General features: G+C 36.2%; 1 protein-coding gene across 4 annotated transcripts; it reads right to left on the bottom strand.

The window, feature by feature from the left end:
* Positions 1-20,860: 20,860 nt before the first annotated feature.
* Positions 20,861-59,691, bottom strand: LOC121423825 (ELAV-like protein 3). 4 transcript variants are annotated; one of them, XM_041619325.1, is made up of 7 exons: positions 59,216-59,691; positions 47,821-48,018; positions 38,697-38,800; positions 30,903-31,065; positions 28,324-28,603; positions 25,853-25,915; positions 20,861-24,358 (listed from the first exon to the last, which is right to left on the bottom strand). In XM_041619325.1, the coding sequence occupies exons 1-7, from the start codon at positions 59,229-59,231 to the stop codon at positions 24,031-24,033; spliced, it is 1,152 nt and encodes a 383-aa protein (XP_041475259.1). In that variant the 5' UTR covers positions 59,232-59,691; the 3' UTR covers positions 20,861-24,030. The 4 variants fall into 4 exon arrangements, with proteins under 4 accessions (XP_041475259.1, XP_041475260.1, XP_041475262.1 ...); XM_041619326.1 differs by having other exon boundaries at positions 30,912-31,065; XM_041619328.1 differs by lacking the exon at positions 25,853-25,915 and having other exon boundaries at positions 30,912-31,065; positions 59,216-59,688.
* Between the last annotated feature and the right edge of the window lie 12,398 nt (positions 59,692-72,089).

Raw genomic sequence — 72,089 nt, 5'->3', positions numbered from 1 at the left:
TTGACCCTTGTTACTGATCATACCATGGATTATGACACCCCGGATAATCGCCTCTTGTTAATCTGACGGGCGATTATTATGTAATGAAGCCATGCATATAGATTGTTGTTAAGTCAATTATAAATGAAGAGTGATGAAAGCCAGAAACCTCACAGAGAAAGTATTTCCAATAAAATCATGCAAGGGTATTATCATGATTATAGGGTTAGTTTTCGTTACACTCTAAATTCCAGGGATTTAAAATAATTCCAGATTGGCTGAAAATAGTGACCAGTTGAATTTTGAATTTTATTTTAAATCTTAAGGATTAACTTTTAAATCTCAAAAGATTTAAATTCAAATCTTTTAGATTCATATTTAGATCAACAAGGTTTAAAACTAAATCTGATATTCGGCTGGTCACTATTCACAGCTGGTTTGGATTTATTTTAAATCCTTGGAATTTGGAGTGTATGTTCATGATATTTTAGGTTAGTGGCCAGTCAGTATGATAATTTTTTTGTTCATCAAATTTTTCCTTTTCATTATTCATTAGATTTTTGTATGTTTGTGTATCTGAAGCTTCAAAAAGTTTACCATACAGAAACATTTTTAATAAATAATAATGGATTTGACCCCCTGAGATTTTATTCCAGCTTTTTTGCATCAGGTTGCTCCATTTCATATTTCTTTTTCTTTTATTTGTATGTTCTTATTTACATCACTGTTCAATGAACTAAACACAAGCATGTTCACAATAAAGTTTCATTGTCATGTCATGTTTATATAGTATACTATTTATTTTGATCTTGCATGCAATAGAAGGGTTAAAATTTAATCATTATTTCTCATACATCAAGATGAATCTGAAGAAGACAACACTAGAGGCCTATTCTTTGTGCACAGAGTGATGTGATGGTTCAATAATGCCGGCCGGCCGAGTATTATTATTACACATTAGGAGAAAGGATAACAGTATATGAAAGGACAAAAGAGGAGGGTGTTTTTATTATTAGAAAGCTGTCCATTGGTAAAGGTTAATGTCTGGATGGTGCAGAAGGCCATTAAGTACTCCTTCCCGCCATTCTCCCTGTCTGTGTCCTAGATGCCACTGCCAACCTTAAAATAGCAAACCCCGGTGTCTGTCCGTCCTTCATCATCTCACCGCCGCACGCTGACAGCAACCCCTGCCGCGCTCTCTCGCTACATTTAAATTCCAAAATCTAGTTCTTACCTGCGGGTGATCGCCGCATTTCATGGAGTGCATATATAGCCAGTGATTTTTTTTTGTTCACAGACAGCTGTGATAAGCTACTGAAATCCATGCATCCAATTGGCTGGGAGGGAATTTGTGAGTGAAAGTCACTTATAAGATACTACATTTAACACACTCTGTTGCAGGGGTGGATCCAGGATTTTCCAAAATGGGGGGGGGGGGGTGAGGCACATTTTTCCAATTAAAATTTGACCAGCCAAAAAAGGTCCTCACTTTCAAAAGAGGGGGGGGGCACACTTGTGTAAAAATGGTATATGTACATTACAAATTTTGATTATAGCTCTCATAGGGGAGGGGGCATGGGCCGGCTGTCCCCCACCCCCTCCCTCTGGATCCGCCACTGCTCTGTGGGATGCAGAGCAGCCTTGTCCATCTCTTCATATTAGGTAACACAGTCATTATCCAAGAGGTTCATTACCTCTGTCAACCTGTTCCCTAGCTACACTCATATCAATTGTATTCCATGAAATTAAGTGTAATTATGATAAATCTAATGATCAATACCAAAATGTAACCTAAGAAGCGCCAATTATCAGGTTTACAACAAAACCAGACAAATTTCTTTATTTTTGTATTTATGTATTCCTAGTAGGGTAGAGGCATCTGACCCTGTCATTGAGCTTGAGTTTTGAGTATTGCATTCCTCTCGGGCACTAAACACTAAATTTGCCAGAATTAATGGAAGAAATGTCACACAATTTCACATACATATCGTTTTTGAGAGTATCAAATGTAGGGGAAATTACATACCTGGTATGGATTCAGGGCTAATGTGCCCCCAAATGCTGCTCAGAACCCTGAAAAACTGAAAAATAACCTCCAACTTCCCTTAGGGTCCCACGCAAACTGTAATACAATGTAGCAAATTTGGCTGGTGAGCACAAAATGTTTCCCCAGAATTTTTTTATTAATTTTTCACCTAGAGTAATATGATACTGCGTTCAGCAGGATTTATTCAATATTTCCACTACTTTTCTTTCCCTTTAACCCATGTACACAGCCAGGGGTCTGTAGCACAAAGCTTGGCAATCAATTGTAGAACATCTTCTAAGACTGTTTGTATTGACTACAATGCATAGTCAATCTTGAAAATCACACATACGATTAATTGCTAGCCTTTGTGTTACGGAATCCTCATGATATCGGTGATTAATACCACAAACTCACATAGAAATCAAAACTTCTTTTCCTATTAATTGCCCTTCTTTTGTTGAGAACAATTTCACTTTCAGAAGCTCTATATCTTAACCCTTATATCCACGTGGTAATGAATTATCACTGAAATTCATAACACACACCAACTCGTGAGATGTAATGGGTTAATATCTCTCACTTAGAAATGATATAGTGGGAAAGGTAATTCCTTATATTTCAAGTGAGTACTTGATATGACAGACTATTATTATTCTACTTCCTTGTATTTGTATTATATCCATATATTGTACAAAGGTTGGTGTAAAAAGATATGGGTCTGATATATTTACCACAGCAAAATATAAACTGTGGGAATAATACCAAAAATGCAAGTCAGACATTATACAGTGCGTCCCAGAAAAAACGAAACCGAGATTTAGTGATGATTTATCATGACTTAATCATAAATAAAATAGACAAATGACCTATCAATGTAAAGCTTAGAATCTCTTCTTTCATCTGGTATTACTTAGATTATTTCTCATTCACGCATGAGTGAGCAAAAACAATTTGAAAAGGGGATACCAAAAAGTCACTTGGCGGGCCGTATCTGTGTTTTAAAAAGAAAACCACATTTTTAAAAAGTTCAATATCTGCTCTTTAATTTGATACCTCAATTACAGAAAATGGTCAAGAAATAACAAAGTTCTGGTTATTTGAAATAAGGCTTGAATTTCAATAATTTCAGAAATGAAGAGGTTTTACAGGCTAGCGTTCAAACTCACTCGACACTCCGTTTTGTTAACGATCAGCCATGCATGAAGTCTTTTGTTACCGTGCGATAGCTTCTGTGGGAAACCGGTGAAAACAAGTTTATTTAATGAAATTAGGGAAATACAAGCATTATTTTGTGGGATCATAACTTTTTTAATTCTCGACCATTTTCTGTGATTGAGGTATCAAAGAAAAGAGCAGATATTGAACTTTTTAGTCATGTGATTTTCTTTTTGAAATTCAGATACCCCCCGCCAAGTGAGTTTTTGGCATCCTCTCTTCGAATTGTTTTTACTCACTCATGCGTGAATGAGGAATAATCTAAGTAATACCAGATTAAAGAGGAGATTCTAAGCTTTACATTGATAGGTCATTTGTCTATTTTATTTATGATTAAGTTATGATAAATCATCGCTAAATCTCGGTTTCGTTTTTTCTGGGACGCACTGTAGATTGATGGTCATTATGAATTTTTGTTCCCTTTAGATCTCATTTTGATATTCGATATATTTATTTGCTATCATCCCTTTTTGATATTACTGTTTTATTTTTATTCTTTCCCCTTTTTTGTAGCATTATTGGGATTTTCAAACGACTGGTTAGTTGTTTAACTGTAATAATATAATGCATCTCGGTTGTGCTTATGATTCAAGCACATTATAGGTAACACTGTTTTATGGGGTATTGCAAGAAACTTGCGATCAATTGCAAGTCAATTTGCATTCCCTAAATCAATCATATGTCTTGCAGTTAATTGCAAATTAGTGATTGACTGCTAATTTGCTCCTTGAAACAAGAAGTTTGATCTGATTTGCTACAGCTAGTGTTGATCTATCATTTGTGAAATTGCAACATAATATTTGCAACTGATCGCAAATATTTTCTTGCAATACCCCCTATGACAATGATATATTACAGATATTATTTTCCCTGATGGAGAATAAGCAGTATTTCACAGTGTGGAATTGGAATGCTGCAGAGGTGTCCACAGTGTGATATATCTCCATACTGTCCAATTTTGGCAATTAGGCAGTGTGAAACATATCTTTATGAAATCTGCTATGTGAACATACTGTAAATACTGTCAGTGTAGTGGTGTCCACAGTGTAAGCTTTGGTCATTTTAACAGCGTGAATAACATCTTCACATAGTCAATGCTTTGCAAAAACACTGTGAACACTCAAACTGAAGAGATGTCCACAATGGTAAATTATTCAACTCTAATAGTATTTTAACACTGTGAAGTACACATTTACAAAGTCCACATGTGAACACACTGTGAACTCTGATGGTGTAGAGGTGACCGCAGTGTGAAATATCTCTACATGGTTAAATTTGAGCATTTTTGCAGTGTGAATAACATCTTCACATAATCCACTATGTGTACAGACTGTAAATGTGTCCACAGTTTGCATCATCTCTACACTGTAACTAACATTTTAACAGTGTTAATCACATATTACCCTATGTGAACACACTGTGAATACTAGATGTGTCCACAGTGTGAAATATTTTCACTCTTGTTAAATTTGGGCATTTTAACACTGTGAATCACATCTCATTATAGTATACTATGAACACACTATGAACTGTGACATTGTAGAGGTATCCACAGTGCAATATAATCTCCACATTGTTACATTTGAGCATTTTCACAGCATGAGTAACATCTTCACATACCCCACTATGTGCACAGATTGTAAATGCACAGTAGATGTGTCCACAGTTTGCTTCATCTGTACACTGTGAACATCGAGCATTTCAAAAGTGTGGATCACATTTTAACATTGTTCACTATGTGAACTAACTGTGAACACTCAGTTTAGAGGTGTCCACAGTGTGAAATTATCTCCATACCATTAAATTTGAGAATTTCAACAGTGTGAAGCACATATTCATATAGTACACTATGTACACGCACTGTGTGACATTATGTTCTTTTCAGCAGGGATGTAGAACACTGTATTTAAGTTGCAAGATGAACAAGAACCGTAGGACATTAGCACCTACACTGTTAAAAAAACAACTGATTTTACAAAAAAAAAAGATTTTGAAGAACGCAATAACAGAATCATTCTTTAAATTCATAAAACAGGAATTTTTCTACAATTTAACAGAACAGGTCTGTTTAAAAAGGGGAAAATTATTATTTATTTGAGGAAATTTGTAAGGTTCCATACACCAAATACCAATTTCCTGTAATTTTACATGATATAAGGTAAGATTACAATTACAGGTGTTCTCGAGACTCTGCTGCAGGAACTTCTTTTATTTTAAGGATAAATTTTCTAACAGTGTATTATTAGCTTTCTTATTTACTCAAATCATTCTTTCTCAATATTATGCGTGAATTTACACAGGTGAAAAATATGGATCATAAAAGACATATGATATGATAGGATTGTGTGTTAACTTGTTGAGAATTTTGATGACTCACAATATTATTTCCTTGTAGAATAAGGCTTGACCTGCGATGACGAACCTTATTTCCTATCTGAAATAACTTGTCATTTCAGCAACTTGGATATTTCACCTTCTTTGTTCCAATCTGAGGGTAAAATGTAGAAGTGATCTAGAATTTTCAAGAAGCTTTAAAAATTTGTTGTTGCCCCCACTTTGAATGATTAGTGTAATTGGAGAGTAAATGATATTCAAATGATTATTTTATTGTAAAATGCTGGAGGCATGACATAAAGGAAACATGCTATTTAATTTCCAAAACTGTATTGAAATTTTGAACCCTTAATTTTTTCAGAGTCATGGCATTCATGTTCTATTCATCCTCCAAATCTCAACACAACTTACAGATTAATTTTCATATTTTTCACACCGTACAATGTATCAAATACTAATAATTTTATGATTAATATATCGTCAATTATTTGGCAAAATTGAAAAATAGTCTAGAATGGGGAATTCCTGGGTCCCTTTTTATTTAGGGCTGTTTTGAGCATTTGGGGGACAAAGTCGCCTCAAGCCCACTTGATTTTTCCTCTACATCTTAACTCTATATTAAAGCTTGTCTAAAGTTTAGGTAAAGATTCAATAAGTAGGTCTTGATGGTTCAGAATGGGATACCAGAAATATTCCATGAGTTTGGGAATATGAAACGATTGACAGATTTGTGCAAGATTTGCCTTAACAAGTGGAATATTTTGTGGGAAGTTATATACCTTCAATGTCTTAAGGAAGTATGGCTCTATTGGTAAGATGGCACCAGGGCTCTTGCTTCAAAATTTTCATTGGTTGCCAGCCAGGAAACCTATAATATACTAGTAGTATACTATTGGTTGCCAAGTTGGCAACCGAAGATAGGCATTTTTGCTTTGGTTGCCAGCTGGGCAACCTATCATATACTAGTAGTATACTATTGGTTGCCCAGCTTGCAACCAAAGAAAAAAGTTAAGTGAGAGCAGCCTTTCAAAAATATTGGTCTTTGATATAAAGAGATAAAGTTGGTTGTGAGTTTTTTATCCATTAATTTTGTTTTCTTCAGAAAGTAGGTGAGGGCAGGGAGGGTTGGGGGCAGACCCCCCCCCCAACTGTAATGCATCAGAGATTACCATCCTCTTCATAATAATAATAAGGTCTTTATATAGCACCATCTATCTAGAAATATTCTATTCTAGAAATATTCTATTCTGATGCATGTTGTTATTATCCCGGCTTTAGCTCTAGCTGCCTTTCAGTGCTCATGCATTCAGGGAATTAAACCTGCTGGGTACCCATTCACCTCACCTGGGTTGAGTGCAGCACAATGTGGATAAGTTTCTTGCTGAAGGAAATTACGCCATGGCTGGGATTCGAACCTACGACCCTGTTTCAAAGTCAGGAGACTTATCCACTGGGCCACAACGCTCCACATAAGGAGTCATAGGAGTTACAGCTGACTTATAAAATGTCATGTTGGCCAGTGAACTTTTTCTTACCTTATCTCCTTCCTCCTTCACGTAAAGAAAAAGAAGAGAGAAAAAGAACTCCAGAATGACACTATGCACGCGCCGATCAAATATCCATTCATGTTGTAAACATGCATTGATTCTAACATGAGCACATGTTCAAGTGTTTTATGCCTTACAATGAGAGAAATCAGAAATCAGTAATTATCGAGGAGGATGGAGAGAGAGAGAGAAAGAAAAGGAGAGAGGAAGGAAGAGAGAGTTTAAGTGAGAAGGGAGAGAAAGAAGAGTAAATTTATTGGGTCCCAGGGAAATTACAAGTCCCTCTAAACTGGCTCAATTACAGATTGCCTCCAAGGGGCTACATGCAGTATATATCAACCACTATCGCCTGCCTTCCAGGGCTATATCCGACCACTATTGCCTGCCTTCTAGGGCTATATCAAACCACTATCCACTGCTTGATTACAGCTACCTATAATCATTCTCCTAAATTGTTAATGTTTCATCTCAAATAAAAAATGATATTCTGTGGTCGGGAACATGAGCCGGCTTTGTGGTGAAGAGTTTCATGTTCTTCAAGGCAATAATTCACACATGAAGATATTAGTGTTCATTTCCTTAACAGACAAGATACACAAGGTATATTATAAACCATATATTTTGCCTCTACCTAACCCTCCCCTCCCCCCAAAGAAAAAAAAATGGGGGAAGATTAATCACTTCAATCACTCCTTTTACATTTCTTTAAAAGAATCTCACAACAAATTTGGTGTGTGATAGTTCACCAAGTTTTGAAAATGCAAATGATTTTTAAACTTTCATTCCAGCAAACAAATCGTCGCACGCACCACGAACCGTCCTCTGCGCAGATACAGTGCGCTATCGCGCCTCGTGATTTCACCATGAACCGTCCTCTCTGTTACGATGCCCACTGTGGCGTAAATAATTCACTTCAAGAAAATGTAAAGATACGGGATGAAACTTTGGAACCTGAACTATCAAAAAAAAGACACCGGTAAATAATTTGCTCTCCTTGTAGGTGCATTTATTGCTGGTTTTAAAAAACCTTTTTTTAATGCGTTCTCTGCAAAACTAACTGTCGCATCGAAGTGCGCAGAGAGGACGGTTCGTGGTGCATGCGACGAAATGGTGATTATTTAAGCAGAGGCTTATGACTCAGTATGTGAAATTTTGTATTCATTATATTGTTTAGTAATGACAGAAGATGAGTGTGTGTAATATATTTCCAATAGTTATATTTAGGATTGTAAGGAAAATTGAAAATTGGGGTGTATTTTTTTAAATGTAGAGTAATTATTGAATGAAGGAGGACTTAATTGAAGTTTGGGGACTTATTTTTTTATACATATATATTTATTCATTTTATTTATCTTTAAAATAATTAATTAATATATTTTGATTTTCTATTTTTTAGGGGATAGTCTTTTTAATCAGAGCTCACAAATCAAGACAGGTTCAGAGTTACAGCCTAAACTATCAACTCATCCATAAAAAAACCTGGAGAGAAAGCGGGAACGGAAGATTCAGAAGAAAACAATTTTTTGAAACTTTGACACGTTTGGAAGATGGAAGGAGTAAAAGGTAGAATATATTGAAAGAGAAGGAAAAAATATGACTGAAGACCATCAATCATTCTCTATTTGACATCAACAGGGAAATGATAGGTCCCTCTCAATCCATCCAGGTTTTGAATATTTGATGAGTGTTTTTGTTCTTGTATTACAGGTTTTTTAGTACTCCAAGGACCAGATATTATTTTCATATTAAGGTCTTTGCCCATGATACGGTTACAAACTAATTTCCCTGCAAACCTCCCATAGTTGGTGCCTTGTGTAGTGGTTGGTTTGATGCTTGTTGAGGGCTGTATACATGTATTTTTTTTTACATGTATCAAGGTATGGTTGGGAGTTTATACCATCAGAGATCCAGGGGCATATGGGGGCTAACCCGTCGCTATGAAGTTCCCTAGATGTTTTTTATTATGATCCCTCCCCATCCAGAAGTACACAGGTGTTTCATAAAGCTGTTTGTAAGTTAAGAATGACTTTAAGAATGACGGGTGAACCTTTCTCACACGTTAAACAATCACCAATGAAGATTTAATGGTTAATGTCATTTACCACAAGAAAGGATCACCAGTCGTTCTCAAAGTCAGTCTTAACTTATGAACAGCTTTATGAAACATCCTCTCGTGGGTGTTTCATAAAGTATCGCACAACTTTACATGCAGTTGGAACATGTTCTTAGGCAATAAGTAAGCTACGTAGGGAGATATCATTCAGCATAAGAAAGGGTCACTAGGGCCCTGTTGCATAAAAGTTACTATTATTTTAACTTTGCCATCCAGTGGTAACTACCATGGTAATGCTGATCAACAGCCAATCAAAATCAAGGATTCCATGCAAGATACCATTGGATGGCAAAGTTACCATTTATGCAATCGGGCCCAGTCATGCATCCAGTTGTGCTTAAAGTCGTTCGTAACTTACGAACGGCTTTATGAAACACCCGCCAGAACAGCTAGACTGTAATGTGAGTGAGAGTAGAAGAAATGGGGATGGAGGTTAAAAGAGTGAGCATCTGTAATAGAAAGAGAACCAATACTTAGATGCAAGGGCAGATCCAGTTTGTCCAAAAAGAGGGGGGGGGGGCATTCTTGTACAAAAAAATTAACAAGCCGCCACCCCCCCCCAAAAAAAAATAAGGTCTTCACTCCCAGTTAATGGTGATTTATGGAAGAAAAATTTGACACACACAAAAAAGGTCCTCACCTGCGAATGCACGACATATTCCCCAACAAATATTTGGTATGACTCTTAAGGGGGGGGGGAACGGACAGTGCCCCCTACCTAGATCCACCACTGCTTAGACAGTTCATATTTTGATATTTTCATCCTTTGCCGATATCACCAGGTCCGCCGCCCCGCCATACTACCAGTAGATGTTGATAGTGACCATATTCTTCAGGTCACATGTCTTCGGTTTCAGGACATTGTCATTAAATATAAAATTAAACACAAGGAAACTCTTCTCAAAATGTTTACACAGTAAAGAGATATTGTTTATGTACTCTAATAAGCCTATGGTATATATCTTTACTCAGACTTTCTCAACTTAAAAGATTCAGTAACTGATTCCATAGTTTGTATAGTTGAATTTGTAAAATAAAAGTTTGTCATTTGCCATCTCTGTTGTGACAATTTTCTTTTTCAAAGTGTGAATTTAAAACACCAAAGTTCATTCTATAAACAATGATCAGTTCGGATCATATGATATTCGTCAACTTGCATTTTGCTGCTTGAATTTCTTGATTTGTTTCTTTAAAATTTGTTTTATTATTTCCGTGTTAAGTTAACGTATTTCATGTTTCACAGTCTGGGGCTATTTCAGAAAGAGTCAAGTCTCGATGAAATTATAACTTTTATTCTGTTTTTATATTCGAATTTACTCTTTTTGCCAAAGCATGTATGATCAAGACAAAAAAAAAGTCTTTAAAATATTTTGTAACTTATCATTTAAAGGAGATATGAACCAATAGCGCCATCTCAAGTCCTCAACTACTTATACCTGGTCAGTTTCCCGACCCATAATGCTAGTGTAGTCTAGTAATAGAGACCCACCTGAATGATAATATGCTAATTAACTACTCAATACATTTATACTGCAATAATTATGTTACCAAGTAGCAAAACAATTACTTTTCCTCTCAAAAACATTTTAGTTTCTCTATACAAATACAATTATAGGTCAATTTATTCTCTGTAGTATTAGTAGATATACCTGAAAACATATATATTGAGACTATGCATTTATAACACACAGTCAATGAGAGACCACACACGGTTCACTCTCCCTTTAGCAATAATGGGAGGATGTTTATAATCAGGATTCTACCACTGAGAATATATGTTAAAAGTTATAATCAACTTACTTGTCTTATCTATTTTTGAAACATGCATAATTGTCAGTTTTATGTCAAGTAATCATTCTGATCTTCCATTGTTTTTATTCTTTGTATCTAGGTACTGAGTATCCAGGGAGTTCCTTTAGATTCACGGAAGAGGAATCATGTAACCTTTGACCTTTAAACTCAGGTGGGATTATTGAGTGATGTGATTGTGCATTATCATAAGCATACAAAATAGGAGCAATTTCCCCAGCCCTTTAGCATTTTCAGAACTCTCTTGTCTTCTTAATTCTTTCATTGAACAGAGCTATTCCAAATCCTCTTATTTTTGCCCCATTATAAGTGAGTATTTTCTATTGCACACCACATGTATACTTAATTAGTCTTTTGACCAATGGACTCTTCAGAAGCACAGATGTGATGGTGTCATTTTCATTGTAAGAAGAGCTGGGCCCCGTCTTACAAAGAGTCACGATTGATTCAATCAATCGTAACTATCGAAATCAATCATTGTCATAATTTTTTCTCAGGATATTTGCCAAATGTGATTTGTAAACAAAGGAGAACACACAAAATTGTCAAGAAATCAATGAATTTATGGATATACATTCATATCTATAAAAAAAGTTAGCAAACAGGCATTATATCTGTTGACTTTGCTGGCCTTCCATAGTTGTGATTGGTCGGATCAAAAACAACTCTTTGTAAGACGAGGCCCTGGGGTTGTTTCGCAAAGATATAAGTATGACTTAGAATCGTAATTAAATACGGACACATACATGGTATGCAACACACAATCTTATTGACCAGTAAGCAGTAGTGCGCGTCCTCTTGGCATGATCTGACCAATGTGATCTTGCCATTTATAACGAAAGCAACCAGGCACTTGAGTGCGATTCTAAGTCATACGAAGAAGTAGTGGTAGTAGTTATAGCAGCAGCAGCAGTAGTAGTAGTGGCAGTAGTAGTATAGCAGCAGCAGCAGTTATAGCGGCAGCAGCAGCAGCAGCAGCAGCAGTAGTAGTAGTAGTAGTAGTAGTAGTAGTAGTAGTAGTAGTAGTAGTAGTAGTAATAGTAGTTGTAGTAGTAGTATAGTAGTAGTAGTAGTAGTAGTAGTAGTAGTAGTAGTTAGTAGTAGTAGTAGTAGAAGTAGTAGTAGTAGTAGTAGTAGTAGTAGTAGTAGTAGTAGTAGTAGTAGTAGTAGTAGTAGTAGTAGTAGTAGTAGTAGTAGTATAGTAGTAGTAGTAGTAGTAGTAGTAGTAGTAGTAGTAGTAGTAGTAGTAGTAGTAGTAGTAGAATTACTAGTAGTAGTAGTAGTAGTAGTAGTAGTAGTAGTAGAATTACTAGAAGCAGTATTAGAAGTAGAACGTGAATGATTTGAATAAGCAAGCATAGTTTCACACTGAACTGTAGTTGAAAGAAAACAGAGTAATCCTTCGAAAAACACTACCAACCTTGTACACAATGCAATAGGCAGAACTGCTACGTTCTAGCATGCACGGTACCAAAGCTATAAACATCTCTATTTTCTCTGAAAACCATTAAAAACCAAGTAACAAATATCAACACAGTGCAAGCAATTGTACTTTCATCAGTGTCTTAAATGCTGATGCGTTGTAATTAGTACTACCAGTATAAACCTTGCCTACGTGCAGATATATAGATTTACATCATGTATACCTTTAAATATATCAGTAATAAAAGAGGTACAGACATTTATTTCCGCTTTTATCTCTAAGATCACTCCCTACAGGAACAAGAAAGGACCAAAGGCCATTCATGTAACTAGTTCGGAAAACTCTCTTCCCCCCGAACAGAATACTATTTCACCTGTTACAAGCGACATAGGGTGTAACTCTAACGATATATATTTAACTGGGAAGTACAACTCCGAAATATTTTTAATAGGAACATAATGCACAAAAAGAGAAGGGGACGGACAGTCCAAACTGAGCAGATTTTTATTTATAGCGATAAGAAATTTTTGTTGTTGTTTATTTGTTTAACCCTGCTTGTGATCAATAGAAAGTCAAATTGGCAACTTTGTTATTTCATGTTTCAAGCTTGTTCTTAAAGTTAATTTCTGTCAAGGGAATTACCCATCACAATGAACGCTTTAATGACAAGTAACACTATTTTTATGCAACTTATCAAAGAAAGTTTGTTGTAATAAAAAAAAGGATGCCAATTTTCAAATATTAACAAAAATAATGTTTCTAAACAGACTTAAGATGACAGATAGGAGTGAAGTTTCCAGAAATTTTTCATAAGAAATGGTAACAAACTTCATGAAATGTTTTGGAACGTTGCAAATTTGTGTTTGAAGAATTTATAAAAAAATTGAAAGTTCTCTCATTTTGTATACGATGAAGTGGCAGTAATTATCAATGACCTTCATATTTATGTCTTTGCAATTTCATATTTCCAATTAAAACCAAACATTGATTGTAAACTTGAAATTGTACAGAAATATAATGTTATATTTTCATTCGACAATACTTCTTACTTCAAAGACAATCAAATTGTCAAATTGGTGATTAAAGTTTCCCAATGCAAATTTGGACAGGGAGGGATTCTTGTAATTTCATCTTGATGTGCGTCAATATATTCGTCATTGTATCTTATTATATTTTTAACCTGTTGAGGGCCGAGCCTGGGGGATAGAGTTTATGGAAAATGTGTGTTATAACAGAATCAACCTTTCCACATTGGGTTTTTTTTTGTTCAACTTCATGATGAACTAAACAAAATGATGTATTTGTTGGATCTCAAAATGAAACAAAACAATATAAAAATGACATCGAAGAAGAAATTGAGAACATCCCTTTTTACCTGATCACATAGATCATCTGTGACAAATGATATGCCTCCCTCTGCATATGATGATCAAATATTTATGCATGCATGTCCTTCTTACCATTTTCATTGCCTGAGCACATTTTTTTACGGCGTGGAAGCAATACATTTACCGGTGCAATAAAATCTTGAAAATCACTCAAGACGTTGCGCTCAAACAATAGCTTTGTTTACCGTCTTAGAAGATATTGTGATCATGCAAAATGGCTACCGTTGCTCTCGGGTGACAAGGAATGGATTGTGCCGGTTGCTAAGGCTAAAAAGCCTTGATTATGCTGTTGTCATGTAATTTAGCCAATATCACATCACTCAGCTCTTTGATAGCATATATGATGACTTGTATGTTATTTAGAGGGCAAGATCACTGTGTGGTGATGAATAGAGAAGACTTTTTTTATATAAATGAAATAAAATGACTAATGTACAATCAACAAAGTGTCATCGTTTATGGAGGTTTTTATATCATGTCTGTAGTTCCAAATTATTACCCAGATAAGAAGAAAGACTCTTTAGATCACACAAACAGAATAAGTTAGTTTTGAAAGCTATAAAGCTGTTTCAATTAATCTACAGTGCTGAATTTGATGACATTGCTGTAAGTGAAACATGATAACAAGGACTAAAACCATTTCCCTTTCTCTCTTTTTTTTAATAAGGGCTCAGAACAATAAAAAAATAAATGAGGAATATAATGATTGAGTAGCTTTTTTGTTTCTTCTTTTAAATCATTTCTTATTAGCATTCTACTCTCATAGATGATAACACAGACATATACAGAGGTGCTAAAAAAGTTAGTGAATCCCTCTGGAAAATGAACATATCTCAAGTGTTCAGGGTTCTGCCATGTTTTAGATAATTAACTGTGAAGTCAGGTGATAACATATTACATTCAATAAATTTTGTCTCTCTGGGCTCGCCAAACATTGTAGTGTTTTTGTTTCCATTCATCACTCGACATGAAGGAGTGCATTTTCTGTTGAGTTTCACAAACTTTTGAGTACAAATGTAGATGATAAAACAGGACATGATAGCTCAGTGGTGAGGGATGAAAGAATAGATCTGTAATTTTTTGGTCATTGCCTCACATAGCACCATGCTGGAAATAACTCAGTGTCACACAGTGTGTTCACACTGTGGATCGTGTGAAATAAGTGATCCACACTGTGAACACAGTGTGGAACATTGTGTGCTATCCAGCAGGGCAATGGTGATCAAGTCAGAACTAAGAATAAATTATTTTATAACATATAGACCTGTATACCTGTATGTATAGTTTATCAAAAGTTGTCAAATTCAACTCAGGAGTTATTTTAACTTGTATCTTTTTAGTATACAATTTGAAATTAATCTCAAATGATTGAGATTCAGTAACAGCTCTTTGTAAAGTGAACTGAGGCGTTGTGCAGAGCTGCCAACCTGGACAAGAACATTTCAGTATTTTGGCGAGGAAATCAGTATTTTCAAAGAAATACCATACGACAACACATAAATCTGAAACTTGAGAAATCAGTATTTTGTATGAAACCATCAGTATTCTTCTCATTTTTCAGTACTATATACTAAAAATCTGTACTACTTGGCAGCTCTGCATTGTGTGTGTTTTATATTTGATTTATGATTTATGGTGAATCTACTTTTAAAATCATATTCCATCATTGTAAACATCAATGGTTCACTGGATATAATACAGACGATACATCCTCTGCTGATAGTCATGTACATATAAACCCAAGCCCTTCGTAGATCTTTTGAGATGACTTGATCCCCGATATAAGTTCATCCTTTCTTAGTTAACAATGGCAATTGACCATTGTAAGAGGTCAGTCTGGCTGGTCAGTCTTGTGATGATGAGCGGGATGAAGTGACCAGACCCTTGGCATGTTCGGTAATAAGTGACCGTCAATCGGTGTATGGTGTGAAAAGGGAGAGTCAAAGATTCAATTATGTAACCTAATTAAACAATTATAGCACAAGGTGCTAATGAGTCACCAATACTTCAGACCTCTGTAAGGTTTGTTTCAGAAAATAATAATATGTCTATTTATATAGCGCAGTTACTATGTGCATATACTCAACTGCGCGTTGATACTTGGTATCATATTACATGTATTACCCCGGCTGTAGATGAGCCGCCATATTAATAGGCGCTTAAGCGTTCAAGGAAAAATCCTACCAGGTACCCATTCACCTCACCTGGGTCGAGTGCAGCACAATGTGGATAAATTTCTTGCCGAAGGAAATCACGCCATGGCTGGGATTCGAACCCATGACCGTCTGTTTCAAAGTCCGGAGACTTATCCACCGGGCCGCAACGCTCCACTCTCCATAATGGGGAGTTTTCACACGGCGATGCGTAACGCTTTCAAGAACATAGAAAATGTATTGCCAAAATGCCCTTCAGGACAAAGAGGAACCAAGAAGTCTTTGTCGAAAAAACTGGTGAATCAAAACAGCTGTTTTGTCCTGGACTCTGGACAGACGATGTATTTTACAATTTTTCATCAGCTACGAAACCGAAACAGGAAAGGGCCAATACCCGGGGGGCCGTTTCATAAAGCTGTTCGTAAGTTAAGAGCGACTTTAAGAACGACTGGTGATCCTTTCTTACGCGCTAAACCATCGCCTATGGTGTATCCCATTTACCAAAAGAAAGGGTCGCCAGTCATTCTTAAAGTCGTTCTTATCTTACGAACAGCTTTATGAAACACCCACCTGTTACCCTGGAAGTATACCTCCATGATGGTGATGCTAAATCAGTCTACTAGTATATTGCAAAACTAAACCGAATCGGGAGCAAGATAGGCAGCTGATTTTTCAAACAGGAAAGAGCCAATACCCGGGTCCCTGTGCAGTTCTCCGTTCTCTCCTTCCCATTCCCTCCTCCTATTCCTCTTTCTTTTCCTTTCTACCTCTGTCTTACCCTTTTTTCTTCTTTCTCTTCTATTTCTCTCTCCTCTTCTACCCACTTCTCTGTTTCTGGTTCTTTTCTTCTTCTGTTCTTCATTTTCTACTACTCTTTCATTTTGCTTTCTTGTATTATTTCTTTTTTTCTTCTTCCATATGAATATGCCTTCATTCAATAAAAAATTATTCTTCAAATGTGTATTTTCTTCTTCCAAATGGGAATTTGGGAATAGCTTTTCTTTGTTTTTAAGTTCTAAAATGTGTAAATGTTGTGTGTAATCCATCAGTGGACTGAAAGCCTGTAGTCCTATCCAAGGGACTTTACCAAAGGGCACTCAGGCATTAATTTGGTTTCAGACCTGGGTCGCTACATTACTAGATTACTACGCTACTTAAATTTCATGCCTGGTTTAAACGTAACGTAAAATAAAATCAAAATATGCATTTCTCTAGCTGAGATACAAGTCGAGATAGATAAATGGATTAGCAACATTAAAAATAGGTGAAAACAGTGAGAAAAACAAAATAAAACAAAAAAGGAAATACAAAGAGAAAAATGTAATTGACAAAATAAGAAGATAGAGTAATAGCTTGTGTCCAATGGTAATAACAACTTTACATCAGTTTCTGTCAGTATGACATGACTTACAGAATATCAGGTTAAATTTAAGATTTTTATTCTGAAAGAGGCCTAATTTTTTCTGTTGGTAATTTACAATCATCATGCTTTTTATTAAAATAGGGAGGAGAAAGATTGCTCGCTCCTCGAGAAATGGGGTTTTGTATCAAGAAAACAGGCGAACCTCCTAATCAGATGTAGTGCATTGCTCTTTCGTAGCCGTTGGTGTTGGAGATTTGGCAGGAAAGAAAAATAACTGGAGGGATTTTATATGAGGCTTAGCGAAGGGGAAGAAAGCGAAAATAGGAAAAGGTAGAAAAGGTTACTGCTAGACAGTATTCTGAGCTCTAGTATTTCACACAGTCTTGGCTTTGTCTCTTTGTCCCATTTCTTTAACTTTCTCAAGTGATATTACTTTTTCTACGAGACTATGTCTGTTGTTTGTGTTTCTTGAAGCTATTCTTTGCTTTAATGCCCCCTTTTGTTATGAATTTTGAATTGTATTCTTGTTTAATTGTACTATTTGCCTTACATTTGTTTGTACTATAATAGATGCTTTTCTAATATTATCTCCTGTCTCCTCTTTTCTCACGTGATTGAATGAATTCAGGAATTATTATTCAGCACACTCCACACACTGCTTTTTCCGGCTTTATTCAGTTTTAGGTTCAATTTTTCTTGTCTCTTTTTCTCTTCTTTTCTTTCCTTCCTTCTAGTTTCCACTTCATTTCTTTTTTTTCTTTTCTTCTTTTTAATGTTGTTTCTTTTCAATTTTGTTTCACTTGAACATCTACATTTGAAGTCTCTGCCTTCTTTACACCCCCCCCCCTCTCTCTCTTTCTTTCTGATCTTATTATACTAATACTAATGAATCTTTCTCAATTTTTACTGTCTTTCTTGTAGTTCTCTCTGTCTCTCTTCATCTTCCCCTCCCCCCCCCCCCTCTGTCCCTGTCTGCCCATATCCCAAATCTCTGTATCTCTCTACTTTCCAAAGTATATTTCTCTTTTTGTCTGTCTATCTCTCTGTATGTCTCTCTCAGTCTTATTGTTGATCTCCTTCTCCTTTTGTCTGTCTTTCTCAATTTTGATGTTTGTTTCCCATCTCTTTTTTTGTCTGTCTCTCTCTCTCGTCTTTCTCAATCTTGATGTCTTTCTTTTTTTCCCTCTCTGTGTCTCTCACTCTCTATCTCTTTGTATATCTCTTCATCACCACCTCCCTTCTCCTCCCCCTCCTCCATCTCTATCTCCCCCCATCTTTATTACTCCATCCCTATATACTCAAGTTCATGTTCGTCCTTTCTGCATCTCCCAGCCCTCTTTGTCTTGAAGGCATATGTTGTAAGGTGGCAGGGTATTGCATTACGCAGAAGGCTCTCTGCCCGGTTATCCACGGCAACAGGAAGTTTGGTCATAACATCACATGACGAGAACAGGACGCAGCTTATTATCGTGTCCGGCGTGGAGCACGGGCGCTCTCTCCCTCGATCTCTCTGCACCATCATGCAGGGGAGGTGTATATCTTCACTTTCGTCTGCCCATGTTGGCCTATGTAATGTAGCGTGATATATAATGTTGTCTGGTATGGTATGCTATGTCTGGCTTTTGTTTGCGGTATGTGCCGTGCATGTTACAAGCCACCGTGCTTTTGATATTGCGCATAGCAAAGACTACCTATTTCCTGTAAAGCCCATAGGTGACGGATGATAGTACCTGTGGTGTGTTGAATAATGAATGTAGGAAATCTTAATCTTTCCCCGGCCCCTCTTCGCTAATTGAAATCTGAGTGATCCGTCATTTGTGTTAATATTAAAAGAAATATCAATGATGGGGAGACGGTTACATGATACATCAGAAATGCAGCAATCATCTAAGTGTTTGGTAATCACAAACGTTCATTCTTTTCTGCAAACCATAACATGCACCAACAGCATACGCACCTGTTGCCATGTCAGGCAAAGGCACATACCCGGACACGAATAGAGTTCAGGATATCTCACCAAACACACAACTGAAATCACACATACTGACCAGGGTCCTATGACAAGGCCAGGGATGTGATCAATGAGGCCGATATTTATGTTTGATCATACACAATACTCAATACAATCATTTGTAGGAATTGGCCCTACAATCAATCGCTAAGCTATATGATACAAAGTCCTGTATGGTTTTGGTGCTGTGTTTCTTGAATGTCGATGATTTACCAGGGGGTTTGGGGCTTGAATCATTCAAATTGTAATGCCAAAGCAGGAAAGAGTCATTTAAACTCATTTGAAATAACCAACTCCTTGCAAATATCTGCTTGTGTGTTTTGGCAGCCCCCTTCCCCTCCCCTATTGCTGGCATAAATCGTGTTATACTGAAACCACACATGACTATAGAGGTACTCGGTTTTTTGACGCAGCTTGGGTTAACCATAATTGTGAATGGGTGGGGAGGAGGGGTTTAGATGAACAGAAAAGGAATGGTGTGCATGGAGCGTGGTTGTTTATTTATATCACTGCAATAATTGGACTTCTATTACGTTAACTTAAAGCTATCTTGCGTCTTATTAGCATAGTGAACAGCACCTACAACATACTGGCACACATGCATTCATGAAACTTCACGAATACCGCATTCATACCAGCGATTCAGACTCCAGACCGACCTTATCTATTATGTTAATATCTCCATTGACATCGGTTAGTCTGGAGTCTGCTTCGTTGGTGTGACTGCAATATATAAAGCTAGCCTTCAAACAAAAACGTACCACAGTACAGTATTAACCCAATGTGGGTCCAGTGTCTGTTTCATGAAGCCGTTACTAATACCTTGGTCACATCTGTTCTACGGCGGCCGTATGGCAAGTCGAAAACAGCCGTTTTAACATTTTTTGTAACAGCTACATATAGGTGGCCACCGCAGACCAAATGTGACCGAGGTATAAGTTATGAGGTTATGCACGACTGGTGACCATGTCTTTTGGTAAATGATGTACCTGACATTTTCATTGGTGGCGATTTAGTTCACAAGAAAGGATCACCGGACTCGGACTGTTCGAACTCCCAAACGGCTTTATGAAACACCCACCTGAGCATCGTCAAACAAACACAAAGTTTCGCAATTAACTGAATTCAAACAAAAACTATGGTTACTAGTCGCCTCTGGAATAACATTGCAACCAAGAATGCCGACTGGCCGTTGTTATGCAATTTATTATAAATCTTTGCATCGAGGGGTACTGGTGCTTATTTCATAAAGATCTATGATTAAAAACTAGTATATTGACTGATGAGCCCCGTTGCCATGGTAGTTTACCATAATAGCAAAGTCACCATAATTATAATTTGATGATACTGGCACCAGGTTTAAACCAAATTTATAAAGGGTAAGAAAAAATTGACAAGGTTATGCAATATTTATTCTGGAGACGGCTAGAAACCTACTTCGAAAAATGCAAACACACACTTCTGAGAACCCTTCAATGAAAACAGGAATGCTGGCATTTATTTTTTAATGTTTATTTTAATATTCAACATGTAAAATTTTAGCTACACAAACAAGCGATGAATGTAGCGTTATATAAGTTACTTTTCCTTTTCTCTTTTTATCAAAACCTTTTGATGTCTTTCAGACAAACATGTACTCATTGTTGCAAACTCTCAACATACCATACTCAACCAAAAATTCTTTCTAGAAAGAAAACCAAAAAATGAAAAAATTCGCTCTTCTGATCTTGTTCCTTTTTTTCTTTTTTGATTTTTTTTTTGCAGATATCCCATCCTTCGATTGTCCTCAAGCTTTGTGGACTTCTTTTTTGCAAAATTCTGCCTGACTGCTCCAGCTAAAACACACCTTTTTGTGATACAGCAGGCTTTTTCAGAGCCATTAATTAAACTCAATTAAAAAAGGTTGCAGTGCCTATGTGGTATTAAAATCTTTCCACTTTTAAGTTACAAAGTTTTAATGAAAGAATAAAAAAAAAGACAAGGAAAATTTGTGTCAGATGGCATCTATTTCTGTGCCATTCTATTTGACCTAGTGCAACCTTCTTTGAAATAACTTTTAAAATGTTAAACTTAAAATATTCAGGGGAGTTTTAAGAGATCTCTATAAAGAAGGTTTAACCTTCGGTGTAATGGAAGCTATACAAACATGCTTTCCCCTGAACGACTACATTGGATCAAACTGGAATTATTTCCATCGTTAAATCTACTCTAACTTTGAAATTTAGCGGTAAAAGTAGTAGAAACCAATGTTTATCTTCTTCTTTAATATCTTATGTACAAATCTTTTGTACAAAATACTTCACATACAAATATTTAGTAGATCAAAAGCTCTCCAAAAAGCTGCATTTCAGGGAATAGGTTTTCTTAGTTTAAGTACCTTCTCGGTCTCTTTCTTATTAATTTTCTTAGAAAAATTGTTCAATAGATGGTTTTCTAAGTTATTTATACAAGATTTCATACATCTTTGTCTATTCTTTTTTCTGTACAATGAAATGTCAAGGCATTGGTCTCTTATGGTCAATAGAAAGTGACCTCTAAGAAGAAGAAAAATTTGGGGAGACTTCATTGAATAGAAGCAGCAGGTATGTGCCATGTATGTTGCATAGTGGGATAATGTAGAAATGAACTGAACAACAAAAGTCTTGCATCTTTTAAAAACCCGGCAAGACGGACACTAGTCAAACAGTTTTCCTAATTGTATTGTACACGTTTACAAACCACAGCGGCGGTCAAAAGAACTCGCCAGTCATCTGTTTTTTTATAGTAAGCCTTATAAAAAATGCACCTTTGGAAAGTGGATATTAGACAAAACACTCTTATACAATTCTGCAGGCATTTCGGAATATGAATTGATCACATATACTTTTACACAACTTTACTTCTTCAACTGCTGCTTGTTATGAAATCAAACATAACGGTTTTCTTTATTTAAAAAAACTGGTGTGTATTTAACTGGAATTCAAAAAACAAATGTAGACACGAAATTTGAAATAATGTGCACTTTCTTTGCATAAATCAATCTCCCCTTTTCAGCATTCTGCTTAACAAAGAATAACCTCTCTAGGTGCTACAAATACTAGCTTATCTAAAAGTAACTTTTTTGTATTCTAACTTGCTTACAACAATGTACATATTTCTTTTGCCGTTTTTTGAAGAAAGCAACATTGAAAGATACTGCACCACAGATTTTGCATTTTTTTCTTTAAATAAAAACAAAAAAGATGTACTACCAGTAACTTGTTGTAGCACCTGTTTACTACATATTGCAACAGTAAACTTCTAAACACTGCTTGTGGAACCACAAACATCACAAAACATATCAAACACAAATGTCAAAATTAATGAAATACATCCAAAATCAGCCTTTTTGGTTTTGTTCAACATTTTTTTCCTGCTAACCAAATTCATTTAGATTGTGAAAAGAAAATATTCCAAATTAAGAAAACTAAAAATTAAAAAATGTCACCCCCACTCATAGCAAAAAGTTTTTGTCGTTAAAACGTATGCCAATGAACATTTACTATTAAAGTCCACAATAGTCACACACAACTGTCAAGTTGGATTATATTCTATTTACATTCACAATTTCGATTTTGCTGGGACCATAAATATACAAATTAGTGAAGTGTTCATACCAGATCAACAATTGAAAGCTCAATTGAATATTGTCAATTTTGAAAAATTCTTTGAATCTAGTTGTGAAGGAAGAAAAGGAAGAGATGTTTATCTGTCAGCACGATAAGAATCTATGAAATTTCCTCAGCTCATTTGGCTATTATATAGCAAAATGTTATATCTCTATACAATCCGACTTTCTCGATCACTCTTCATTATTCTACAATCAATAAGTTTTTTTCTAGCAATGTCTATCATTGCACAAAATTTAATGTCAATATATTAATAGACATAATATTTTCTATTCAATAATTGAAGCATATTGTGGCATACCCTGCCTCTGCTAATTTCATATAATGGAATGATTTTCTGAGAGAGAAAGAAAAAAGAAAACAATACATATGCAACAAAATTCACAAAATTCACAAAGAAATTCAAATCAATGTTAAAATTCTCAAGGTTGAAAATATTTCACCTTGCACTTAAAACCAACTTACACTACAAATGAATAATAATTCATTCTTTATATCTTAAATCAAAAGTGTAATAATATCAAATTTTGAATATGTCTTTAAATAGACTTGCTAACAAGCTATAAATTCTACTTTCTTGTGATAATAAACGCAACAATTTGATGTGTTTAAAAAACATGCAAACACCAATAATGATTTAAAAGAATAAAACATCAATAAATGGTCTAGATGATAGCTAATCTAGAAACAACTGATGCAAACTATGTCAATAATTTGAAACATTGCAATCTCCTTCGAGATTGTCAAGAAATCTATCATCAAATACTGGTACATAAAAGCAATTCATATCAGTGAAATCAGAGTTTACAACTCGACTCGACCCGCCGTCTCATCACATACATCCAATGACAGGATTTTTAAAAAGAAACAAAAAAAAGGGAAAAAATTCTATCTTGCAGCTTGTTCTCTGATAAAAACTGACGTGTCTTTGCAATGTGCCTCTAGTTCTTTTTAGGCTGCTTCATAAAACAATTACACCAGACGCCTCTCCTCCGTGGAATCCTCGGACATTGGTCATCTTACGATTTCTGCTTGCTGCTTTTGAAGCTAACTTGCAGCGTACGCTTTCCGTTCAACTGGTATCCATTGAGCGTGTTGATGGCGCTGAGGGCTTCGTCGTAGTTGAGCATGTTCACAAATCCGTATCCCTTGCATCTCTGGTTTGGTTGGTCCCTGACCACCTTGACATTGGTCACTGCTCCGTAAGGTCCAAACAGCTGCCAGAGTAGGCCATCCTCGCAGTCGGCGGGTAGGTTGTACACAAAGATGCACCATCCTTGTCCGTTGTTGGTCATCGCTTGCATGTTCATATGGGAAATCACGTCTGAACTGGTCATAGGGTTGAACCTGGTTAAAATGAAATAAAGACAGAATTAGTTCACTATCTTGTCCCTCATTCACAAAAAAAGAAAGAAAAGAAATATGACCCCTCATTCACTAACAAAATAAATATGAAATATTTTTTAAAACACATATCCTTTATTAAGTGAGAACTCACGATCAATTGCTGCTTTTTAGATAGAAAAAAAATCTTCATATGAAATTGAAATGTTTATGGAATTTCCTTTTGTAGTAAAATGGTTGATAATGTTGAAAAAAATTGCTTATGTTATCTTTTTCATGCCTATTAATATAATGAATGATAAATATTTCAGCAGGGTATTTTTTAGAATGCAAAACATATCTGTACTGTTGGCAAAATATGTTTATATTTGCTCTTTTTTTTAAAGCCAACATTATTGCAACCCATGCATTGCAACTGGCAATGAGATATCTATTATTTTGCATGTATCCTGAATGGATATCAATCAAACTGTTACTCAATTATCAGGCAAGAAAGACAGAACACAATTCAAACAAGGAAAAAAAACAAATCTTAAAACATCAGAACAAATGACAATAATTACTCCTGAAACAAAGAAAAAAAAATACATCTGTTTAATAATTGATCACATCGATGCTGTAAAGAAAATAACCATAACATCGAAAACAGGAAAACCAAATTAGAAACATCTTTTGAACAATGATGTGTGGCTTGGAAACAAAAAAAAATACAAATGTAAAAAGTATAAGTATATACAATGAAGGTGGGATAACAAATGTATGTAAAAAAATCAGGTTACTAATAAAAAATATCCTTTCACCTACCAGGTAGAGTGTATAAGGCAGTCAACAACACAAAATACAACAGAAAGAAAAAAATGGATGCTCACACAGAATACATTTTAAATGTTAATAACAAGGGCTAATTGTCTGGGGGTTTAATTGAAAATTCATTGTTATCGGCCAAAAACTTCCCCATTTGATTAAGGCATTTTTGTTTGTTAACAGTAAAATGTTAGATCGATGCATATTTATGGTGTTGCAAGAAGCACTAACATACAGTATGAATGCCGAGAAGGTGTTTTGGCGTTTAATTCCAAACATACCATTACGAGTCATATAAACACATTTACTGATGGACTAGGTGTTAGTATCACAATTTTCACACCAAGTATAGTCATAGTGATTTATGACACTGAAGAGACTTTGGAAAGGCATTTTTATTTTGTTATACAACAAACTGGATGGAGCAGAATGTTATAAAACCAAAAGGTAACAGAAAAAACAATGGATATCAGTAAAGGAGAAACAGCATGGCTCAAGAAAATTAACCAATAAAAAAAAAGCATTAAAAAATGATATATATAAAGGGCAGTTTGTCATCTGTAAAAGTGAACATGCACATAACACACCAGCCAACGGTTAAACAGGGCTGTAATAAACGAACTCAACTAAAAGGAACTCAACGAACGTTGAAACAAGATTTTGTTGTTGTTTTCAATGGCAATTTGTACTCACATGAAATTCTTTGGCAATAGTTTACCAATCAAGCCCTGCATCTTTGACCCCATGTGTTGCCACCTAAATACAAAGTATAGGAGTCGGGAATTCCTTTTCACAATAAGACTTGCCAACTAAAATAAACGTCAACTTCCGTTCATGTCCTTCCTCTTATTCAGAAATATTGATTAATCACGCATCATTCTATGAATATATAATTAACAAGCAGAAACACCTCGGCACACCTCACTATCTATTAAATCAGGGAGCACATCTCTCTGATCAGAGAAAATTATCCATACACATAAACCAAACAGTAAAGGATATACACAAACACGCCAAGGGTATAAAAAGGAAGGTGATCTTTTTTTTTCTCTCTCATATTTTTTTTCTGGTGGTGAAAGGATATTTGTTACTAACTGCCTTCATGATTTCACTCATTAGTAAGCCATGCTGAAAATGTCATTACAGCATTGTGAGCATTGTCTGCATGAAGCGGGAAATGGGCATTCAAAATCCGAGTGAAAGTTCATGAGTCAATGCCTTCTCTAGCTTCAGACAGACAAATCTACATAATAAAAGTGTCAATCATTCTCAACACTTGCATTGATAATTACGATAATGGTGTGATGACTTTGATAAAACTTAAGTACCGTCACTAATGGTTACTAACCCCACAAAATGCTATTTTACTGGAGGAAATCATTCTTCTGAAAAAAAATACCCAAAACATATCAGAGCTAAAGGTACAAATGGCAAATTCAATTTTTTGAAAGGGGTGTGTGGAATGAGAATTATGGTTCTTTGGTTCACTAGTATTTTGCATTTGAATGACATTGGCATGACTCCTTGTTTAATCCAAAATGCTTGCACTCAATTGCAATCTTCAAAGAGCAATCCTGATTTACAATGACTATGATCAGTCATATTTACTCGAGTCTTTATAAATCTTTTGGTGATGGGCTGTCATCTTAAAAAAAAATTAATGTCTCTTGTTATGTGTCATCTTTGCTTGTTATGTGTCATAGTTGTTCTACATCCTCTTAACACGCAGGTTTACAATATTTAATAGGTGAAATTTCCGCCCTGTTATAATCACAGAGTTTTAAGTGTGTGATAGATTTTTAAATTCAGATTTATTGAGTGAGGGAATGATTTAATAAAACAATAAAACATTTTGAAATCTGTATGATGGGTCAAAGTTTAATATACTGGTACTTTTTTTTTAAATTGGATGCATTTATAAAGTACTTCATAATATGTACATGTACAATTCCTGAAGAAAGTAATAATTGTTGGCTGTAATTGCCATTCTTCAAAGATGGAATCAAACAGTTACTGTATATCAAATGTTTGCTTCTGATTCAAAATGTCATCTTCAAGCCATAATTTTTTAATTCCAACCAAATCGACAAAAATATAACCTTATACACATTACAAAGAATTGCACGTATTTGTAAATTAACATTTGCCGTTATATACATGCAAGTACGAAGCTGGGTATCCATCAAAGAGTACCGTTAAATTACGGTAAACAGGAACTACAAAACCATCACGAGTCGCCTTAGTTCCTGTTTTTAAAACATTACTCCCAGAATCAACTCTGTTTCTTTGGAGATACCAGAGCCCCATTTGGAAAGAACATGGTATAGCAACAAAAACACAAGTATTTAAGCTGATTGCATGTAAAGTTATAAAAAGAGACAATATTTGCGGACTAAAAAATTTCAAATACAATAGAGCTCATTCATTGTGTAGTCAGAAATTTGTGAAGCATAGTATGCAGAAATATGACGCACACCATCTCATTTAATAATGCCAATGGAGCTTTTTTTTTTATTCATGCCTATAGGGTTTTTTTTCGTTCCTTTGGTTTACTGTAATGTCTGAATGGGGGCTTGACGAGCAGATAGGCACGGATCATTCATTGATTGTGTACACTAATATAAATCAATGCTCGGTCCACAAATCCATAGTTAAAAGATGATATCACAGAATGTGATATTAGGATATGACACGGCAAAGTGAGAGATGAAATCAAATTTTACTTCGCACGGGTGATGACACATACCTGTCTGGCAGCTAATTCTCACCCCACTCTCCCCCCCCCCTTATGATCAATCCCATAGTCTTTGTATTATATTTGGTATTATTCAGACAACACCGGTGTTGAATTACTTCAATTTCTTCAAACTATGACTACATTTCAATCACACCACTTAAGGCATATTGTTTGCCATTGTATTCAGTAAATCTTCTGATTGGTATTCCCTGTAGCAAACGGTGAGAGGAGCTAGCACGCAATGCCGAACAGTACTGATCAACTGTGGCAATGTATTTAGATTGAGTCACGCCAGACTATGTCCGGAGAGACGAAAAGAGACATTTAAAACAAAATGGCTGCCACCAGGTTCTCATGTCGAGGATGCTATGGATAAATGAATGAAGTGTGAGGGGTGGAAGGGATAGAAAACCGGTTTGTTTCTTACCGAAAGCAGTGAGCCATGTGTCGCATTGGTCCGATGAAGTTCTGGGAGCCAGCGGACACCGGTCCTCCGACGCGCCTGGGGGACAGGGTGGGTGAGATGATGGGCATTTGTTGGTACATCTGCTGCAAACATTTCTGGTAGTGCTGACCGGGGTTGTTGGCAAATTTGACAACCAGTGGGTCCTTTCCACCGTGAGGAATGGTCCCGTTCAGCCCTTCGATGGCCTTCTCGGCCTCACAGCGTCTGTCGTATCGCACAAATCCAACACCACGAGGGCGCCCTGTTCAAATGAATAAAGTACAGAGGGATAGATAATGTACGGACACACTTAAGCACCAAAAAGAGCTGGGCATACCAAAGCACTGCTGTTTTTCATGCCACAATTTCTGTCATTATCTATTCGTCTGTCACAATATTTTGATAAGATGTCTGTATTTAATTCCAGTCAAGAATAGATTGTTTCTTTAACATTTCTTTGTAGAACTGGATTGGTTGGCTTTTTTCCTAATAATTGAATTTGAAAATGCTATGGTTAGATTCTGTGACAACATTATAGAACAGAGAATTACTATTTTTAAAAAGAAAAAAAATGAACTTGAGAAATATTATATTCTGTAGCGAACAAATTTCCAAGGTTGAATTCAGAGATCAAATATTAACAAGGTTTGAATCTCATGAATCACTTCACTTGCTGCTATATAGCAAGCCATTTTAGATTTTATTTCCATCTTTAAAATAAAATAAAAAAGAATTAAAAAATCAATGCCATTTATTAAACTGCATTATATATTTATTCATTGATCTAATTACTTTAAATATTTATTTTCATTATTTGTATTATTTATTTATATTTTGGGAGGTTACCAATAAAAATGCCTTAAAACTGATTTGTGATAGCAAAACACGTATCAACACCTTATTCGTAAAAATCCAATTGAAATCAATGAAACAGGTGTAGAGTAAAATAAAATAGCATGCATGTTAATGAAGCTTCCATAACAGGGGTTGCTTTGAATTGTAAGTTAGTAGAATTGAAATTCCAACTTGGAAAGCAATCATTTTTATTTAAAAAAAAACATTTTACTGATGGGAACATTCATCATTTTAATATTTACTAGCTTAAATTCATTTGTGATCATGGCTGTGGATACCCTTTGGACTACCCTCTTAGCCCCTCCCTCCCTGGACTGGGAGATTTGCTGTGCCATTTTAATTTTCGCCTTCATGCTGTATAGACCAGTTCGTAGTTACTTCATGGGCAATTTTGGTCAAATGACCTTTCATTTCTTTCATCATGATAGGCAGATTTCAAAGCACGATATTACGTAAGCTTGTCTTACATAGCAGGATGAAGAAATTGAATAGACCAGGTGACTAGAATAGCACACCAATGAACACTTAATGAAGGTATCTGTTGCATTCCTACTTTGAATGCATATCTTAGCATGTTGCACAATGTACTTGACAAACTGTGAAATACCAGTCGTTCGTGGAAGCATTGTTGTTTTTTGTGGATGTAAATGAAAACGACAATTCAAAAGAATATATGAATAATCAAGACATCAAAGTTGGTGCTTATCTCATTAGATTTTAAACCACCATGTCACTTTAGTACAAATGACCTTCTGATCATGCGTAGAATCTTTTGATCATGCGCAATAAGGAACTACGAACTGGCTTATTATTAAGCAGTGCCCTTCAGAAAAAGTGGTCTTGCCCCCAAACAGCAAAATCCAAGGCAAGTTTCTATGTGAGTACGTTCTGAAAAAAATCACAGACGTTTCTCAGCAAGCTTGTTTACTTAATGCAAATTTTATGTTTCTTTTTTTTCGGAATCCATTCTTTTCACTTGATCATAAGTAAACTACAATACTTGGAATCCGGTGTATGTATACAATGGTGTTGCTATGTCTGGCAAGCTATATAATATTGCCAAGAACCACCATTGTTTTAAAAAGCATGCAAAAATTTAAATGTTGGAATCCTGTTTACAATGGCAGTTGCTATGCCTGGTAGTCGTTTATACTGTCATATTGTCAAGAACATTTGTTCCAAAAGCATGCATAAAATTTGAATGTTGGATGATTACCTACAATGGTACATGGATGCACAAGTCCATTATGACCACAAATATGTTAAATGTCATTGAGTCTTTGAGATTTGCTTTCACTTGTTAACTACTGAATTCTGTAATATCCACTGGCTTTGAACAGGGACAGCATGGTTCCAGTCAGCTATTAAAGGGTTAAAATAATTAAAATCTGAGGGGGGAAATCTGGCCAGAGGGGGGTTAGGAAGCTTTGCCTTGTTAGTAAAGCTGCATGCATGGCCCTTTCCCCACAAAGAGTTGTGATCAATTCAGATCAAACGCAACTAATCAGATCGATCTCAACCCCAGGCTGTACACCGAGTATAATACTCATTTGATGTCAAAAATAAGATGCGATTGATCTGAATTGATGGCAACTGTTTGAAAGACAGGGCTTCATATTTCTTGGTTATTTTTTTTCCCTGCAAAATTATTTATTGTTTAAATGCAACTATTCTACTGAAAAGAGAAATATTTGTTTTTCTATTACCGGACTCACCGCATTCGTGGTCGAGAAGGAGTCTAGAGCAGATGATACGACCGAATGCGTTAAAGAGATTGTCCAAGTCACACTGGGTGTAGTGCTTTGGAATTCCGCTGATGTACAGGTTGGCATCTTTGATCGCTTGGCTAGACGGGCGGGCAAAAGACACCTGAAAATAGTCCAATTAAAAGAGAGAAGCAAACGTTAGATATTTGATACTATTGACTTTTAGTAAATGAACAATCATTTTTTTTTTACCATTGACTTTTAGTACATTTACAATAGAAAAAGGTAAACATTAGATATCAAATGCTATTGATTTTTTACTATTGACTTTTAGTACATTTACAATAGAGAAAGGTAAATATTAGATATCAAATACTATTGATCTTTTCCTTTACTATTGACTCTTAGTACATTTACAATAGAGAAAAGTAAACATTAGATATCAAATACTATTAAACTTTGGTATTATTGTTCATTAAAAAAAAAGCTGACATTAGGTAACAGATACATTGAATAGAGAAAAGCAAACTAATCATTTAATAATACTATTGACTTCTGGTACATAGCTTTCACTATGTTAGGCAGTGCAGTAAATAGAGAAAAGTTAACATTACACATATCAAATTTTGGTTCAATTTCCATCATTGTGATCAAACATGCTATTAAAAAGAACAGACAACTGGTCCCATTACACAAAGGTTTTTATTTCATCTATCTTGAAAAAGGAAACATTTACGAAACCACTTTTATAGTAAATCTCTCATACTGAGGTATTTTACAGGCAAGATCAGGGAATAATGATAACATTAGATACATCAGTAAGAGTTTATACTCATACAAAATGGTATTGGCAGGATCATAAATCATACAGTATTTGCTCTTTCAGGGAATATTCCAGGTATTTGCTCTACACATTGGAAATACTGCTACATGTACATCTGTACACATAAAAATATTTTGTGTAGCGAATTTTACATAGGACTGTACAGAACTTCCTAAAGTCAGAACAATTTTTTCAAGAATACAGTATTTTATAAATCCTCATCTTTGGAGTACTATTCCTAACCATCTTTATGTTATCAACTTGGTTGATAGATTCTCTCTTATGAATGACCAGACACACTAAATCAGATTTGGTAACCAAAAATGATTCCCTGAACATATTTCAAACACACATCAGCAATCAGTAGAGTTAAATATATTTGTACAAAATATTTATCATACAGTATTTGGTCTTCACACTGTAATGCTAAAGCACAGACATACATGTACATGTATATCAAGTTCAAATCAAAACTAATGGACCGCCACTGCTGTGCATTGGGACTGTTGGAATGACCGTTATCTACGTATTACAGGTTGGTGCACCAAGACAAGAATTATAATTTGTTTGTGCTAAGTCATCAAGTAATAGGCAGTTTCCTGAAAAGATAATTGTTTCCTTTACAATCACAGACTCTCAAGAAATAGCATCATGTGTGGTGAAACACATGATCCATATTAGCAAAAATGCTTTAGATATTTCAGTAAAAGTGGCACAAATATTGTGTCAATCCATAGGGAAGGGATGTGCTTTTTCTATTTACATGTAAGTTGGGATGGGGCTAGGTTCTCGATCTCGCAATGATTCCATATTTTAGGTTAAAACATTTTTAGGCAGAGGCACTGTGTTTCGTTATAATAGGTGTCGTTTCAAAACTTGCTACTTAATTCACACATTTATGCACAGCACGTTTTAATAAACATGTTATTTGTACATTTTTGGTCATTACTAGTATTTAAAATGAAGATGTATCCCAATTCGAAGTGTGCTTTTATACCAACTCTTAAGTCTTAACTCCTCTACAGGATAAAGGGACAAAATTACTCTACATACAGATGGGAGCATTTGAGGGGGGGGGCATGAAAAGGTGGGGCGATTAGAAACAGTAATCAACAGTGAGAATAATGAAATGTTATCCCCTCCCCCCCCTCCGATGATTGATTGTGAAACAAAAAAAATGCACTAATAATCGCAAGTCAACTTGTTCAGCTTTGAGGTAAATCCCTAGTCTATGTAGCAGAGTTGATTGAAAGGGTCGGTTCGGAGTGACAGTTTATTTGAACAGATGCAAGCAGACGGAGGGGAAGAAAAGAAAAGAAAAGAAAGAGGCATTCGTCCTGCCCTCAATTCCAATACATCAACACGTATCACAGTCAACCCTGCCTCCCCTAAATCCCATGCATATTGCTCTTTCGGAGCTCTCTAGATGCAGCCTTGGTTCGTCCTGTCCATCCACTTTAAATGCACGGCCAAACTGAATTCTCTCATTCTCTACACATAACACTTGGGTTAAGGGTTGGAGGAGTGAAAAATAAATTGCCTCTCTCTAAGTGATGAGAGATTTCATCTACCAGATGGGTTCAATTAATACCAAGGATGTTGGAGGTATTCAACTCTAATTTTGATAATTTCTTTGTTCCTTTCAAGACCATTTGTTTCTTGAAATAATAGCTGGCCGAGTCTGTCTGTATGACCACTTAAATCCCCATGTTTATATGATGTCGGAAAGCATTGTACTCCACCACCAAGGTATTGCTGCATATGTATCAAATCATAATAATTTGTGGATAAAGCTAGGTTTAGTGTGATTGCCTTTCTTTCGGTCACCAAAGGCTATGAAATCAATAATGAAAATTAAATTTCAAAATGTATCAAATACAAGGAAGTGTTATTGCCTGAAAAATATAAAAAAATATCACCCACTTGCAGATTATACTTTTATACACACAGACTTACTGGAGATATTGAATTTGATATTTTGTACGCACAACCTACATGTGTATATGTCCAGAGAGTGGAGACTCCAGTATACATGTACATGTGTGGGTAGAAAAATAATTGCCATGAAAGACTGTTAAATGTTGATGCATACATTTGGATCATAATACCGAGTAATTCGAAGGGGGGTGGCAATAATTTCTTTTCTGGGTAAATTTCAGAGCACGGACTTCCCACTGGGATATACAAAACAAACATTTTGCAGGTATTCTGAAAGTTCACCCTCATGCCATAGAGGCAATGCACACCTTCATGATGGAGAGGATATTACTCAGATAGAAAAAAAAACACAAAGCACAATTTCCTTTATAATAAACCCTAGTAATCTAGTCGTGGAGCTGGTGAATAATGTACACAGAAACCACACTCGATATCTACATGTACAGGAAGACTGTCTGTTTCCTTCCTTTTCATATTGATGTATATATATATATATACAGCAAGCCTGAAATAAACAGTCATGGTGGATACATACTCTCTACCTCTACACACAGAGCAACAAGAGACTGGGTGAGATGAGGTCATGGTTTATTCATGGTTGAAGTCAAAGCATATTTATTGTGCCCCAGCTACTGTAGGAGGATTTGCTATCCAATTACTGCTTTATCTCATGAAGATGCTAAAACACTACTGATGCAGGCAAGCTTCTTATGCCAAATCAAGGTTTCTTTGAATGCTGCACTCATTCAAGTGGTGGTAGGGGGAATGAATCAATGCATAGGGTGAAGGGGGATTAATCCTGTCTTCAAAAGAGTGATATTGTGAGTGAAATTGAGGTACATTCAAGGAATCACTTGAGCAGATTTTCTTTGTTCTGAATGCAAGCAGTCACACAGGGAATTATTAGATTTGAGATTTGGAAACACAAAGTACTGGAAAAAAGACCTATTCCAGTGTATATTGTGTAATGTAGTACAACATTATCCATTCTTATAACAATCATCCTAACTCTTATTCTTTGTTTTTATGTGTGCCTTGCAATAGCGAATATTTCTAGATAAAAAGCGCTACATAAATGCCTAAACATGTATTATTATAATTTAAGGTGTGTCTTAACACTCTAAATTTGCAATTTTCCATGAAATTATACATTTCTTTTTTCGAACTCATTTCATTGACATATGTAATTTTTTTTACATGATGTATTAAAATGGAAGACAATATCAACAATCGTTGCCAATTTGAAGAACAAAAGCAGATTTTTAAATGTTACTTTGTCTCCTACATAATACTCAATAATGGAATAGACAGAAAAGTAATTTGAGTAAAGATCAATGTGCAAGATAAGGGTATGAATCTATATCTACTTCCTTCTCCCTCTACTGCAATATATAGATGCAAGAGTTGTATTTGGGATATATTTGTCAGAAATAAAAGCAAAGGGGTACCCTGATATCTACAAAGTTTGGATTGTGAATGCAGACTGTTATGCTTTTAAGGACTTAATTCCATATCAAAGCTAAATAATCTGGCTTTTGAAGAGTGACGAGGGCATTATCCTGAGCTAGGTCACTAACATATGAATAACACAGGGCCTATATATAGGTCGTTTTCATGAGAAAATGCCATTTGCTATTTCCAGAGATGAAACCATTCTATTACAATATGAGCTTTATCATGAGAAGTGCTGGATGGAACAATTTATTTATAATTTTCAAATAACTTTGTTTTAATGGGTGTACATACATGCATATTCTTCAAATACTCCAATAATCCTACATAGACAGTTTAGAACATTATGCGTGTCAGACAAAAACACCTTGTGAATCTCTTGTCTGCTCAATATTTTTCTTTTTTATTTTCTATTTTTATTCAGACTTGTAGCCACGGTGTCTCCTTATCTAGGATTACACTAGGAAAGAAATGCTCAGTCATCACCCATAGGGAGTAGACAAGAAACCTAAACAGCTGCACCACCGGTCTTCTCCCATTCCAATTAAGTTCTCCACTCCCCCCCTCCCCTGCACCACCAGTCTTCTCTTATTCCAATTAAATTCTCCACTCCCCTGCACCCCTCCCTTCCCCGCCCGGTCTTCTCCCATTCCAATTGAGTTCTCAACCCCCTCCTACACCACCAGTTGTCCCCCATTCCAATTAAGGTTTCTACCCCACTGCAGTCATTGCTCATCCAATATCTTCACTCCTCCATGGCCTACCAATTGTTGCCCCCCCCCCCTCCCCTTTCCTGTTACCATCAGAGCAAGATTTTCCCCTATTCACCCCTCCATACTAACAACTTAGACTTGATTCCTTCCCTTTTACTCTATCATTAGATGTTTCCCAGGCTAACATTTTCATTTTTATACAAACTTTTTAAGCATTAGTTCCTCTTGACAACCTGAAAGCCTGCCCGACATAGCAACTACTACTAATGTACACAATGTATGCAAACTGGATACCAAGTATCACAATTAATCCATGAACAAAGTGCTCATTAAGTTGATGACCTGTAATATTCAGCAGACTTAACAGATTAGAGTGAAGGATATGGACCTCTGGGCCCCCGTCTTAAAAAGAGTTGCGATTGATCCGATCAATCACAACTATGGACTGCCAGCAAAGTCAACATCTAAAATGTATGAATGTTCAAAAAGTTTTCTAGATATAACGTAAAAATTACATAAATTCATTGTTTTCTTGACAATTTGGTGTGCTCGCCTTTGTTTATAAAGGACATTTTTAAATTTTATGTAGAAAAAATTATGACACTAATACCATAGAGTTACGACTGATTGGATTGTAACTTTTTGCAAGACAGGGCACTGATCACCCATACCTTCCAAGAATACCTTTTTTTATCATTTTTACCACCAACCCTTTCCCTCTACCCCACCCCACATCAGATCTTCCATTTTAAGAAGTCATTATTACCCTCACAAATATTGAAATGAGTACCGTTGTGTGTAGAGATAAGATATTGGCTGGTATGTTTGAGGAACTTGATCACACAGCCTCTATAGGGACTTCCACCATGTATGCCATTTGCATTGTGAATAAATGGAGTCTTCCTCATTTGATTGTGGAGATAAATGGAGGCAATTAGCAACATGAAGTCAACACTGCTGAGAATATATATCCTATCTCCTATGGGAAGTGCTACAATCATGTGATGGACATGCAGTCCACACTTTCATTTAGTACGGCTCGCCAAGTAGTCAAGGTAGATGAACATACTCGGATATACATGTTCACAAATGTGTACAGTATTTAAGGGAAGGTTCATTATATATTTCCAGGCTAAAATATAAGACTTTGACATATTTCTCCTGAGAAAAAAGGGGTTTCTCAACATTCCAACAAAGCAAGTGCTCAAAGGCTATAATGCATTTTCTGGGGGGTGGTTTTCTTTTTAACATTAGCAAAAACAGTGAATTGCATTTGGTAGTTCCTTAGATCAGTAAATGTTTGTTCTTCATCCATCTTTGGAAAACTAATTGAAAAACTTTCAATTGTCCTTTTTTTTTAATGAAGTTTTTATAATTATTGTACCTGTTTGTAAAGGAGTCAATTTCTAAATGTATAGAAAGATAGATTTTGGAGGATAGAGGTACATCTTGGAGAACACTTTGATGTTTTGTTTGTATGTGGCTTTGTTGTAACCCCCTCCCTTATTTCATAGCAGTCTTATCATTGAACTATTCAACTTATAATTTCTATAACTTAGAAACAATGTGTATTAAGCACATTTGTTATTTGCAATATACTCATTTAGTAATCCAACAACACTTTCTTTACACATTGAATGCACTGTATGCTTGCATGTGAGGCCTTTGATAAGAGAGAATTTACTTTCATACCAATAAGCACAAAGAAACAGAAAGTTCTTGAAGCAAATTTCAAGAAATAGAGATTTGGAGAGGCTGCAGGAAATTAAATCTAGTGCTGCTTCCCATGTGGTTTGGTGAGTAATACAACTTTTCAGACATTTTATCGTATACCTCCCCTAACCTCCTAATGCTTCGAGCTTGTGCAAACCCGTCCACTGTCTTTAATAGTTGGATCAAATTAAAAGGATATGGGTGTCTAGAAGGGGAAATTTAACATAAGCCTTGTTCTATTAATCCTCTTCATTTACCCTTACTAGTTCTATACATGTAAAGCAAGACTGGAAATTTAGAAGTTTAGTATTCTTCCAAAATGATGAAATGAAGGATATTGGACATTACTTGAAAATATCTGTAGATCAGTGAAACAAACTGCCCTCTTTTCAATTGTTTTTAGTAAACAAAATTCATATGGTCAGTAACCAACTTTGAATCTTTTACAGCATAAACATTTACATAAATTAAAGTTTTGCCAAGCAGTTTAAATTACAGTACCCTTTTAAGGATCAAGATTTTGAGAAGAATCGGGGGGGGGGGTGGTGTCCAAAGGAGTTTGTAAATTATGCATGACTTTGCACATAACTGGCGGGTGTTTCATAAAGCCGTTCGTATTAAGAGCGACTTTAAGAACAACTGGTGATCCTTTCCTTATGGTAAATGATATTCACCATTTTGTTCATTGATTATTGATTAAGCGCGTAAGAAAGCTTCACCAGTCATTCTTAGAGTCGCTCTTAACTTACGAACAGCTTTATGAAACGGCCCCTGGCAACATATTCCTGTGCTAAATGATTATATCCCTGAGGAGCTGACTTGCCACCTAGAAACATATTTCAGTTGTGCCTGAAGTTATGCATAAGTTAGAAAAAGCTTATTGAAACACCACACTGGTTAAAGCAAATACATACAACTCTGCAAGCATAAAATCTTTACAAGCATGAGCATCACTACACACCATTGCAGAAGAACATTTCGAAACCATGTGTTTTTTAAACTTCTTTTTTAAAAGGCACAACAAATAAAGTTGACGCTGTTGGAAGGTAAAAAGTTACTGAACAAAATTATACATAAAAATAATAGGTCGAGACAAAATATACACAGACATGCAAGACAAAACCAAACAAATAAATGATATGAAATTTGCTGTACCTTAATCGTCTTACATTGAAGACGCAATCCATTTAGAGTGTTGAGGGCTTTTAGGGCTTCAGCGGGTTTGAGATAATTCACAAACCCATACCCAAGAGATTGGCCTGTAAAATGCAAAATAAAATGCAAAGAAAAAGAAAAGAAATAATAAATAAATAGGGCTAAAAAGGTCTACTCAAAAGATCAAATTATATATCAAATATGAAAATGAAAGTCGTCTCAAAATGCGTTTGTTAGTTTTCAAAAGAAAAAATATGTTAAGTATAGGGTCACATGTCATATTCCATCATACCATGCCATACCATTATGGGTATCACAGGATGTACATGTATCAAAGTCTAGACTAATTGTGATACATACATGTATAAAGTTATGTGCAAATCAGAGTTAAAAGCAGGAAATGATTGAACGAGTTTATATGTACATGTACCAGATATCATAATCAACAAAGCTTATTGTACAGTATGCATCTCCCAATCACTGCACTTGACTCTACAAAAAAATAAAACGAAACATGGGGTTAACATTAGTTTGTGCATTCATAACCTTTTTGCAGCACAATGATCAGAAAAAGGCTAAATTCAGATTTTTATACTGTGTCTTTAATATCATAAAGGGAACAATGGGTTTAAAACTATAGATATGAGTGCAAACTGCTCTGAGGAAAGTGATTAGAATAAAAATTAAACTTTCTGGGAAATGGACAATGTATGTGTGGAAACACTAATCATTTCATAGAGCTACATTCGCAATGTACATGTGTTAAGACATTGTTGTATACAATTTTACAAACTAAACAATTTTCAATTTTATCCTATTATTTCACCTATTCTTATAATTTTTATTTCACTTCTCTTCATTTTCTCCCTCCCTCTCTCTCTCTTACTCTCTGTCTATCTCACTGTCTGATCATTATCAAGCATCCACACACGCGTCAAGGAAGGAAGTGGCTAATCGGGAACAACCTGCATCCCAGAACACCCTCCAATAAATCCCAGACCTAGCTACCATCCTATTCTACATTATCTCAGTCTTTATAATCTCTATTGAAGGTTTATAAAGTGCCTGACATGGATATCCTGTTCAGATAGGGCTGAAAATTAAGCCAAGAGTGAACGAAAAACAGGAACACTAAATCGATGCTATAGTCTAAATGCATGGATTTACATGTTGTCCTATCCATCCACTGTTAAATGTGGATGGCTAATATCATACAAATGTATGTACATGTACAGTAGTGTTACCTATAGTATAAAGATTGCATGTCAAGCTGTGTAATCACTGATGATACATGAAGTTTCTTCTTATAAACAAGTTTGGAAATCATATCTGCACAGGTAAAGGCGATAATACCTTATAATAAAAATAACAATGCACTTTACATCCATAACAATATACTTGAATTTAGATTTTGGTGAATCTTTACTTGAATGCTATTGACCTTACAAAGTGTATCTACATGTACAAGTACAGAGTGGTTGTCATGAACTATAATGGGTTGGTTAAAGTGAAAGCAAACTTGTTTACTGAAAATTGACCTGCCTGAGTGATAAACACATGCATTAAGGAACAAATATTATTCTTATTTTGAATAAAGACTGCCCCCCCCCCTCTACCCACAATCACTCATGTCTATTTCCTTCTAGCTAGCAATCATAACTGTTTATCACTTAACGCAATTTTTTTCTTCAATGGAATTGCCATTGAAAGACGACACAATTACCACCCATGCCCAGAAAGATTGGAAAACCATATGCGCGCCAGTAATTCCTGCACTGCACATGGGTGGCAGAAGTTCAGGTCTGTCTCGCCCTAAATGAAATTATGGCATGCCCTTATTTGCGTCATGATATTCCGGTTTAGACAGTATCATCCATGCATTAGCTTGCTTTAGCTTGATGAAATTAATGCTACTTAATATGAACTTGCAATAATTCCCAATAATCAGAGGAATTTCAGTGCATATATTATAAAGAATGTCAACAACATCGGTCTTTGTTGATGTCATTGAAAATCATTGTGGAATCATGTATAGGTTATTACAAGGCAGACACTGAAAAAGAGCTTCCTATCGGTTGTAAGCAAATTCCAGATCCCCTGATTAATCGTAAATCTTAATATTAATTGCAGACGTGCTACTGATTGCTGGTCTGCTCCTTGAAAGTTAAATGACAAGTGTAGTTGATATAAAATCACTTGTAAATTTGCATGTGCTTTTAAAACTGGTCAATCAATTTCTTGTGCACCCTTTCTGAATACATCTGATACATGTAGAAGACCCAATACACCATTGTGTGAAGTAATCAACCCCACATGTACGAGCATTTCCAAATTGAATCAAAGATGTAAAATAGCAACGGTTGTGAAATGTTTAAAACTTTCTAATAATACATGCACCTTCAGTTAGCACATCAAAACAATCCAAATTCAAATTCTGACACTACATCGCTATCTACAGTAGAGGTGAATAGAGGACTGCATGCGTGCACCCAAAAACAATGTTCTAGATATTGTCAATCCTAATTCACTACAGGTTGTATAGGTATAGTCACACACATAATACACAGTTTGGCCAGGAGGAGTAGAGAAGGGATGTTCCACCGACAGACAACGATTTACATCAGAAATGTGACATCTGTGCTTTCTAATGCGGTAATGCTTGCACTTTGCCATTATCTCCTCGTCCTCTCACTCCCATTCCTCTTTCTTCTTCAATATTTCCTTGAACTTCACCCTTTTTTACCTCTCTCTTGCTCTCCCTCGCTTCCCCTTTCCCCCTGGCCAAAGCCCAACATCAATCATGTTAAAAGCAAGATTTGGAAAAAGAGAGATAACCACAGAATATACCAGTAGACAGTTACATCTGCATCAGTTATGCACGGAGCATTGCATTTGCCTCTGCCGTCCCACGGCAAGTATATATGTATGGAAGGAATACTTGCAGAAGACACTGCCTTCTGTAATATAAGCCTCCTCTCCGCTGCACCATTTTTTCTCTCTCCGGACGACCCGAATGCTTTTGAAAACACACGACCCATTGATTATACATGTTCAGCGCATTGTAATATAGGCTTTTATTTATAACGCTCTTTGTGTCGAGTCTTTCATTAATATTTCAACTTTGATTTTCTGTTCTCATTTGAATGAATTTTTAATAGGAAGTGGAATTAACTTCTCATATTTTTATGACTAATTACAGAGGATGCGATAAATTAAATTGGTACCATGGGAAATAATATCCATATGAAACTTGTAAAAAATTAATTGTGTTAGTAATTTGGTTAAGTGCAAATCAATTGAAGATTAATTCCTTAATGGTGTCTGCTGGGGAAATGTTTTTCATTTACAGATACAGTTGTAAGTCACATAAATTCTATGTCGAAAATTTTCGGATGATTTAGGTTTAGAAGTTAAATTATTAACATAAAAATTTAATTTGATTCACAAGCACTGTCCAAAGGTTTATTTGTAGATTAATTGAGCTTTCGATGGCGAATCATAGTTAATGTGTAGTGGTAATTGTCATTGCAATTCTGTTTGCTGGGTAAATAAGTATATTGCAGTATAACAAGGCTTGCCTTGGCAAAATTTAGTTGCCTTTTTAATTAACGGGAGAGCGTCCAGTCCCTGGTAGTCCACTAGCAGAAGGTCATGAAGTCGAGGTTATAAATATATACACTCTCCTCAGTGGCAATGAATGCAAAACGTACATTACAATAAAGAATACATGCACTCTATTTGGAGATCAATTATGATAATGGGTTTTTGACAGGAAAGTCGTCGGTGGTGAGCGACCAATGAATACAACAGAAAATAGGGGTCGGGATGTGTTGGTTTAATCTCTGCTGATAACTAGCAATTGTCTGCTAGGTTTGTTTATGAGGAATGAACGTCCAACAAGAAATGATTTACAATGCAATCACACAGGTATAAACATGATGGTTTTACAGGTGCGTTTGCAACGTCCATCTTCTGTATGTATATACACACCTACACACATATATGATCACCGTCCATCGCCGCCACTGCTACATACATGTACGTATATAACCTACATGTCGGACGATCAACGTAGCCGTTTGTCTGAAAAGGTCTGTACAGTGTATATGTCCTGACTGACCTAGCTTCAACTGTAATCAAATGATCTTTTTACAATCAGATAAGAAGCAATTTCATATACAGCAGGTGGCATCCACTTATGATTGGATCACCGATTTACATAGACCTAAATGTGAAATGTTTAAAAAGGGAAATAAGAATGATTGTCAGGTGGAGAAATCCTCGTGAGGGATGCAGCCATTCAGAGATCGATTCCATCTGAACCGGGGAATATTGACAGTTTTACTCCTCGAGTGTGCCAGCGTTTTAGGTCCAATTTCTGCAATTATTATTTCCTCATCTCCCTTTTTAACTTCCTGGTGCATTTCTGCAGAAAACAACTGCGTCGGCCCAGTTAAAACAAAGAAGAGTGATTGATCGTATGCTTGATGTTTACAAGTGAATGTACAAAGTGGTCAATGCAGAATTGTTTGATGATTATTAAGCTTTAGTTCATGGGGCCATGGTTGGAAAAAACAATTAATGTCACTCTATGATTACAATTACATGAACATGTACTGTATTGTTAAAAATATTTAAGAATTTTAATTCAAGAATTTATTACAATTGTTTAATTGAATAATTTCTAATTATTCAAAAGTCCAATATTTACATTTCATAGCATAGCCATCACTGGTTTACACATGATTTCTAAAATCACCCCCTTTATTCATAATCAGATCATTTCAATTTCAGTTAAAAAACATGTCTTACACTATGCATATCATGCAATGTTAAGCATCTATTTGAATACGGTAAAAACTTCATAGTGGTACTTAGCACAAGTGTAGCCTACATGTACATGTATACATGTATCTTAAAATAATGCAATGGAATATTTCAGTGTCTGAAACAGCGTGTACTTTTATATACCACCAACAATTTGGCTTCTAATGAAGATACCTATGAATGGAAAGAGTACAACAAGCATTCCTGCAGCTAAAGCTAACATCGGGTCTGGGCTGGAGCATTTTCATAAATCATGTAATTGACAATGTACAAAATGGAAAAAGAGCCAGCTCCTAAATTTGTGAAATGAATGACACGGAGAGATACGGATGTCAGAGTAAATGAAAAGAGGAGTCAAGTACAGAGAGACCATGAAGAGAAATGCCTTTTTGGCCGCGTGGATTCATTAGATTCAGACAGAAGCACTCGCTTTCCGGCTTAATCCCTGCACGCATGATATACATGGACACGCACGCTGCATTTATGCACCCCAGGCTTTCAAATATGTGCATTGATCACCTACATGCACATCCATTGCCCCTCTTCTCATGCATAATTTCAATCTATCCACACAAAGAAGGATCATTAAGTTTAATGATTAGACCTCGTCATGAATACTGAATAGGGAGAAAATAAGATGCTCCCACACTGTAAAATTACTTCCTTCTCTGTCTTCTTCCCAAATAAGATTTAATAATTCACTTCAAAGGGGCTGATCGCTCTGATGGCTTTTGCCTGCTATATGCATTAAAACTTTCTTGGGATTTGTCTTAAATATCAACCACCCCTTTCCTCTCAATCAAATGCATCTGCCTTAGCAATTATTTATAATTTGCATACAAGAAGATACCAATGAATAAATTTGCATTCATTGAATTCACACAGTAAAACCATTCTGTTAAAGACTTCTTTTTAATGCAAGGTGTATAGCATCACGAGTTCATGATAAACTATATCCCAGTTATTCTTTTATTAGAAGACAGGATGACGTTTTATAGGAAAGCTGCTTTTCGGGTCACCGAGAATCCAATCGATTCTATGTGTGGATTTTTTCCCCTACCAAAACACGAGATGGGGAGGAAATCGAGATGGGAATAAAATTGATATTCGAGCAGTTACACTCGTTAATTTCAAAGATTTTGCTAGATCGATCCCTGGTTGCTTTTGGCTTCCAAGGTTGTGCAGGTCATTCAAAGTATCTGAGCTAATCTAATTGGAGTGAGTGTGCATCAGATGTGAAATGGTGATCTCCTGTAGAGCCTTGCCTATGAACCGTGACATAGAGGCTGGCATGCCTCGTTCATCAACCAAACAACACTACACACACTAGGTGGGTGATGGCCGTCACAGATTACAAGTCGGTCGTGTGTAGCAAGCAAGCAGCCAGCTAGCTAGCCAAAGCAAGCTACGACGAAAAAAAGATGAAAATTGCCGGCGGCACACGTTGTCATGATTTCTAATGAGACTCTTATAAACCATGGCAACTTGGAATAAACAAGAGAGAAAGTTGGAGCAGGTTTTTCTTTCGGTGCATTTCTCACGTACTGAAAAATGATGGAATGGCCGAATCTGAGAATTTATGATCAATCTCCATAATGGTCTCTGCTTTCTTCACTCCTGAAAATTGCATTATGTCATATATCCTAAAGGTTAATTTATATTTAACTTTAGAAGGAAGGAAAAGAGGAACTTTAAAGAAACTTCCTTGTTTATTGATCTCATAAGGATGTGAGATATGACTGATTGAGATAACAACTGTTAAGCAAATGACCAAACATTCAATTAAAAATATCAAAACTAACACCCCCCCCCAAAAAAAAAAATGCTTGACCTTGTAAAAGATTACAAGTTTGAATAACTCTGTATGTATAACACTCATCAAATAATGAGTTGAGAAATAAAATGTTGATTTTCAAATGGCCCCAAATCTTGTGATATCAATAAGCCAGTTTGTAGTTCCACTTAGCGCATGACCAGAGGAAGGTCATTGGTACAATAGTGAAATGGTGGTTTAAAATTTAATGAGATACATGTAAGCACCAACTTTGATGTCTTGATTATTCATATATTCTTTTGAATTGTGTTTTTACATTTACATGTACATCCACAAAAATAATAATGAATCCACGAACACTGACATTTCACAGTTTGCCAAGTACATTCTACAGAAATGAAAGGTCATTTGACCAAAATTCTGGTCTATATACTACACAAGTGTCTAAACAAGTATTGCCCATTCCAACATTTTTTCTTTTGACAAAGAAATTTTGATCTACCAAACCCAGACATTTTCCCTCCCCAAAGGTTGTTGGTTGCAAAGTCTATTGTTTTCCAAACCATTTTAAACCTAGAGAATGAGTGAATATGAAAACAAGCGATACTCTGAATTCAAATCTTATGCAATTTTATGCATAGTTTCAAACAAAGGTTATTCTTAAAAGCCTGAAAACTTGCCAGAGGAGTGTCAGACATAGCAACAATTTGTATGCAAGCTCAATTCCAATTATTGTTGTCTAGCTGTTACTAGCAGGTGTGATTCGTAGTGTATGTAGGTTTCAAAGAAAGAAACATCCATCACTTTGAATCACAATTGTTAAGTGTTTTTCAAAACACCTTTTGAATCAAGCACAATGGTCAAATAACTTTGAGCAAAAGACCATTATATTCACAGAAACCTTATGCATACCTTTTTTAAGATGGATTTAAATACATGTATTAAGCACACAGACATAGCAAAAACTAATGTATGCCAACTTGATTTCAAGCATTTTGCTAACAGGTTAAGAAATACCTTTTATTGCAGTAATTTCCTTGGAAAAGATATGCAATCACTGGTAAACAGTCTAAGATTTTTAGAAATTTTCACCCAAACTCTACACAGCACTATACAGTCTGGACTGTCAAAAAAAATTGAAAAGATATCTTTGAACTTAGGCCAAAATGTTTTTTTTTAAGTCATTTTAATGACTAGGGAAATAAGTCACCTCTAGAATTTTGGTGTACAGTGTATAAGGAAAGCCATTTTAAGTTTTCTATCCTATATCTTGATTAAATAATAAAAGTGTCAATTTCTTAACACAAAATGATTTCTCGAAATTTCAATTGATAACCAAGAAATGGGATTAAATGATAAAAAGGCTTGTCATATTTGTTGGCACATGCTGGCTAAAATTGTCCATGGCCAATTTGCATAAAAGTTACTCTTATTATTATTATTCGGCATAATGAAACATATAAACGTGAATGATAGGATAAGGAGAGTCACATGGATGCCGGTAACGGTAAAAGATTCCCTAAATAAGTATAACCCGAAGGTCTTTAATTATTGATGATCCAATGGTAACCTGTATGGAATCCTTCATTTTTTTCATTTTGATTGGCTGTTGGGTATATTTTTTCTTTACATGTACATGTAGTTTACCATTGATTGGCCAAGTTAATATTAATTTTATGCAAGGGGGGGGGAACTAATGTGACACATCCTTAATACAATGATTTGAATTTTGTAAGGTGATGCTTGTTCATTAACTATTTTAAGTTTCTAACAATCATTTTCGCAGTTGTAACTGTGCATGAGCAGAAAAGGGTCATTCAAAAGAAAAGTATTAATGATTTGGTGATTATTTTAAAATATTTTCATCACCTCCACTGAAGAGTAAAAAATTGTCCTTTACCACTGGAATTGTCAGTAGCCCAGATTATAGTCAACATGCCAAAAGTGGAAAATACAATCAATGACTGACCTATTTTATACCTGGGGCCTGTTTCATATTAAGAGACAACTATTTTAATTTTGCCATCATAACCATAAAAACCTAAATTGTGACTGGCTACTGAGCTCATACATGTACATGTGCATGTAGTTGTCATAATGGCAAAGCTACCATACATGTAGTTGTAAATCTTTATGAAACAGAGGCCTGGGCCCGTAACACAAAACTTAGCAATGATCGTAGAATATTTTTCTACGATTGATTCCATTGACTACAATGTACAATCGATCGTCAAAATCAAGCTTACGATCAATCACTAAAACCTGTGTGTTATGGGCCCCTGGTCTATGCTGCCTTTGCCATGGCTTTCTTTCTTAGAACCTTAATACAAAAGGATGCTATGTCAGATAAGCTTGTGCAACTTCTTCATTACTCAAGTGTTAGTAGTGTTCATCATAATGAAAAATGGGATAGGTCACTCAAGAAAAGTTAATAATGACCTAACTGCGGATTTTCTTTTTTTAATCAAACAAGAATATCGTGAGTGCGATGAAGAGAATTGACATCCGTGTTTTAAAACTCACCTGTGAGCTTGTCTCTAACCAATTTACATGACTCTATCTCTCCAAACTTGACAAAGAGTGCCTTCATCTCATCCTGGGCCATGTTCTGTGGTAGATAGTTGACGATGAGGTTTGTCTTGCTGTCCTCGTCCACAGGGCCTGGCTTCATAAGTCCACCGTTTTGCATGGCCGGCTGGACTGTCTGGGACTCCATGTTGTCTGAATTTACAAAGAAAAAAAGAGAGAACAGAATTACAATAATGTGGCGTTTTTTATGCAGGTTACAATCAGAAAGAGAAATTAAGAAAAAGGGCTAAAACAAGATCTGGGGGGGGGGGTGGTTTATAAAGATCCACAATAATGGTAAAAAATTGCCTTACATGTATCAAATATGGAAAACTTTATTCAATGATTGGCTGATGAGCATTGTTGTCATGATACTGTAATGGCATAGTTACCATATTCACAAATTCTTTATGAAACGACCCCAGATGCTGATTAACTGAATTAATTTATCAAGAAGTCAACAATCAATAATGCAAAACTAAGCAACTGCAAGCCTAAAATGGGGCGATTCAATTCATTTATTTGTTTAAAAAAAATCATATTGCACATTCGAATGATAATACCATTACCAAGTAATTGTTGGACATGAAGAATTTACTACTGACAGGATTTCCACATTAAATATATGGGAACCCAACAAAATTAACAAGTTTTTAGCAAACTAAGTAACTAAACATTACAATACATTGAAAAAAGGATAGTTAAGAATATACTGGTGTTATGAAATGAAAGAATGAGAAATAAATTAACCTTGTATCCTCTGTACAAAGCTTGTGATATAAATTCAATCTTTTCTTTTTATAATTCCAGAAGAATGCTCATAAACTTTGGGTAATAACATGGAGTGTAGGAATAGAGATGTAAGTGATGTTCATTCCATATTCATTGAAAATCATTAATAAATTCTTCCGTGGAAATTTCACGAGAATCATAATGGTAAGGTCAAGTGGTGGAGGTTAATAATATAAACCACGGATGTTATATTGCAAACAGTTAGCATACTTCAAAATGGTTTGTAATATACACAAAGTGAATGTTACTGTCATTTAATGATTTCCTAATTGATTTTCACCTTCAATTCACATCACACATTACTGCAAAAGTGGCTGGATGGATCAATAGGAGTTAAAGTCAGATATTACACAGACAGCACAGCTAGCTAGGATACAGCTGCATCCCATAGACAGATCAAAACTAAAATCAATAATGTCTATTTACTTCCCCCCACACCAGCAAATCATACAGAATTTAATCCATACCAGCAGAAAACAAACAGTGCTAATCATCGTGATTCTAAACGGTGCAGTTCCATTCCCAAGAACTGTCTTTGTAATTTTAGGGGTTGAATTCCCTATGTATGTCATTGATCTAGTTTATTAATAGGCACAATGACAACTTATGTTTACCCATCGCAGCAAAGATCACATTATAAAGGTAAACATTGAGACCGGTCGAAACACGGCTCTTTGATGAGGGGAAGATGGCGGTAGCATATGGCCGCAGATCTTACAATGCATTTCCACTATAAAACAAATGCATGTCGTAAATCCCCCCATCTTCGTGGAAACCCACCGGAGAGATCTTTTGTGCACAGAAGAATGTCAAGTACACGCAAGCATGCTTTCTTCGAGGTCTTGCAGTAAACATCTGTAAGATTGGATATTGTGTACTGCATACAATGCAAACGTCTGCTAGGAGGGGAAAGACGATAAGGGTGGAGGAACTGGGGAAGAAATGAAGAAAAAAAAAGGAGTCGGAATTGAAAGATGCTCTTCTGATGAATAGGGACAAATTATCTTCCTGTGGAAAGCGCTGCTGCTGACGCAACACAACAAACACAGGTTGGACATTATGTGCAAGCAAATCTGTGCTGAACACAAAAGGCTAACATATTGGATGCTATAAATCTTGGGTTACGGGAACGGGAGAGGAAAAATGAAAGTTATCGCTAGTTGGCAAGATAAGATCAGCATTAGACGGTGATGTTCTGGAGCATTAATGCTTGTATGCAGTCTTCTGGTTAACTGGAATAGAAGTCATCTTAAGAGTAATGAATGACAGAAGAGACCGTACATTCAAACCAACCCAGTTGCTTTTTTTTGTTGGCAGAACATCTGAACATTATAGGATCTTACGACACCCTTATCAATACTAGTCTTTAGATGTGCTGTACCTTTTCACATAGTCAAATAATTGCGAACTGGTGCATTTTATATCTATTTATTCATTTTTTTTATTCATGCAGCTTTACATGTACCTGTTTGTAATGTATTTTGTACCACTATTCAGTTTTTATCAGTTGTTATATATCACATTAATAATCTAAGAAATCTAATTTTAGTAAACGATTGATGATGGTACATCATTTGATTTAAAAACATAATAATTTGGTACAATCCTGTTAAACAATTCCCAATTTCATGTTTGCATGCATTTTGACAGTAATATACATGTACATAAGCATTTCTATAACATTTGGGTAGATATTTTCATGATTTTACTGTATAGCGTCAATGGAGGCATCCACGCTGCATATTTGCTTGGAAGGAAAGGTGTAACGTGTACATAGCAAATCCCCCTCCTGATGACAAGCCATCCCAGCTGAAACCCAAATAATTGTTTCATCATTCCACTAACACCACGCCTGCTCCGCGATCATGGGACAAGCTAAAGACAAAATCTCATGCTGCGTCTGGTAGAAATAGCCAAGGCAAGCAAGCACCCAAGCAAGCGAGGTAGCCCTTAAGCTTTGTATTTAATGGGCTTAGTCTTCTTCCAGCTCCATCACTTATTGATCATTTTTGCCCTGTATGCATTCACGCCTCCGTGTCCAGCACCTACCCCCTCTCATCCCCAGACACCTATGTAGGTCATGAACCGCTCCGTCACATACCAGACTGCATACTTTACCCTGCCCAAGCTACACCACCGTACATTAACTGTATCTCTTCCTTCCCGAACATCCTCTCACCCCATCCTCATGATGTTGCAGTTATTAGCTTCACATGCATCCAACCTCCGTGCTTTAATTTGCCCTCTATATTTATTCATTGCACATGCTGGAGCATGCATGGTCTCTGTGATATACAGCCAATGATAATCCAATGCATATCAAATTAAAATGGATTTAGAGCTGAGGCTAGATGTAATTGTGAAAATTGATGCATGGCAAGGCGATCTGTAAATGGAAAACAGCATCGGTTCATTTCATTACCAGCAACGCAAAACAAAATTCTCTAAGGCATTAATGTGCTAAAAAATCAGAGAGCATTGTTTTAATTTATGAATGATACCGGTAATTCATGTATCCTTGCTTGGCAATTTGTCTGTGTACGCACAAGTCTCAAGGATGATGTAAAATTAGGGGAGTGTTTCAAGAAGTGAATTTCATGGATAAATTTGCTCTCAACCAATCACATTCAAGGATTTTGGGTAGCTTGTAACATTAGTCAGCGAAAATCACTATTTGTTTCATGAAATTGTCCCCACACTGTGCATCTTCTTTGCAGACTCTTCTCAGCTATCAGTGAAATGAAATTGAATATGACAACAGTCACAACACAGAGCAGGATCACATTCTAGATGGCATTAATGTGCCCAAATCTTAAAATGTAATTTCAATTTCTGTTAAACACAAAAAATAGCAATGAAAATTCGCCTGTCTCATCAAGCTTTTGTCTAATGCACAGGACCTTGCGCAAATTTCAAGGACCCGATAACATGAAATCAGACGGCATCTTCTTTGCAGCAGACTCTTTTCTCCTCAGACATCAGTGAAATCAAAATACTGTAAATGTGACAGCACATAGCAGTAGGACCGGGTCAAGAGGTAATGTCTGCTCCATATGTCTGGGCCTCAGGAATGATTTATTGCATCGTTGGGGTAATTTTGATGAGCGAGATGGAGGATGGGCAGATGTGGAGGAAGAAGATGCTTTCCCAACAATGGAAATTGCCTCCGACGACTTGGAATGTTTTGCATAGATATAGGTATATCAATAATGCAGGCCATGTGTGCACGACCCTGCATCTAATCACACACAAGGTCGAAAGACGTATATATGTATATATACAATACATGCATCCAGTATACATAGATGAGATGCAATACTTCTATGTGAAATGTGTGCTGACCATGTCACCGTCTTTATACCCTTCAACAAGATTTAGTCAATTTGTTTTGATACAAGTCAAATTTACACAATTTTCCCTTTAATAAAGCCTAAACATACCCAAATTGTAAATACCAGTATGTCTACATCTAATGGAGATGAAAGTGGTTTCTTTGTTTATGTGCGCTTTTGTCTGCAAATATGATGTTCACGTCCCACAATTTCATCAAATAAAAGCAATAAAACATTGATGCACCCACAGTTCAAGCAAATGTCATGTGCACTTCTAATCCCACACCGTGCAGCATCATTAATACACCCTGTGAATCGAAGGCCGAATTATGAACATGCACATGTACAAACAAACTTCAAACCAATTACATCAATTGAAAAGACACCCTGGGTGCTTTTGTTATTGCGTCCTCGAATCATTTAGGCAGCAGCTGATGGTTTGAATACACCTAATTTTTGTAACCCACCCGAAGAGAAATCCTACATATGTAAGCCCCTTTTGTGTTACTTCAACGGGGAAATAGAAAGGGAAATTAAGCCTATTCACAGTTCCACAAATTCAGCTGTTAAATTGTCATGGTCAAGGCCAGGTAGGAACAAAAACTGCAAAGATGGGGGGAGTCTACGCTTTCAAACTCTATGTCATGAGAATATATTCATCTTGTAGAGGTGAGAGCTACATGAATAATGATCCGAGCATGATTTATTGACTGCTTGGCGGTCCGGCAAGATTTGACTGATGCAGAAGCCCCGACGACGTGTGGAGGATGATAATGTGAGGGTTTAGTTTCGTTTCGTGTTAAAGCTCTCCCGGTGCCGCATCCAGGCGTGATATTGTACACATTGGGTTGGATGGAAACGAACCCATCAGGGGGAAACCGGGTCGAAGAAAGCCCCATTCTTTGTCCCCATGTCTAAGGGGGTTTTTCTGTGGGACACATTGGAAGCGTGCTATTGTTATCATCAGAGCTTTTTCAGTAACCCGTGTTTGTACAGTCTCCTTGCTTTTAGCTATGTGCACTAATAGGGTTCCCTGGCCTGGATCAATTTGCATTTCTCCCATGTGCCCGCCTTTTGGAACCCACCATCTCCAAGGATATTCATCCTTTTCGGAAGCATTTTTCTCTCTCTTCTTCAAAGATTTTCCATAGCAACAGTGCATATCTGTTACAGGGGTTGAATTCTTTGTCTCTTTCCAATTATGTAAACAAAGTGAAAGTGAATGGAAGCTGCTCTCTGCATGTACAGTATTACTGACAGGATACAGCTTGATAAGGTTAAGCAACATATATACGTTTTTAGAAGACGAAGCACATTCTAACATTTAGCATTTATTATTGGAGATTCTATTAGAATCCAATTTTATAGTTTATCTACATGTATACATGTAGATTATTCCAAATGGTCCAATAGACAGAGAAATGTGTCCAATAGACAGGGAGAAATTAACAATTTTGATAAAATCTTCAATATTCTTTAATTCAGTAAGCCCATTACACTTATAATCATCTCTCATTCTTTTTCACTGAATACATTTTTGTGAGCCTAAACTACTATAAAATGTTCATGTAGTTGAGGTTGCCCTACATGTATGTAGCACACATACATGTAGTCATAGCACATAGGTGACAGGCAACACATTTTATAATGCTGCCGTTTCCACGGTCATAATCATTTCCATGTGCACTACCAATAATGAACGTCTAACCCAAACATGCCTGGTCCGTAATACATTTTCAGTGCATTTCTTAATTAAAATGGTAAAATACATCACTCAGCTATTCAAATAAAGATACCAAGTTGGTTCTAGCAAGAAGGGGAGGAGGGGGGAAACATGAAACCAGGCACGCGATGGGATTGCACCAGTAGAAGTGAGACTAGATGTAACCCTACACCAAAAGAGAGAACGTGCCACTATGTGCTGGCAGGCTTGCTTATCGCATCTTACCTTATAACATACAGACGTGGCAACCAGTCTCGTGCGCTGTATGCTACACAACATACATGGAATGCAATGGAAAGCTTCTGTATTCCATACTACATTCACACCCTCCAGTGAAAATCCATCTTATTTTCCAAATTTTGTTATTTTGATCGATACTTGAAGCATTATGAGATGAAATGTTACACACCATGATTAGCTAACACTGTCTGGTACATGTATGTGTTTGCATGATTGAGCAAGAAATGTGCATGTAAATATTTCATTTCATAGTATTTTCATTCATTTCCATAAATTGATTCTATTAAATTACAGCGCATTATTTAATCATTATGATCCGGGTGGATGTTTGATGAAGTTCAACACTGACAAAATTGCAGATTAATTTGATAAACACTTTTCAAAGATACAAATTGTATATGGAGTGAAAATTTATTCTTTTAGAGGTATAATTTTTTCTTCTTCATTTCTTTGATTTATAGAGCTACTTTCTTGGATTAGTAAAAATAAGTTTTGAGATCAAAAGGATAACTTTTAATGATGAATTAGAGACAAATCTCAAATGCTATTTTTTTACTTATTTATTGATTTATTATTTATTTATTTATTCATTAGAACATTTATTCAGGTACGAACGATCAGTATAAAACTGTTCATATGTAAAAATTCAAAATGAAATACTTTTCTCAATTCATAGGTTCTTCTTTGTCTTTTATACAGAAAATGGACTGAAGCGAACTAGATTTTTAAAAAAATCAAAATGGTTTACAAACCCCCCTCCGCTGAAGCTACAATAATTCAGTCAACCTGCTGTTAAATTATCCCACTTTCTACAAGTATAATAATATCCCTCATGTATTGCATTGTGCATTGTTTTTCATCTCCCCTCCAGACATAGCGAGGAGTTAGACAGGATGAAAGCAGTGAACTCCTGCTGCTACTGCCTTACACATGCAATGTCCAGAAATTGCACGCCAGCAACACTTTTCAGGCATCTTTAGCCATATCCATGTCGACAGTGCAATTACCTGGTTGATTTCCCATGGGTGTATGGGCAAGAGGAATAAGTTTAATGCAAACAGCATTGTTTATAACAAGCTAAGTTCCTCACACGATCAACCCCTATAGACTCGCTGCATGCATTCTACCATGTTGCCAGCCAAGCAAGGGTGATTTGTTATTATGACAATTAGTGTGCAAATCACTTTGTATCATGGAAGCTACAATAGATTGTTAATCATTAATGAATATAAAAAGATCTATATTTTGAATTTGGGTTGTGTACTTTGGATTTAAGCTGATACATTCAGCGGTAAGCAATGATTTCTTTACCTGAACAATTTTTTTAAACATGACAGATGCCTACAGGCTACCATGTCGTGTTTCTTCTCATACGAGACCATACACTTATTTCTCGGCTCAATATAGGAACATTCAAGAAAATACATTTCACTTTCCTTTCACGTCACATTTATGTTGCCTACATTTGTTATTTTTGAATTTGGACCTAAATCTTGGTTAAGATTTAGTAGGTAGATCTATATAGCTTAATTTACCGTACATGTAAGTATATAACTGGAATAATTGATTCATTATCAGATATTGAAAGAATATATAACTGGTGTGCAGCCACGAAATTAAGGGTATTTTAATTTTTAAAAAATACATTAGCAAGAGAGAGCACAAGATGATCCACTTTAAATTCAAATTTTCACAAAGAATCGAGAGATAAAATGGTCAAGTGCTTCACTTTTATCAGATTTGAATGTTAGATAATACTCCAATACATGTACATGTATAATCTACCAAAGTCCTGGACAAGGTTTAATGTAAAGATATTATTTACATAATGATCAGTATCGTACAAGCCTTTTCTATGAAAAATAAATCGACAGTTGGAGTCTGCATATAAAATGAAATGTCCCCAATAGAAGAAAGCATCCAGTATTTTTAGTTATGATTTAAAAAAAGCATGGGCAATCATTTCTAAATTCTAAATTAATTACATATCATATGTAGCATCTAATGTAGATGTAGAGAAAGAATATGGGCCTGGTTTGATTTAAATTTCAGCAGATCCTTTTTTTTCTATTCAGGATTTTATGTGTTTAATAAATTGAGCAAAGACATGCACAGTATATCCAGTTTTATTTACTTATTATAAATTGTGGACCTTCAAAAATTCTATAAACACCAATGAAATATTAAGTACCGTAAATCAAACTCTACAGCAAAGGGGACATTAAAAACATTGTTTTCTTTGTTATGAAAAATTAATGAAATGTACAAGTAGTTCAGAATAACTATAAAAAAACATGGTTACAACAAAGTGTTAATATATCTTAACAGCTTGTAGAAATAAGTACAGGTCTGAAAAACTAGACTACATGTATAGATCACAGAATCAATATCACATGCCTGAAACCAAGACTACATTCAAGATCATGGTGAAATATGAATTATTACTGCATTGTAAATGATATAAACCATAAAATTGACAATTACAAATATAGTAAACAATATGAAGTTATAAATCATAATTTATATTTTAGATTGATAATAATAATCTATATTTTGTATAAGAAAAGCACCCAGCATGTATTTTCATTTGATGTGCTGTAATACTATTAACTGAAATTTGTCTGCCTTTGATTTGAAATACTAAAGCATAAAAACATTCCATCTTTTTTCAAAAATACAATTTGTTATAATGAAGTGTTACTGGTGTTCTATTGGAAATCAGAACTTAGATGAGTGTTCGTCTGATTAACTTTGAAATACTAAATAAGTTTAAATTTGAAAAACATAGTTTTTGTTTGTGCCCTTGAAGCTTATAAATACCAAGAACATGTGACCCCCACCCATCTGATTAATTTTAAAATACTAAATAAGTTTAAATTTAAAAAACATAGTTTTTGTTTGTGCCCTTGAAGCTTATAAATACCAAGAACATGTGACCCCCACCCATCTGATTAACTTTAAAATACTAAATAAGTTTAAATTTAAATAACATGGTCTTTGTTTGTGCCCTTGTCCTTGAAGCTTATAGTATACCAAGGACATGTGACCCCCCCCCCCCGACCCATCACTTATTACAATGTAAGACTATTAAAGTCTAGATCTAAACCCAGACTAGATCCCTAATTTGTATTAACATTTTGTTCCAAGAATAGACCAGATGATTTGCGGAATAGATATGGTACATTTTAACCTTGGTGTTTCCTTTCTATTTAATACGAAATTGAAAGTGAGCAAAAAAGAAAAAAAAAACATTTCCTGGTGGTATATGTTCTCGACAGATCCATGGTTGTAGTGATTACTTTTCATTTGATGCCCTAGCCATATCTACATACCGTACACATGCTTATAACCGTATTCATTATATAAAAAGACGGCCTCCATAGACCTACATGTATTGTGCAAAGTTGGATTTTGATTATCTGAAAGAAAATGGATCTATACAACATTAAGTCTCATCCTACAAATTAACACACAAATGTCAAAACATTCACAATCACTTTTGCTTAAAATATTGATTTCTTAAATTATTTATGTAAGTATCAAACAGCATTTGGAAATAAGGTGTAGGCCCTAATATAAAAATGAGAGTTCTTTTCTACAAAGGTCCAGTGAATAAACAGTAAAACACCAGACTAAAATTAATATCCACAAATTCTTTAATAAACAGAGTAAAATAAACCTCCAAAAATCTTTTCTGCATTTTCTTTAAATTCTCCTTGATTATAGGCATGGGACCAAGTATCAAGTCCAAAAAGGGAGTCAAAAGTCAAAGGGAAGATATTTGCCTTTTTTCTAGTGAATGGCATAGCCATAGTTAAATCTCATAATGAATGCCTAACACTAACAGTAACATCAAGCATTTTTTGCAGCCTCCCCCCCCCCCCAAAAAAAAAGGGAACAATCCCAAAACTAGATCCTCTTAACTTCAGATCAATTAGAATGGGCCGAGACTATTTTTGCCAACATTTTTGGTCATAGTCAGACTCTTCATCCTTCATCCAGTAGGCCTAACATTGTTTCAACCAAAATAATTTGGATTTCATTGCATATTGCTACATCTGAACAGAAAATGAAACACAAAAGTCTTAAATTGGCGCTAAAAAACAGGCCAGACAGATGACTGAATTATGGTATTGTTGTGAAAAGCCGTGTTAAAAGGTCACCATGGTTTGTGAATAGGCCAGTGGTTTATGCTCTCAATGCACTGGCGCGAGCCGCCGTCGCACAGTTTCCCACACAAACGTAAACAATGGCAGTGGCACGCGACCCGGCCGAAGCCTGCTCGCACGCCGACCACGCAGGGGGCGACAGCTCCGTGTGTTCGCGTGGCTGTGGACCTCGCCGCGTGGCAATGGCAGTGTGCCGGTGCCAGACGTGGGTTAAGATCTGTGTGCCCTTGTCAAGCATGCGGACTTCATCCGACTAGCTAGGTCAACAAGTCGCACCGCTATCTCCATCTCAAACCGTGGTTTTTACCCAATTTGGAGTCGCTTTTGTTCATTGCCGGTCTTGCAGATCTGGGTTTATTGCATGAAAATCATTTTGCATCTGGGTTAGACTAAACCCTAGGCCTACTACAACAAGCTGTGTTTTTAAATTGTTTTATTCCTGAAATTCATGATATTGAATGATAGAGACAAATTCTAAACCGAGTCTGTTGCCGGCAATATTTTTTTTTTCTTAAAGACAAGTTAAAGACGGTGTCTAACGTCTAAATCTGATTCTAATCGAAGATAATTGATAGACTAGGATCTTATCTTGAAAATGATCAAACGTTTGAATTATTTCCAACACTGACGCAAGCAGTCTAAAAAAGTAAAAGTAAAGTGCCAGAACGATTAGCCTTACTAGTCTTAGAACTCTATTCAAGTGAATGAATCTGAACTCAGACTACATTATTATCTGATCCATTTTCTCAACTCTTAACGCTAATCTAACTTGATAATGAACAGAATCTAAAGAAAATTAAAATAAAGAAGTCTAGTCCAACGACCTTTCACACTAACATTACTCATGTCATGACATGGCACATTAAAACCAACATCCTATTTTGACGTTTTGATTTCAAAATTAAATTCACAAATCACAATTGATTGATATTGAACTTAATCATATGTCCGACACATCATAAACCGTACCGTTGGTTTTTAACGTTATAGAACTTTTCCTAAAATTTGCACTGCAATCAAAGTTCAAACACTTTTTCATTGACTGACTGAGTCTTGACTTTTTTTTTACTTGGGTAAGATTTAAGAATACTCACCAATAACGTTGATCATTGCAAGTTCCTGGGTCAAAAGTTGTAGAATCTTAAGATGGTAGGCTACCGTTACTTGATAGGGGCGCAAATAAATCCTTTTTGTTTGGCAGAAAACAAAAAATCCGTGTTAAGATGGGAGCTAGAAGACGACCGGTAGAAGTGTAATAAGGCCCAAAACAACGAATGTGATGATGTTGAGACTTCGTCGAGTCACCTGTAGGAGCAAGCCAATATTTCAGATAAACGCTGTCGGTCTGACAATGACTTGGATACCTTGTGATGAAATGTTTCTGCTGAAAATGCGTTTTAAAATAAAGACTCGACTGCCTACAAAAGAAAAAAGAAAGAAAATCACATAAGCTAGACTAGACTAACAAATATTGAAAAAACGAAAATATGCGTGTGAGTCGTCTCGTAAGGGTAAAAACTGAATGGACACTTCACCGACTCATCTGACGAACTAAAATAGTAAATACAAGTTCAACGTGCTACCGTTATACCGTGCCGCACTACACACTGTCTGGCTTAGGATACATCCGCGCTAATTTATGCTGGCACGCGCCAGTCACCGTTCAGTCCCCGCCCCCTTTTCTTAGGATGACTCGTATGAGGAGAGTCGATGAAAAAGAGAGTGAAAATATTTCTTCTTTTCCCTTCTATTCTATTAATGCCTAGAATGTTCATGTATTTCGCTGATATAACTCTGCTTGAAATTAAATCATAGCATTTTTTTTCGTCCTGCGCAAGAATAAAAAAATATTAGGGTGCAATCAGTGCAGCCACGTGCCAGTATCACCCTGACGTAATTATTCTAAATCTACGCCTGGGGCCAAGAGATAATGGAGTTCCACTGACTTTCAGTATCAAGCGTCGTTCAAGTTTATCGTGCTCCCCCATACGTACTGGTAGAAGGGGTGGGTAGCTATTGTGTTCAAATAATAAAACAAGACGTCAACACCGAATTTATGAGGATTTCCGAATTTCCTGCTCCGTTTAAAATGCACTGCGCAAAAACAATGCCGATTTGCTATATAGCGGAAGTTGAGATTACATTGAAGGCATTACTTCCCTCAAAATCCGGACCGAAAGAAGAAAATAGTCCTTTTGTTAAGAGCCTGGTATACAAACTATTTAAATAGGCACAAGCCTTCTCATTTTCATCTGGGATTAGAACAGATAAAGAATGCAGAGGAAATACTTGCATCCCAAATTAGTACATTGTACCAAAATAAAGACGCCACCCGGTATCTATACAGAGGGCTTTTAATGTGCACCTGTATAAGAGCTTTTGACTTATGTAAGTTCGTCTAGACATAGACGTATTCAGGAGAGGGGATTATGAATTTCATAGTACTCGTTAAAATTACTATTTTATCTTTTATGCTCACCAAATCCGACAATAAGATTCAGAATGACAATTACAATAGGACGTATTTATAGACCTGTAAATATGAATGAAAATTACCAAATTGCTTTGCAAAAATAGACAAATAAACAGACACGCTTCCAAGATTCGGGTTTATTATCAGTATAGTGAGGATACGTTATGTTTTTGTAATCATTATAGTACCAAGACCATTATCTATCGGTTTGGGATGGAATTTTCAACAACAGTATGGAGGAATCATGGTATTTTTTTTTATTGAGAATGCACGACCAAGACTTTGAGTAGTTTGTCCTCTGCATTGTTGCTCTCCAGCAAGCATTCATTCTTTAGCACTCGGATAAAATGACCACCAATATGAACCACAAATTAAGAATGGTAAGAATTGCTTTACGTTGTGACCGTTTTTTCCCCAAAAAATAATTCTTATTTTGAAGGAAAAAAAAATTCGATAAATAACCACAAAATAAGATTGGTATCAGTTCACGTTTATTGCTCTATTGGCTGTTGCTATAATAATAATGATAATAGCAATAAGAATAATAATGATTTGGAAATAACAAAAAATCGGTATTCGAACACAAAAAAACACTATAAACTAAATCACGGGGTAATCTCGTAAAATTTATTTTAAAGGAAAAGCATTTATAGGGTCCAATGTTCAATTGAAATTATGAAAAATGAAATCAAATTAAATTTTGAAATATCAGTATGCTGTAAAGGCCTACAAAGCATATCCATAAACCGTCACATTGATTCGAATTCTCCATCCTACATCACCATGCCCCCCCCCCCCACTCCTCTCTCTCTCCAAATCTGTTCAAGCACACACACACACACACAAGAGCGAAATCTCCCAGAACTGACATGTAACATTACAGGTGCATATTAAACTACTATTTAACTATTAATATGTCCTCTGTCCTTTCTATCAAACAATACATGTCATCTCTCTTTCTTTTAGACAATACTTTATTTTCCGTTAATTTTCGTTTTATATTGCTTTTATTTTTTTAGGGATGGTATCTGCTTCAAAAGCCTTCAATTACAATAAACATGAACACGGATCTCTAAGTTCGGGCTCCAGATCTACTTTCAAATCTCATGTACATCCATCTCCAAAAGTCTTACTCGGTTTCCCCACAAGAGGACGCTATGATATTTCTTTGATTGGCGAGGGTTGCTTTCACCGATTTCAACCTGCTTCAACAGGTGTTTCGATGTAATGTGGGTTTCATGTCATTCACACGCGTTGCATTTTTCTTTGTTGATTTCTCGCAAGAATGTCCGCTTTGTGTAGATGATAATGTAAATATCTGTCAATCAAAATAGCAATACGCATACAAGAATTTGTGAATTACACTCTGCAATAGTAGTACGCGAACAAGAATTTTAATGAACTCATATAATCGAAAATTGCGCAATTATTAATAGAATATGCATTGTGGTATTGAAATGTAAGAGAGCCCCGTTTCATAAAACTTGCTACATTAAAAAAAATTGCAATAACAGTTAAAAGCTACTGAAATCCTTCTATCTGATTGGCTGACAAAAGTTTTGTTAAAGAAATTATTGTGCATTCGTTATAACAAGACTTTATGAAACAGGACCCTTGTCATTTTCGTTATAGAAGCGAAGCTAGGGTGGGACTCAAGTAATAATTATTCAAGCAGGGCTGTATTATTTGGTTAAGTTATTTCTTATGCAAGGATCCCTATAATCATACCTTAGAAAGTGTTCGTTTTCCATTTAAGTTGGTCTTTATGAGACATTTCAGCATGCTGCGCTTTCCGCTCGCAATATCAATATACCCAGGTGCGGATCCAGGATTTTCCAAAGGAGGGGGGGCACAATTTTCCGATGAAAATTTGACAAGCAAGCAAAAAAATTAAAGTAATAATAAAAATTGTAAAAGTGCCAAGCGCATGCTGATTTTGTTAGAATTACACCTAAAGACATACTTTTATGGTCATTGTAGTCATGATTATCATATATGCATCTCACTAGTCAAATATTGCGTGCGCGAAGCGCGAGATGAAAAATTAGAAAATTCACACCTGAAGAGGGGCATTCTGAGGCTTGTTTGTAGGAATTCACGTATAGACCGTGCGTATTTCACTAACCAAAATTAATGATGCGAGCGCAAGCTCCAATTTTTTATATTCAGATCAGAAAAGGGACATTTTAAGGACTGATTTTAGAAATTCATGAAGAGCAGACATATCTCACTAATCCACTAATGCGAACGTTAGCGCGGACGGAAAATGTTCTATATTAACACCTTAAAATGATATGTCACTACATAAAACAATAATAATACGAAGTGCGAGGAAATATATTTGGTGTATATTGACTTGAAAATGGGAGGTTTTACAGGATTATATATCTCGTTAAACAGACACTGCGCTTCTCTCACTTTCTCCCTCATTTTCTCTTTTTCCCCCGGTTTTTTTTTGGGCCAGCCGATGGAGGGCACGTGCACCCCATGCCCCCCCCCCGTAGTTACGCTAGTGATACATTGTATGAGGTTGGAGTGCATGATTCGAAAAATGAGCTTTTCGTGAGAGCAGGCGACTAAATATGAGGTAAACGGAGTGCACCTTCCATGTATGAGCAAAGGGGTGGGGGGTGCACCCAACTCCTGAATATATACATAGACCTGATTAGGCAAGTTTGCCCATCACTTTCAAAATCACTCAATATCATCCTTTGAACAGCCTCACATTGAAGTGAGCAAATCGATTAAAGATAATTATATGTGCCTATACAGAGTATACTTACAGCTCTTTCGACATGTTTGATATGGTTAATTTTACTTTTAAGTTTTAATAGTATTTTTATAACAAAAACAGTCCATGCTGACATATAAACTATTTAGTAAAAATTAGGTGTGCATGAACATCAAACATGGATTGAGTGAGCGATGCGAACGAGAAAATTAAAACGCTTCATCATGTTTACGTTATGAACTTAATTTGTGAGACTGTTTTTTTTTTTTTTTTTTTTTCTACTGACGAAAACGTTTTATTTACCCAGGGTAGCCACTTCAGTTAGGAAACTGCTCTGCCAGTGGGCCCTGCATAAATGTTATCCTTCTCCAATCTAAATGCTGACCGCCTATAGCAAGAAGGCAGAAGGTCCCTTTTTTATAAGTCTTTGGTATGACTCGGTCAAAGATCGAACCTGCGACTTCCCGTTGAAGTCATGAGGTGCGTGCTCTACCTCTGAGTTACATGCCCAAGAAGAAGAAGAAGTGAAGAAGAAGAAGTAAAGAAAAAGAAGAAGTGAGGAAAAAAGAAGAAGAAGTGAGGAAAAAGAAGAAGAAGAAGAAGCAGCAGCAGCAGACGGAGAAGAAGAAGGAGAAGTTCTGAGGATGGTAAGAACATAACGAAGGAGGTGAGAACAGAGAGAAGAAAAATTGTTATTAACACCATCCGTCAACATCCTCAGCAACATACACCAACGTGGATGAGTAGCCACCCCAGGAGTTCTAGGTCATGATTATTGAGGTACGTAGACCCATTCACTGTTCCTGATGACTCCCTGCAATCGGTTCTCATCAAATGACATCATTATGACAAATATAAAAGATTTATTTGAAAGTAGGTCAAGAAAAGTATTGAGGCATTTTCCAATGTAGCCTTTATGAAAATATATTTCTAACCATAATGGTAATAATTATTATTGATGATACGAAGATTGTCATGATAATAAACGCTAGTTATTATTTAAAACGATATGTAGGCTAATCGTGCTTAAAGTTGGTGATCAATGGTGTTTTAGACGATGGCGGTCTCTTTGTGTTTTTGTCCTTACATGAATCATAAATATGATGACTGCTATTATGAATTATGAATGCTAACCTGCATGCATGGGTCATATATTTTAGACTTGTTATCCGGCACCTGCACCTATGTCGTAACAGGGGGGGGGTGGGTTCGTCTCCAAATACCCACGCCCATCAATTTTGGCCTAACGCATATTATAGTCATATTTTTATAGGCGACGATATGGAGGAGTATATGTGTGTGTGTGCGGTGTGCGTGTATTATGAAAAGCCATTTTGAAAAAAAAATACAAGCGGGAGAAGCAAGAAATAAAAAGATGGAATTTTTGTATTTTGAAATGGATAATTGAATTACATTTTTGGTATATGATTTGAAATTGCAGGTATAAGCCTATACGAAAATAAAAGCATGACATGTCAAATGTGATGTAAAATGTAATATGACGTTTAAAGATTCATTATAAAAACAACCTATTTATATTTGAATGAAAAAAAGGGTATTTAGTAAGGGGGGTCTTAAATTATGCAACATTCACCACATTTATACAATATGTATCATGGATTTAGAGTGATGATAAACGAGTATCATAGATAAACCAGTGAGACGCTGTCAAGTGACCGGAAAATTTGCAGATTTCTTTGCTCTAATAGTATTTTTATGAATAGCCTGTTGGTTTGTATCTATCCCATAATTTTTTTTATCGATACAGTAAAATCAAACAAGCGGAACGCTGAAATTTTCATCCAAATATGATATAAAATGACATTAAGTTTCTCTTACTTTTCAACGGTTTTCATGTACAACTCAGTGACATGCACACGAGAGAATCGATGATGTCCCTCACTCACTATTTTTCTTTCTAATTGTTTGAATTACACAGTTTTTACAGATTTGACAGTAAGGACCTACTTGACCGAACCATAATAATTATTATGTTAAAACAAATGTAATTCCACATATTAATGAAAGAAAAACACTTTGTTTTACAGTACAATGAGAAGAAAATTTGTAAATTTCATTTTGTTTATATATAATAAAATGCAAAAGAAGTATAGTGAGTGGATAACATTACCAATCCCCTCTGACCCAGGGGCGGCGATCCGGAGGGGGGGGGGCACAGTGCCCCCATTTTTCGAAGTACTGATAAAGTGCCCCTTTTAAGCAAGAAAAATGCCCCCTCACGAACGTGTAGTGCCCCTTTCATTGGAAGATGATCCGTTTTATAGGCGTTCCAAGTGCCCTTTCTCGTATAATTGCCATTTCCCCAAAAAATGTCCCTCATGGACGTGTTCTGTGCCATTTTCACCTGAGAAGGACCCGTTTATGTGGTTAGAATGTTCCATATCTCGTAGTCGTATCAGTGCCTATAAGTTCATCAAAAAATTTCCCCTCACGACCGTGTTCTGTTCCCCTTTCACCTGAAAAGGACCCGTTTTATACGGTCTGAGCAAGTGCCCTTTTACCATCTTATAGGTGCCCTTTCTCGTATCAGTGCCCTGTGTAACCAAGAAAAGTGCCCCTCACGAACGTGTTTTGTGCCCCTTTCACCTGAGAAGGATCCGTTTTATGCCGTTAGCAAGTGCCCTTTTATACCATCTTTTAGGTCCCCTTTCTCGTATCAGTGCCCCTTTTTACCAAGAAAGGTGCCCCACAGACGCGTTCTAGGCCCCTTTCACATGAGAAGTTGTCAAGAAAAAAAAAGTTATTTTCGTGCCGATGAGCGCCCGGTTTCTTTATTTAGCGCCGTTCTGGTCCCTTATGCAAGTGCGTAATGAATGAAAAAAGTAAAAAAAATAACCCTACGTGCCCTTAGTTGTAGGAGTCATGTGAGTGGGGTAGAGGGGGGAGGCAGGGCGAAGTTGCCCCCTCCGAAATTTTTAAAACTCACATTTTTTTTAAATGCAGATTTTCAAAAAATTCACCCAAAATATGCAAAAAATCCAACATTTCAATGCAAAATATTGTCTAAGTGATCGCTAGGTCGCTTTCGATTTTTTTTTTCAAAAAGTTTATGCGTGCTGCCCCACCCCAGCAATTTTTTTTTGCATCTTTTCGAAAGAAAAGGTGCCCTTTTTCCCTATGCCCCCCGACTTTCAACTTCGCTCCGCCGCCCCTCTGTTACTGACTATTGTCCTGTTTCATAAAGACTTGTTACAATAACAAAATTTCTATAACAACTTTACCATCAGCCAATCAGATAAAAGGATTTCAGTAGCTTTTTTATTGTTATTAAAACGAGGTTTATGAAACGGACCCAGGATGTTCACGTTTTTTAATTAAGCGAAATTTAGAAATGTTAGAACTTTCTTATTTTACAACCGATTCTGATGAAATTTTCAGTGTTCAGCTTAATAGATATTCTCTTATTCAAATCAACTTTTGGTTTGACTTGACTTGTCCGTTAAAAAGGAAAAAATATAAAAAGCTATATATGAATAAAGAATAAATTTACTTCAATTCTAATGAGGTAAATGGTAAAATTGTAAATTGTGGTAATTTTTTTTACCTGATTGCAAAGTAAGCGTGAGTGCTTGTAAGCAAGCATCCAGAGGACCGACGGCTTAAGTTCCTCTTCGAGGGACCTGTTAATGAGGATCAATGCCCTACCACTAAAGGGCACTAGCGCAGCAAGTGGAAATCGAATGAGATTGGAAAAGGATTTAAATCAACTTGTACTACATATTGGGAATGATAATTGTCACCAACCAGGGGCGGATCCAGAATTTTCCAAAGGGGAGGCACATTTTCCCCGAGGAAAAATTTGAAGAAAAAAAAAGGAAAAAGCTCTTCACTTTTAAGGGGGCACACTTCTATTTTAACAGCATTTTTACATTACAAATTTTGATTGTACCTCTCAAATGGGGGGGGGGGCATGGACCGGGTTTGACTCCCCCCCCCTTGGATCCGGCATTGTAACTAAATGACATAGAATCAAAGTAATACATGTATCAAATCAATATACTTGTTAAGTGCGAATAAAGCAATGCACGCCATTCCACATAAACATTACCCCGGCTGTATCGCGGCTATATAGCGTGATCACGTCTGGTCAGGCACTTGAGCGCTCGTGGAATTCTGGTTTACTAAACCTGGGTGGAGAGTGGCAAATCTATTATTTAATTACCTTACAAAAGGACGTGAGTGCTTCATTGATATTCTCTAGTCATAACATACACGTGTAAATTGCACTGGCGTACGTATGGGGGCGGTGGCATAGGCCCCACCAACCAAAAAGGGAAGAAAATATGAAAAAGTTGCGGAAAGAAAGGAGACGAAAAAAAAAAAAAGTAAGATATGTTATCATTTTTTATAAAAAAAAACAAACGAAAGTTTTGTTTGCATTTCGCTCCCTCGGAAGAGACTTTGCCATGTTGATCACAGTAAAGGCTGGTCACGTATCCCTTCCATTTTTTCTGTTCATTTGTCAACTGGTAAATTTATTTTAAAAATGAAGTTGTCAAGATTAAGATGGCCGAACCTATTACCAGTAGGGTTTTTGCACCCCCCCCCAAAAAAGAGAAGTATTCATTGTTTCAATTTGGCGTAAAAAAGTGAAATATTTTTTTTGTCTGTTCATACAGTTTGTCTTTCTACACAAAAGTTTGTTCTCCCCATTGCTCATGAACTTCCCACTCACTACTCATAACTTCGTTTGTTTGGGTGGTGCCAATATAAAGCTGCACTTGTCTTTGTTTGTTTTGTATGTTTAAAAACACCTGTAGCCACGTGCCAATTATCTTCGCCACGCCCCCAAATTCCGGAACTACTTTAAGGTGGGAAAGGCTTAGCAAGTGTATAGCAGTTGCGTAATTAGCTTTGCGAATATCCAGGCTGGGCTGGATCGTTAGCTATCGGGCTATACATGAGTATTGCAGGTGACGCAGACTCGCTGGCGCTGGCACCCTCTCGTCGGCTCGACCGTCTCCAACGAAAATTACGTAGTTTTCGTCAGACAAATTAAATGCCATGAGTCGTTGCAATATGGCGCTTTGATGTAGGTCGCAAAGTTGACCTAAGCCCGTATCAGCACCAAAACGTTACTGTATTCATATTTCGGGTCCTGTCTGGTGCCATTTTCATCAATACTTTCATCCGACAAGTTGTCAGATCTGACATCTTTCCTTGATTCTGATTGGCTGAGAGGCACTGTTCCTATGGTAACTGTCTGATAAACTGATACTTGTCGGATAAAACGTCCGACAAGTCCTTTCGTGAAACGCTCCCCTGGTGCCATTTTCATGAAGACTTTTAAGCTATATGTCTGTAAAAAATACAGTTATGGTAACTTTGCAATTGTTGTAACTACCTATTCCATGGGATTTAAAAACCATAATTAGGATTGGCTGCTGAGCATTCATACTTTTTCACCCAGGTAGTTGCCATGAAGAATTCTTCTTTTTCGTTTTATGACATAGATAAACGGTTGGATTTTATCATGTTTATTGCAACAAGACTTTCAAACATCCACAATCGCAAGTACATGTAGTCCGATGACTGATAAATGTGACTCTTTACAAATAGAACCATATGAACAAAAATAATATGAAGATCGCAGATATGATGTCATTATAAGAACTTTAACAAATTAATGAATCCATAAAATGAAGGAACGGAACTCAGTAAAAGAGGTATGTGTGTGGGGGAGGGGGGGGGGGGGGTGGGCGGGCAACAACGATAAGAATTTAGAAAAAAAAAATTGTTCACTTGTTATTAATGTGGTTGTCTTTCAATTCATGTTAGATTCTCGTAAGTTACTCGACATACTTATTGGGCTGTAGCCATCCTACAGAGGATCTACCCATGGCTAGACACATAACCGTTGTTGTTTTGACGCTAGTACTATTGGTATTGGAAATAATTTACTAGCATTCGGTTAAATCGAAATCTTGTTTAATTTCGATGATTAATTGTATTATTTCATTCCTCGTGTTTCGTTATGTAGGCGAGCATCCAAGCACTGGCGGATTCAGGGGGGGGGGCACAGCCGGCCCGTGCCCCCCTTGAGAATCAAAATAAAATTTTGTAATGTAAAAATGGCATTGAAACAAAAGTGTGCCCCCTTAAAGTGAATACCTTTTTTTATTTCGCTTGTCAACATTTTTCGGGGACGAAATATCATTGATTTTTGGTTACCCCCTTTTTTCTTGCTTGTCAAATTTTTTTCATAGAACAATCCCCCCCTTGGAAAATCCTGGATCCGACCCTGCGATAAAGCCAACATATTTCGTGAAAATCGGACTTGATGTTCTGCTGTAGTATGAAATACAGCTTTTTGTCTCTTCTGACAATTTCTAGAAAGTAGATTATTTAAAACCGTAAATATGAAGAATTTGAAACACGGCGTCTAGTGAGCCAATATTTCAAGATTTAATAATAAAGCGTTGGAATAAAGAAACCAGTGAAGAAATTAAAATAACAAAAGATCCTTCTCATGAAAAGTATTTTACAATATCTAGGTATTGTCCTGTGATTGCACTGTATTAACATGTACGAACATGACATGACTAGTATTAGCACATGCACAATAAACTCAGGCACACAGTATATACAGTACTTGTCAATCACCTTGTCAATCAAACCTTTCGCGTCATTGCGCAAACAAAATGTAATACAATCGTTTGTTTACAAACAACCGGACAATAAATAGCGCGCATTGGGAGGTCCACGTGCTTTTATGGAGTACGAAATTGCAGCTTTGATACGTATGGGAGAATTCACACGAACAGAGTTCGTTCGCAATCTGCCCCTAAACTCCGGGGAAGCTAGCAAGCTTTCATGCATCAACGACTTGATCACAAGAATTTGTCCGGATTGGCGTTTCTTTATGCGGCAATTCTTGCCTGAACCTCGGATTTCTCTCAATTGCATACCATGAATACTGAGATGAATTGAAAATGTTCGGCAACTTTGGAAATTATAAAAATCATCGCATTATATTAATACTTTATCCAAACCAAAATATAAATGTTCAAGAATAAGCTCGGACCGTATGAATGAATGAATGAATGAATGAATCAATCAATCAAGCAATCAATCAATCAATCAATCAATCAATCCCACAACCAGTTGATCTACTAACCCATTAGTCTAATTCCCTTTTGCATTAGTATAATACCATTTTGTCTAAATTTCAGTTAGGCTTTGTGCGTTTGGTCTAATTTCCACTCGGTCGTACACCACTGACATACAAATTGTTTATAAACGAACATGTCGTTTGAAAAAAAAATGCAATAAGTGTAGACCATTTGGAAATTATACCATCTGGATTTAAGACTAATAATGATAATAATAGCTGGATTTATAAAGCGTTTTTTTTTGCCTGAGGATACAAAGCGCTGCTGTTATTACCCTGGTTTTAGTTAGAGCTACCATAATCGGCGCTTAGTGCATGCAAGGAAATATTCCTACCGGCTACCCATTCACCTCACCTGGGTCGAGAGCACCACATTGTGGATTAATTTCTTGCTGAAGGAAAATGCCATGGCTATAGGATTCAAACCCACAACCCTCTGTTTCAAAGGCGAGAGTCAAAACCACTGGACCAAGGCGCGCCCACTAAATGGCAATAAGAGCGAATGGGTATTAGCCCAATTGATGGCTAGACTGTCACTTAGCGGTAAATAGACCAAATGGGCGTACCTATGATGGTGGTAGACGATCGGAAAATAACAATAAGTGAATATAAACCACTGACGTACACAGAGGGGGGGGGGGTGGACTTGGGGTCATGGCCCTCAAAGGTTTCACGACCAAGAACCCCCGTCCCCCCCCAAAAAAAAAAAAAAAAAAAAAAAAAAAAACGAGACAAGGAGAGAAAAGAAGAATTAAGAGGTGAAAAATTAATAAGACATCATTTCTGAATATTGTGTCAAAATTTATCACAAAATTCGATTTTTGTAATAAAATGGTCCAATTGAATTCAAGTCCATTTATTTGTTCACTGTCAGCTATTTTTTTTAATTGCCCATGTCTGAAGCCCCTCAAAACCCCGTTCCAAAATTTCTGTTCATATTAGACGAGATATATACGCCACTGATATTGAAACCCGGCCTGAGTACAGACATAGATGCAGATGGCATATCACGCTATGACTGGACGTGAGTCAGCAAAGTTTCCTGCATGGGAGCTAGCTTCCAACATCGTGAATATAAAAACTAGATACCTAAGGCAGGGGCCGCAGAACGATTTTCAAAGTGGGGGGGGGGGGTAGGTGGGGCTGATCATCCAAAAATCACAATGAGAAAATCAGGGACGGATCCAAGATTTCTCAAATGGGGGTGGGATATTTTCCCCAGGAATTTGAAAAGCCCCCCTAAAAAAGTCTTCACTTTCAAAGGAGGAGGGGGGGGGGGCCGGGGGACACTGATTTAACGGCATTTTTACATAAAAAAAAATAATTGTGCCTCTAAAGGGGGGGGGGGGCCAAGCCGGCCGTGCCCCCCCCCCTCTGGATCCGGCACTGCAGAAAATTGAGATGGCCATTTCACGGTTTCGAAAAGGGGGGGGGGGATTGGAGCTCAACCTCTCTTTTCCGCGGCCCCTGCATTATAGGCCTACAGTAATATAAGAAAATATGTAAAGAATGGATAATCAACAAATTATAATCAATATAATAATCAATCATCTCTGCATGTTCCAAATACTAACAAGCAAATTTATGAATAAGGATAAATATATATATATACAAACAAATACATGAATGAAT

Source organism: Lytechinus variegatus, chromosome 11, assembly GCF_018143015.1.
Source record: "Lytechinus variegatus isolate NC3 chromosome 11, Lvar_3.0, whole genome shotgun sequence".
In the NCBI taxonomy this organism is placed as follows: Eukaryota; Metazoa; Echinodermata; class Echinoidea; order Temnopleuroida; family Toxopneustidae; genus Lytechinus; species Lytechinus variegatus.
The sequence above is the reverse complement of the archived record's forward strand: the minus strand, read 5'-3'. Positions and strand labels throughout refer to the sequence as shown.

Coding starts and splice junctions, on each gene's coding strand:
- LOC121423825 (XM_041619325.1), bottom strand. Junction 38,801..47,820: donor GGTTAGAGACAAGCTCACAG/GTGAGTTTTAAA, acceptor TGCATTTTACAG/GCCAATCTCTTGGGTATGGG. Junction 25,916..28,323: donor CACATGGCTCACTGCTTTCG/GTAAGAAACAAA, acceptor CTTTGTATTTAG/GTGGCAACACATGGGGTCAA.